The sequence below is a fragment of the Xyrauchen texanus genome, chromosome 11 (assembly GCF_025860055.1).
Source record: "Xyrauchen texanus isolate HMW12.3.18 chromosome 11, RBS_HiC_50CHRs, whole genome shotgun sequence".
Lineage (NCBI taxonomy): Eukaryota > Metazoa > Chordata > Actinopteri > Cypriniformes > Catostomidae > Xyrauchen > Xyrauchen texanus.
The window spans coordinates 3,789,554-3,861,642 of record NC_068286.1 but is presented as its reverse complement, the minus strand read 5'-3'; the positions used below and the strand labels follow the sequence as shown (position 1 = coordinate 3,861,642).

Genomic DNA, 72,089 nt, shown 5'->3' with positions numbered 1-72,089 from the left:
GCCCATTTAAAGATATGAGGATTGGAGTAATATGCTCAGATTTTTTTAAGTGGGAATCCCATTCTGAATGAGTTGAATATGGATTTGTTTTCTCTTCAGTCTCCTGGAATCAAGGTACTTGGTCGCCTTGGGAATTTCAGCTTTTGTTGCAAAATAAAATGACCTCTCTCTTATCGTTGTTTATCTAAAGGAAGTTTTGGCACATTTGACTGTAAATTTCCTCAATGCACTGGCACTGGGAGTTTATGGGGCTGTTGTCATTTGGTGATAGGTTTAGATAGATCTGGGAGTCGTCTGAATAGATATGGTATGCAATTTGTTTCTTTTTTCATTTTTTTTTATTTGGCCTAGTGGGAGCATATACAGGTTGAACAGGTGCAGTGCAAGAATTGAGCCTTGTGGGACTCCACATTTCATGGATGTCCACTCAGTTTCATAGTTGCCTATGTTCACATAGTAGCCCTCCCTTCTAGATATGACCTGAACCAGCTGAGGACAGTCCCTGAGAGCCCATCCCAGTTTCCAGTCTGTCCAGAAGTATGTTGTGTTCAACATTGTCAAAGGCACTAGTGAGATCAAGTGATACCAGCTCTGACATTTTGATTGAATCAGCATTTAGCCGAATATCAGTATGTATCTTTATGAGCACTGTCTCTGTGCTGCGATCGCGGTCAGAAACCAGTCTGGAAATTGTCCAAGTTTGAGTTTAAGAATTTATCCAGATTGCTCTTTTTTTATTTTTTAGAAAAGACAACTGCAGTTTTCAGAGACTTCAGAAACATGCCTGAAAGAAGTGAGGCATTGACTACACTCACCTAAAGGATTATTAGGAACACCTGTTCAATTTCTCATTAATGCAATTATCTAATCAACCAATCACATGGCAGTTGCTTCAATGCATTTAGGGGTGTGGTCCTGGTCAAGACAATCTCCTGAACTCCAAACTGAATGTCAGAATGGGAAAGAAAGGTGATTTAAGCAATTTTGAGCGTGGCATGGTTGTTGGTGCCAGGCGGGCCAGTCTGAGTATTTCACAATCTGCTCAGTTACTGGGATTTTCACGCACAACCATTTCTAGGGTTTACAAAGAATGGTGTGAAAAGGGAAAAACATCCAGTATCGCGGCAGTCCTGTGGGCTGAAAATGCCTTGTTGATGCTAGAGGTCAGAGGAGAATGGGCCGACTGATTCAAGCTGATAGAAGAGCAACTTTGCCTGAAATAAACACTCGTTACAACCGAGGTATGCAGCAAAGCATTTGTGAAGCCACAACACGCACAACCTTGAGGCGGATTTGCTACAACAGCAGAAGACCCCACCGGGTACCACTCATCTCCACTACAAATAGGAAAAAGAGGCTACAATTTGCAAGAGCTCACCAAAATTGGACAGTTGAAGACTGGAAAAATGTTGCCTGGTCTGATGAGTCTCGATTTCTGTTGAGACATTCAGATGGTAGAGTCAGAATTTGGCATAAACAGAATGAGAACATGGATCCATCATGCCTTGTTACCACTATACAGGCTGGTGGTGGTGGTGTAATGGTGTGGGGGATGTTTTCTTGGCACATTTTAGGCCCCTTAGTGCCAATTGGGCATCGTTTAAATGCCACGTCCTACCTGAGCATTGTTTCTGACCATGTCCATCCCTTTATGGCCACCATGTACCCATCCCCTGATGGCTACTTCCAGCAGGATAATGCACCATGTCACAAAGCTCGAATCATTTCAAATTGGTTTCTTGAACATGACAATGAGTTCACTGTACTAAAATGGCCCCCACAGTCACCAGATCTCAACCCAATAGAGCATCTTTGGGATGTGGTGGAATGGGAGCTTCGTGCCCTGGATGTGCATCCCACAAATCTCCATTAACTGCAAGATGCTATCCTATCAATATGGGACAACATTTCTAAAGAATGCTTTCAGCACCTTGTTGAATCAATGCCATGTAGAATTAAGGCAGTTCTAATAGCAGATGTCAATCACTGGTTCTCGAGGCGTTTTTTTCTGCCCAGTTTGTTTTGAATTTTGGCTAAAGGTAAAGGGTGAAAACATGACAAACAAACATAAAGGAACATCATTATTAAGCTTAACTGGTTAGATAACATCTCATTTACATGTATAACTTGTCAATCTTCAGAACAGCATCACACAATGGAAAAAAAGGATAAATGGTGTGCAAAACTACTGTAGAACACATTCATATTCATTAAGCTTTCTGTTCTGTTGGTATATATCTATATAAACAATATTTCACAAAAGTGAGTACACCCCTCACATTTTTGTTAATATTTGATTATATCTTTTCATGTGACAACACTGAAGAAATGACACTTTGCTACAAAGTAAAGTAGTGAGTGTACAGCTTGTATAACAGTGTAAATTTGCTGTCCCCTCAAAATAACTAAATAAATTAAAATAAATAAATTTGGACATTTTCACTTAGGGGTGTACTCACTTTTGTTGCCAGCGGTTTAGACATTAATGGCTGTGTGTTGAGATATTTTGAGGGGACAGCAAATTTACACTGTTATACAAGCTGTACACTCACTACTTTACACTGTAGCAAAGTGTCATTTCTTCAGTGTTGTCACATGAAAAGCTATAATCAAATATTAACAAAAATGTGAGGGGTGTATTACATTTACATTTATGCATTTGGCAGACGATTTTATCCAAAGCGACTTACTCTTATTACAGGGACAATTCCCCAGGAGCAACCTGGAGTTAAGTGCCTTACTCAAGGACACAATGATGGTGGCTGTGGGGATCGAACCAACAACCTTCTGATTAACAGTTATGTGCTTTAGCCCACTATGCCACCACCACTCCAGCATTCACTTTTGTGAGATACTGTATATATATATATATATATATATATATATATATATATATATATATATATATATATATATATATATATATATATATATATAGTTTTTTTGTTACTGCAATGCTTGTTCATGCATGTATGTTGACTGACATGGGAGCTTCAATATGTTATATTGAAGTTTAAAATAAAATATTTTGCAATTAACACAAAAAACATAATCTGGAAAAACTAATACAATAATTTGTCTGTGAATTGTTACTTTTACAATTTCAATCATATCATCATAACTAATTATTGTAAGAATTCAGAAGAAATACAGTAGCATTAGTAACATTTAGAAGTTTTGCAATTTATTACTTTATTTTACAAATACAGCATATTACATTAAGTCAAGTTTTGTTACATTAAGTGGATGTCAACTGCCTTTTAAAATATTACTGAAAAGTTTTTTGAAAACGCTTTTAATGTTTCATGTGATCAAAGCACTCACTGCGCTCTCCCAGCTAATTAGCTGCAAAAAGCTCTGCGCTCAAAAACACTTCTCAAAGTTCACACAGGAGATAAAAATAGTACAAACGTTTCGGCTGTCTGCCTTCTTCGGTATAATGTTTCATGTGCCAGCAATTCTACGTGTCTCACTCTTAATTTGCATTTAAACATTCATCTCTCTCACACGTCTACAGACAATTAAAGTCATACAGTACATTAATGCTGGCATGTAGGCAGACATGATGGACCTGTATATTTGGGCATGCAGGGCAAGGCAACGCCTGTTCATAAATATTTTCTAATGTTCGCTGGTGCCAAAACATTTATTTTCACATTTATTATAGAAATGTACTTTAATAGATCTTATGATGACATCACTGGGCATAAATGTATGTTATATTTACTTTCTTTCTAAGCACTCCCAGAAAAGCTCTGCGAACCCTAAAAGTTACTCCAAACATTTGAGTAAGCACATTTCCTCAACTTAATTACATAATGGTATCCCTCAAAACTTGTTGCATCAAGCTCAAATATTGTGGCATTCACAGAGGGCGAATTGAACCGTGTTAGATGTGTTTGCGATTAAAATAATGCTGCTTTTACTTGCAAAGTGCTGTTGCATTAGTTCAAGTTAGTAAAGACACTGAAAGGCAATTAAGACTGGTTAAAGATCTATCATTCATTAAACTTTATATTAGTGTTGGGGTACACGAGTTTGGACTCGAGTCCGAGTCACGAGTCCAGTTTTAATGCACTTGGACTTGTCACGAACTCGAATGCATTTTTACTCGGATTTGACTCGGACTCGAGCCTTTGGGATTTTTTTGGGAGTCCAGAAGAGTCCATGATATTTGTGATACAATGAAATAAATAATAAAATAAATATCAAATCAGAAATGAATGAACACATCTGTCTGCATGCAGTTGTATTAGCCCCTGAATTCATAGATGTAGCCAGAGTTGTTTCACTGTTTAAACAATGACTCTTGGGAACAAAAGAGTCCTGCTAAATGCAGCACATTTTTGGCTGCAACAAATTCTCCCATACTTCCTTGTCAACAAGTTATAGAACAAAAGTTGAAACAACAATGGGGAGACAATTAGAGCATAAAGTCTTTTAAAACACTAAACAATATAAAAAAAGGTTTGTCGGGTAACCTAAATTAATTGGCTTTATTCAAGTAATAACTATAATTTAAAATGACACAATTAGCCTGACTATCTGACTACATTAGAGGCACCAGTGAATATCATTTTAAGACAAAGTCAGATCAAGTAGAAATAGCTACTTTGCATGTGTGATGAGGAGGGGGGCATGGCCGGGCCGTGAGGGTGCATGGCTGGTGCTGACTCACCTAATCAGTGGGAGAGTGTGTGTTGAAGTTCATTTGTATCATTTAAACTTTATGTTGACTACTCAGCTGGGTCCCAGCTTCCTTCTTTCCAGAGGTCTTTTACAAATGCAGGAATGAGGATAGCACTCGCTGCTGCCGTCCGCCAGGGGACGGGGAACCTCTGCCATCTGCCAGTATGTGGAGGAGCCATTGTCAGCCGCCAGGGGATGGAGAAACTGCTGCTGTCTGCTGTGTCGCAGAGAAACCGCTGCTGACCACCAGGGGGCGGAGGAGCTGCTGCCAGGGGTGGAGCGGCTAGGGACCAGTGGATTGCGTGTTTGGGACTAGCGAGCCAGTCTCTCTCTCTCCCCCCTCGTATCTCCCCAGGTTCCCAGGAGACGGGGAGGACCATCGGGTGGTGGAATGGCCGGAAGGGCAGCGACTTTCCTCCAGAAATGACGGTGGTAAGCCTGTCCAGATGGTGCCCCGGCCTGAATCGGGTGGTGGAGGAGTGTGCCGTGAGGGTGCATGGCCAGTTCTGAGTCACCTAATCAACAGGAGAGAGATGTAAAGGGGAGCCAGAGATGTCAGTGAGAGAGAGAGAGAGATGCCATTATTTTTGTCTTTTATGTTATGTTGAGGTTCATTTAAACTTTATGTTGACTGCTCAGCCGGGTCCCAGCGTTCTCCTTTCCCGAACAAACAGAGGTCTTTTACAGCACGTTACCACTTTTTACAGTGTACATAAAAATAAGCCTGATTGTGTATTGCATTTACTGTATGTGGTAATATACCACAAATGGGTTAGTATATTAATTTATTTTATGACACTCTATAAAGAATAGTAAACACAGTAAATAATGCATTTCTATCTTGACACTTGTTCAACTGGTTCAACCGATGTCAAGTTTTGTAATTTTCTAAATGTGCTTAGCTTCAAAAAACATCATGTGCAACGATATAAAACCACACAGTGATTCTCCAATTGTGCCCAGTACAACACATCAAAGAATTGATCCAAAACAGTTCTCTGTAACATCATCTTCATCTTTTCGCATCATATCTTCATCCCTTTCATCGTAGTCATCCTTCTTGTCAGCTCTGACAAAAGACTTTGATGAAGCGTTAAAGCATTTCTCTCTCTATTACCTGTAAATCAAGACCAACCTGTTAAAATGCTAAGCTGCACGTAAGTGGATGCTTGAGAGAGTAGTCATGATTCATTAATTTGATTTTTGCAAGCAATCGGTACATGAATGAGGGGATGGTGAATTTTTGGAACTTTTTAAAACAACATACAGTATTTGCTTGATGTTTAATGATATATGTATTGCTTGGAAACAAAGTTTAAACCTTCACAAATAATACAGAAATTAAAAATGGCAAATGGATAAAATAGTACATTGTTAGAAAACTGATTGATGTATAAAATAAAATAATAAAGCATTAATGCAATAATGATGTGGCTGACATGTACAGACATGCAAATATTTAAAAAAGAAAGAAAGAAAGACGTTCTTCAACAATAAACGAATGTAAAATACTTGAAATTTTTTGAAACTGTCAGTGGGATGTCCCAATATTATGTAATGACAGTATTTATATCATTAGTTGGGTATCATTCAGACATTGAGAAGATACTGATGCACAAACTGTTGAACTGTAGATCAATCCACAACATCTAGGTGAGCTACGATTCTCAATAAGTGTATGCAATCTGTATCACATAGCATTTATAACTGTTACTTTTATGTGTATGAATATTATGTTTATAGTCATTTTAGGAATTCTTTTTTAATTTCCCTTATTTAAAATTACATTCAGTTTAGTTAGAAAACATATCCAAACATTTCAGAAAATTTTGATTCTGTTAAATATGTGAAGGATTAGCATTTACTACAAAAGCACATTCATGTATATGCAGCTTTTACACTTTGAAAGAAATCTTAATAATAATTTGAGAAATATGATGTTTTTCCATAAACCATTCCATTAATTTTTCATCAATACAGGCAACTCAAAACGCAAATGCAATTAAACATCTCTAAATTGAAATATCTAAAATGTTAACAATGCATTACATGTTTAAATAGTTATCTTTCTTGGGAAAGGACACATTTTAGTGAATCTACTTTTGAATGCATCTTTCTGCAGAATTTCACACCCACTTCATTCATCCAAGATGAGGATTTTATTGCTAGGAAAGAGTGGAGTTGGAAAAAGCGGCATAGGCAATGTGATACTGGGCAGGAATGCATTTGATGAAGCAAGTACTACAGAGAGTGAGATACAGAATGGAAGAGTACACGACAGATACATATCAGTTATTGACACTCCGGGATTTCTTAACTCTGACCTGACTGAAGAAGAGCTGCATGATGAAATGATGAAGAGTCTTTCTCTATCTCATCCTGGTCCTCATGTGTTCCTGCTGGTGATCAGACTGGGCAATTTCACAGAGGACGAGACAAATACAGTGAAATGGATCCAGGAGAACTTTGGAGCACAAACTTTTAAGTTCACCCTGGTTCTGTTTGTTGGTAGAGAACAAATGACAAATAGAGAATGGATGGTTTTTACACTCAGTAAAAAATGTCAGGAACTCGTCAGCCAATGCAGAGGTAAATTTCACGAGTTAAACAGTGAAAGTGAAATTAATCCATCTCAGATTACAGCCCTTCTAGAGAAGATTGAGAAACTCATCAAACAGAACAATGACCAGCATTACACCATTGAGATGTTTCAAAAGGCTCAAATGAAGATCAGGAAAGAAACAGGACAAAAAGTACAAGAACACTCCTGGAAAGTGATTGAAAAACAGAAATCATTGGAAACAGTACAATGGGAACATGAGGAGATGGCATCAAGACAGCAATTGGACCAAACAGGTGAGAATGTAGGGGAAAAATAAACAAACAAAAAACAAAAACAGATTTTAATGGAATATTTCACCCCAAAATTACAATTCTGTAACTATTTACTCCAAAACCATTTTATTCCCCTATTGAATGCAAAATAGTGGCCAGCAGTGTTGGGTAAGATGTTCAAAAAAGTAATTGACAACAATTTATGAATTACTTCTCTAAAATTACAATCAGATTACTGACTTTACTGATTACTTCATCATAAAATGAATCACATTACTAAATACTTTTAAGTCACTTTCAAAAGCACGTTTGTCTTCACTCAACAAAATCAAAATAATGTCTATAATTCCTACTTGTGCATGCAATTCATACGCTGCACATGGGTTCGGTGGCCGCACCTGCTCCCCTCATGCGTTACGAGAAGTGGTCGACCAATATCGTAGAGACCGATAAATCGGCCGATATTCTGACTTTTCTTAATGATCACATCGGCCGATAAATTTTCCTGTTTGGACGAATGCTTTTTTTTTTTTTTTGAGGTCACCGAAAATCACCTGCTTGGAAGCGAAGTGTCTGAGACATGTAAACGTCCAGTCACTGTTCCTTGTTGTTACATGCCATCGTGCAACTACAATTATAGACCGATGTGCAACACAGTCTTATTGAAACGGTCCACATATCAGAGCCGCTGCAGATGCGTTTGAGCTCATAATGTTAAAGTGTTTGCCTCTTTCATTCTCCCTCTCTCTCCTTAACGGTTCCCTGTAACTTTTAACTGTCTTGTTTAAAGACAAAAAGTCAAATATAAATCAAATTATTATAATACACTGTCTGCAAATATGCGCATATCCAATAAAACAACCTCACACATCTTCAGCAGATCCAGCGTCCTGTGGAGCGTGACCTCTGAATCATGTATTCTATCAGTCTCTCCTCAACAGTTCCCTGTAACTTTTCTTAAGATAAAAGGCTAATATAAAAGGCAAATATCAATAAAACTTCTAATATACACTATCTGCAAATATGCGCATATCTCGTTTAGACAGATGTCATTTAAGGAAATCCAGCGTTTTCTTTCCGTCGAGCACTCATCTTCCTCTGAAACGTGTATTCTATCAGCCAGAATCAAAAACGTCATGGTTAACTGTTGTAAGCTCCATTCCCCGATGGAAGGAACGAGACGTTGTGTCGATTGTAGTGACACAAGGGGTCTTTTCTGAGAGCCTCGCGTACCTCTGAATTTGAGAAAAGGCCAATGTCAAGTTGGCAGACAGAATTTGCATGTCCTGCCTCTGGACATACGGGTATAAATGGGAGCGGGCGAGTGTCTGTCAGAAAGGTTTTTGCACTGATGAGCTGAGAATAAGGATACACCGCATTACAGTGGTAGGGATAGTGACGTGGCAAGGGGAACACAACGTCTCATTCCTTCCATCGGGGAACGGAGGTTACAACAGTAACCATGACATTACCCTTCTGTCACTCACTCGACATTGTGTCGATTGTAGTGACACAAGGGGTCTCACTTCAAAACGCCATGCACTAACCTGTGTTATGTGACGGCTGAGCCAGGTGCAAGCAAGCTGTTGTGTGCTCTCTTTATGTATCTCGTCATAGAGTTAAAAAGCGGCTGTGGCTATCTTAACACTATAGATGTGTTGGGGAAGGTGTCCTTTTCTGTTCCTATCCTTTCAGGGGGAAAAGGCTCTGCAGAGACCACAACCTGCCCAGACTGGGGGAGGTAACTTGTGGCTAATACACATGGGGGTTGTGAAGCCACCCGTGGACATGGTGCGGTGGTAGATCCTGCCTGACAAGGGAGGAGTTGCTACAGACACGGCGACAGGAGGGCAGCGAGGACTGCCCAAGGGAGACGCGGGTCCAGCCAGCAGGGGGACCGTACCATGGAAAAAACATCACAGCGAGTTGCCTGAGGTGGGAACTATGCCTGTGGAGCCCAAGCCCAACACGGAGAACTCGACTCGTGGTGGGTCTGGCGGCGAATTCCTCCGCTGAATCTGCGGCCAGAGGGCTATGGAGAAAGAGCATCCAGGAAGCGAGAGCTTACTGGCTAACCTGGGAGAGAAGGCGCACTGGATCAACTTGGTGAAGGGCGCAAGGTGCAAGCGGAAAACACCTGGTCGGCTGTTCCGTATTACCGAGTTCTAACGGTTCGGGCCTGAAAAAACACGGGACTAGACCGTCTCAACCCTGAGGTTGTAGAACCTAGCAAAGGTGTTGGGTGTTGCCCAGCCCGCTGCTCTGCAGATGTCTGCTAAGGAGGTGCCATGGGTCAGTACCCACGAGGATGCCACTCTTCTCAAAGAGTGTGCTTGAACCCGCAAGGGGGTGGGCATGGCCTGGGTCTGATAAGCTAGGGAAATAGCATCAACGACCCAATGAGCTAAACTCTGTTTAGACACGCCATCCGCCAAATCAGACAAAGAGCTGCTCAGATCATCTAAAGCCCTGCGTGCGGTCCACATAGATATGCAAAGCACATACCGGACACAACGAAGAGGCTGGGACTACCTCCTCCCGGGGCAGCACTTGCAGGTTCATGACCTGTTCCCTGAAAGGGGTCGTAGGAACCTTGGGCCCGTAGCCCGGTCGCGGTCTTAGGATGATGTGAGCATCTGCCGGACTGAACTCCAGGCAAGTGTCGCTGACAGAGAACGCTTGCAGGTCCCCAACCCTCTTGATGGAAGCGAGCGTGATCAGGGGGGCCGTCTTCAAGGAGAGGGCTTTGAGCTCGAATGAATCAAGCGGCTCAAAGGGGGGGGGGGGGTCTCTGAAGGCCTGAGAGGACCACTGAGAGATCCCAGGAGGGGAACAGGCTTGGCCGGGGAGGGTTCAACCTCCAGGCGCCTCTAAGGAACCTGATAATCAAGTCGTGCTTACCCAGGGACGTGCCGTCTACTGTGTTGTGGTGGGCTGTGATAGCAGCAACATGCAAGAATGAAAGCACTGACCGACCTGCGCATCTCTGCTAGTCTTTAGATCTGGAAGAACACCAATTTGCAAACAGACACCACTTGAGGGCATAAAGCTGCCTTGACGAGGGAGCTCTGGCTCTGTTGATCATGTCTACGAATGCAGGTGGTAGAACGCTTAAGTCCAGGGGCCAGACATGGAGGTTCCAGAGGTCTAGGCTTGGGCTCCACAGGCATAGTTCCCACCTCAGGCAACTCCCTGTGATGTTTTTTCCACGGTATGGTCCCCCTTGGGCAGTCCTCGCTGACCCCCGGTCGCCATGTCTGTAGCAAGTCCTCCCTTGTCAGGCAGGATCTACCACCGCACCATGTCCATGGCGGGAGTCCACGATGGACGATGGTATGTTTTGTTACGTTAACTCTATACTCTGCTTGAAATCTTCACTTTATTAAGTTGACAAGCTTCTGGAAAGCTTGCATCTAAAACAATCAATTTAACTGTTACACGTGTGTAAAATCACCATGCAACAACTGCTTTATGCAGCACAATGAGCTAGTAGCTAACAGCTAGCGGTCACGTTATTGTTTATTGTTTCGTGTCAAGTTTAAGATGATGTCACGGCAGTAGAGGTGGCGCAACTATGACGATCAGCCTATAATCCCACCCACGTTGAGGCAGCACTAAACAGCAGTGAAATGCAAGCTCAGAAATGTAAAGCGAGTAGAGTCGAGTTGAACCGTAACGTGCCGTGAAAAAGTGCCTTAAGAGTCCTTAAAACATGTGCGCTATATTCCAAATCAACGATAGCTTTGTGTGAGCAACAGACCAAAATTGTATTAACTCTATTACAAGCTATTACTGTACATCACTTCAGAAGACTTCATATCAAGCAAAAGTCATATGGCCTGTTTTTTGTAATGATTTTTTTTTTTTTTTTTACTGTACCTTTTGGGAACTTGACAGCTGTCTTCTGGTGAAAATAATTTTTCCAAAAAATATCAGCTTATAGGTTTGGAACACAAAGTCTTATGTGCTATAAATTCATTAACTGCACTGCAATTTACTTTTCTTAATTAGTATTTGTGTGTTATTTTCCAGCAAAAAATATCTAAACATTTTTAAATTGACAAGAAAATTTGAAAATGCGTTCATTTAGCACCGATGGTATATGTGAGTTAATTTTTTCATTATCTCCAGTCATGTTAGATCTCAGGATTGTGATGGTGGGGAAGACTGGAGTTGGAAAGAGTGCAACAGGAAACACCATCCTGGGAGAAAAGCTGTTTGTAGAAGATTTATCTTCTGAATCTGTGACTAAAGAATGCCAAAAACATCAACAGACAGTAGAGGGCAGAACCATCTCAATAACAGACACTCCAGGACTGTTTGATACATCGATCAGTAATGAAGAACTGAAGGATGAAATACAGAAGTGTGTAGAAATGTCTGTTCCTGGTCCTCATGCGTTCCTGCTGGTGACCAGACTAGATGTGAGATTCACAGAAGAAGAGAAGAACACAGTGAAATGGATTCAGAAGAACTTTTCACAAGAGGCGATGAATTACACTATAGTTCTGTTCACTCGAGGTGATCAGTTAAAAACATCAATTGAGGAGCATTTGAATAAAAACGATCAGCTGAAAGAGCTTGTGCATCAGTGTAAAGGCGGATATCATGTTTTTAATAACACAGAAGAAAATCCAGCACAGGTGACTGAACTGATAGAGAAGATCAACAGAATGGTGAAGGAGAATGGAGGCAGACATTACACAAATGACATGTACAAGGAGACTCAGATAAAAATCTGGCAAGAAGAAGAGAAAAAGAAGCAGGAAGAGGAAAAAATGATTCGAAAAGCTGAGAAAAAAAGGCTAGTCCAAAGGGTAAAAAATGTGGCCTTAGGAGCAGGAACAGGAGTTGGTGTAGCAGGAGCAGCTGCCGGAGGTGTAGCACTAGTTGCTGCAACAGGTGGATTGGCATTACCTGCGGTTTTAATATTAGGAGGTGCTGCTGTTGGAGTGGGATCGGGTGCCAAACTTATTTCAAACAAAGTGAAAGCTAAGAAGGAGAGGAAGAATTCAGCAAACAATGCATAAACAGTTGCAATTTTTGCATGGGAGACACTAAAGCAAAGGCATACTGGATAAGGTACAATAACAATAATTATTAACAGTAATAATGCAACTATAATTAAATTATGTAAACACTAAAAATATTAATTATTATAATTGCTCTAGGTGACGGTAATCATTCAATTCTCTTTTTCTGATATCTAATCATTATATTTTTTGGTTACTTAATTAAAAAAAAAGGGTTTATAGAGTGTATATATTATGGCTGTCAATCATTTAAAATCTTTAATCGAATTAATTACATGGTGTCCCAATTAATTAATCGCATTTAATCGCATATTCAAATATTTGCTGAGAAAGCCCCTCATATAACAATTATTCAATATATAATGATGAAATAATTATACATAGTTATCTTTATATATATATATATATATATATATATATATATATATATATATATATATATATATATATATATTTATAAAAATATATTCTGATAATTAAAATGCATTACATTCTTGTTGCAGAAGAGTTAATCATTGATAAGACGATACAAAAGAAGCTTTAGAATACAATTTCACAAGTGAATTTGTCAATCAGAGATTTATTATGAGGGCTTGTTTAAGAGCCCGTCAATGTACACCTGTGTTCAGCACACACATTCAGAAATTCTCCTGCTAGCAGATCATCTCCGTCTGCCTTCACGTGCAGAACCGGCCATTACTTAAATCTCTTGATTTCTTACTCTTTATGATCATTCAACCACATAATCACTACAAATATGAATTATGAACATTAACTGTAATCAAGTATTCTAAATATGATCTCAATAACTTGTGTCACAATATATCAAAGGAATTTTAATGAAGAACACACACTTTTAATGATTCTTTTTAATAACATACGCTCATGTACGCTTATGTTTTCTTTTCTCATAATTCTCTATTTTCTGAAATCCTGTTATTCAATATTTGGTTACCTAATAAAAAATCATACAAAATAATAATAATGAGAAGAATTTTTTATTACTGTTTATAAGCTTTTTCAGAGGTTTCTGGGTAATGTGTGAATTCTATGTGTGAACAAACAAGGTATGTAATTAAGTAAGCAAATATCTGCTGACCAAATAACTGAACAAGATAAGGCATACGTATTAAATAACACTTGGTAAGCAGTGAAACTGGCAATAATTCACAAAGTAACAATGGCAAGGCATGGCTATGTATATGGTACAAACAGGAAGTCCCCACAGAAGAAACGGTTCAGTGTTTGGGAGAGGGCTCCCTCTGGCGGTCGGCTGAAGGGATAGCAGCCTCATTCGTTACAACAGGTTACTGAAAGTCTATTAAATGTTTGTTGAAACACAGTTTGCTAGCTATAGCAAGTCAGTCCATTAGTCACTTATAGTCAGTTAAATATCTACTTGGGAGCATCAAAATAAAATGTTACCCAAAGCCTGTTTAAAATTATTTTCACATGTGTCAAAACATCTATTTTCATATTTATTAAACAGATATTTATAAAGTCAATTATAAGGTATATCATATTCACTTTATTTCCAAGCACTCCAAGAAAATGCCTGTGAACCCTAATAAATGACTTTTGAGTAAACACATTTCTTCAACTTAATTACATAATGGTCTCTCTCAAAACTTGTTTAATCAAACTCAATATTTGCTATTGACAAAGAGTTAACTTAACCATCTATGATGTGTTTATTAGTTTACATTTACATGTATGCATTTGGTAGACACTTTTATCCAAAGGGACATACAGTGCACTTATTACAGGGACAATCCCCCCAGAGCAACCTTGAGTTAAGTGCCTTGCTCAAGCACACAATGGTGGTGGCAGTGGGGATTGAACCAGCAACCTTCTGATTACCAGTTATGTGCTTTAGACCACTACGCCACCACCACTCTATTAGTTGGATTAGAACATTGCTTGTTTTAACTAATAATTTCTGTTGGATTAGTTCAAAATAGTTCAAGTTAGCAAATACTTACACCTGTTATTGGAAACAACTCAGCCAATTAACGTCTTTGAAAACACTCCATCTCTCACCATGCATATAAAGCTGCATAATATCAAAACAGGCTTATTCTAAAAAATAACATTCAACATTCAACGTGTGTGGTTGTGGCTCAGTTGGTAGAGCGGGTCGGCCACTAATCGCAGGGTTGGTGGTTCGAATCCCGGCTCATATGCTGAAGTGTTCTTGGGCAAGACACTGAACCCCAAGTTGCTCCCAATGGCAGGCTAGCACCTTACATAGCAGCTCTGCCGCCATTGGTGTATGAATGGGTGAATGAGTCAACAGTGTAAAGTGCTTTGAATACTGAAAAGGTTAAAAAGGTGTTATATAAGTGCAGACCATTTACCATAACAAACTCTGACTTTTTAAGTGGATAAAAAAATAAATAATTATAATGCAAAAAATAATCCCAGATCTGGAAGAGTTGAGCCACAATTTAGCACAACCAAAAATCTGCGACCTATAAAGATGTCAAGAAAACCAAAGAATGACTCTTGGAAACAAAAGGTTGCATACCTCCTTTATTGGAGCTGCTAAATTCTGCTCATTTTGGGTGGTGACACTTTCTCGCTCTCACTCTACAAACAAAGGCATCAACCATTTCGATGCAGCACAGTTACACACAATCAACATTTATGGATGGGCAGGTTAAGCCGAGATAACAACAGTATTGTGTTAAAACATTTACATTTCATATTTTAATTTTAATTTTAATACTGCTATCTCTGTGGAAACCCATGTTCACTCACAGCCTCACTAAAAATGGCCAAGTGGGTGTCAGAGTGATGGTTGTTTGCTTCCTTTAGGAACGTTTTCCACATTTGAAGCGTCCATAGAAAGTGTTGAGATCATCAGGGAGGGAGGGAGGGTAATGCTACTAGGTGTGTAGTTAGTGAGAACCTGAATACCTTGCCATGTGTGACAGGGATAAGAATCATTAAAGTTATCCACAACCTCCTTTATACCCTTCCTCGGGCTTGCCCTGGGACACTTGTAGGCCATAGAGTCTCCAGACCTGAACGCAGTGTCACATATGAGGCGTACTTCCCTACTCATTCATGATTTCTGATTAGGGTATATTTTGATTGTCTTATGGGTTGTGACTGTACTGGCACATCCATTGATGTGGTCCAAAATGGAGTTAGTGTAACCATTGTTGTTCGTGAGGTATACAATCCAGTGTGTTCTGAAACTGGTGCTGTTGTGTAGATCCGGCTCCCTCAAGCCACTAACAGTCCTCACTGTGGGTTTCTCATGTTTTATGATGGGGGTTTATTTGGGGAGTACAAACCGGGACAAATGATCAGATAGGGGAGAGGGAGGATTTTGTAGGCCTCTGTAACCTTGGTGTAAGCATGTTCCAGGGTAAGTTTACTCTTGTAGGAGATAATACATTTTGCAGTACAGTTCTAGAATTGGTGTGGTTGAAGTCACCAGCAACAATAAAGGCTTGAGCCGATCCAGAATGGCCTTAAGTTACACAAAATCAATTTCGCCTAATATTGGCTGGAAAACAATTCATTTTGATTTAAGAGCAATTCTCACTGCCGAAAACTGCTGGGCGAAGTCCTCGATGGTGAGAGGCCGACCTGGGAGATGGGTGCATTCAGGAACCGTGCCTTGTCCGCTTCCCTCATCTCGACCAAGTTCAGCCACAGGTGGCGCTCCTGGACCACAAGTGTGGACCTTAGTCGCTCGGAGTGCGAGGTCGGTCTCCGAGCGCAGCTCTTGTAGCACATCGGGATCAGAACTATCCTCATGCAGTACTTTCAGCGCTTTTGCCTGATGGACCCGGAGTAAAATGAAAAGAGTTTATGATCAGTCTGTTCAGTACATTACTTATCCAGCTGGATTTGCTAATTCATACACACCAGTAAAAGAGCCCATACGCAAGAGGAAGATCTTGCATGATGGTGCACACATTTTCACATCAAGTAGTATAAAGTGCATGAATGTATTGACTTGCATCTCAATGGACAGAAGGGGTACATTGCTGTTTTACATGTGGTGTACAGCATGGCCGTGGCCGACCACAGCAATTTGGATAATGCAATTTACATTGGTACTGGTTGTGGTGTTATTTGGTACATTCTGTAAACACATCAAATAAAATGCCCAGTGAAACCAGAAGTGGCAATGCCCACACTGTGTAAACCATAAATCAAACATGGCCATCATATGCAACTACCAATTATTAACTGATTCAATATCAGTGGTGTAACTACAGGCAATGCAGAGTATGTAGCAACACTGGGGCCCGAAGTGAAAAGGTACAATGAAAATGACTGCGGGTCTGATGGCGAAGTATTGTTTTCCACCACATTCGTTCTGCTTTCCAGCATTTTCTATTCATGTTTTGTGCTGCTGATGTGTTTCTCAGCATGCTTTATGCTTGCCAGTAATCATCCTGATGTTTACAGGAGCAATGCCATCAATAGCATTTTTAACTTTTGAGGTAAAGTCATCGAGGAGAACATCAACACAGTCTGTTATATATCTGGTGACATAGATATAGCCTTCATAAATGTCATGCTATTATTCTCATTTACTGTTTGTGCCTCTTATTAACAGAGACTAATTAAACTGCAATAGCAGGAGAAATCAATACATCAAAGAATATATAGAAATGGTCTGATAGTGCGACGTCTTTAATAACAGTGGATGAAATGTTCAGACCCTTACTAAAGAGCAGATCAAGAGTTTGTCCATGATTGTGTGTGGGTCCATCTACATGCTGTGTCAATTCAAAAGTGTTTAAAACGGTTGTGAGTTATTTTGCAGTGTTGTGTTCAGGATTATCTATATGAATGTTGGAATCCCCAACAACAGAGGAAGTTGCTGATAGCAGTTCTGTAAAATCATCACCAAAGCCTGGGCAGTATTATGGAGGCCTGTAAATAATTATAAATAGATATTCAAAGGTCAAGTTATCACCAAGTGACATTAGGCATCTTTAAATATAACAGCTAATCATCCACCTCTCCTAACAGCTCAACAGATACACATTAAATGAATGTTTGGAGGGGCTGATTCATCGAGGACTGTTGCATTGCAGGTGCCATCAAACCAAGTTTAATTTAGAAACATAAACTCCATGTTGTAGGAATACCTCAAAATGTATAGTCAGTCAAAACTGACAATAAGTTCTATTTTGCATATCTAAAAGAAACAGTAGACTGTGTTAGAAGATCAGCTTAGATCCAACACCTTCAGAAGACAAGCACATCATTTATTCACACATACAGGCCATTGTATCAAGAGGAACTAATAGGCACACTGACCAAAGGTTTTCACTACCCTCCTCATTCTTCTCTGACTAATCTTCTTTATATTCCACTTCTGTTTTTGTTATCAGATGTAAAAAGAGCACTTTTATGTTTAGAGGAACTAAAAGGATAGCATGAAACAGAAGGTGTAAGCATTTTTCTAAGCAACTTCTTATAATGGTCACATGAGGGAAAAAAACGTCTGCTGTCTTTGGGACCTCAGAGCCACACAGTTTCACAACTGGATGTAGTAGATTAGAGAAGTATATTACTTGGCAGTACATTTTTTTCTCTTTCTAATTCCATGATAGTAGTCTATTGAAAATTGGGCCTCCTTCATTAATAATTGCGTGGATTTTTCGTACTTAAACGCATAGGAAAAATTTCACAAAAATGTTCCTCCTGATTCACAACAGGTTTGTACGCACATTCATTTGTTCTTATCCTCGTTCTTATGATAATAAATCTGGATTATTCTAAATGAAGGAGCGCATGCTCAAAATTAGTTATTTTCATAAAACCTGCCCAAACCATCTCCATATAGGGGCTTTCAACACCACTGCATCTGTACGGTTGTAAATGTGTAGAAAAAGCTTCTGCCGAAGCAAAAGGTAAAAAAAAGTCACACTATAAAACACGATATAATACAAGTAATTTAGACATGGCAACTCGAGAGAGAGAGAGAACTACAGGCAGCTGCCCTGTATGTGTTCATATTTGAGTGTTATTGTTTAAGTTTATCAATAAACTTTATTTATATTGTCAAGCCAGTTCTCGCCTCCTCCAGTTCCCTTTTAATCCCTTTACATTCATGCTATCATATCAGCAAACGAGACCCATTGAATTACTTAAATACTTATATATCAATGGAAGCACAGCGTAGTTCTAGCGGGAAGACTAGCAGCTGTACATCACATCATTAGCTGGGTAATTCCTAGCCAATCGCATGTAAGCCATTGCTTTATAAGTCTGCTCACAATCTATCACATTGGTGTTTCAGTGTGCTAACCGGCAAACTCCACCACCCCACCACCACCAGTTGATCCCCATCCCACATGGGGGTAGGCTCCTCGCCCCTGCCTCCTATCTCCAGCAGGACATGATGGTTCCGGGTACAACTCCCTCGGACAGCCGGACGGGGCCTACGCCAAAGAGAGAGAGATATTACTTTCTGTTTTACATTTATCAAATAAATGGCATCTTAAACTTTAACTTTGCTTTAACGCAGTGATAGAATGATACCATGATATGTATATAAATAAAAAAGTTATGGTGTACTGGTAGTAATATTAGTACAGTGTGGTAGCGGGGCTGAACACCAGTTTGTGAATGGAGAACAAGATAAGGAGATGAGAACAAGGTGGAATTCTGGCGAGGGTGCTCTAGCTCTGTGCTATGGAGCTCTCCCTCATATTTTACTCCATCTTCTGGGAATCATACATGACAGCCTCAATATGTTAATGATCATCACCTGTCAATTATTGTATCTAACAGCTGTTTGTCATTGCAGTGAGAGTTGGAGATAGATTTAAAGGCAAGCCAGATGCCAGTGAGGAGAGAGATGCACACAGCTCCTGTCTGGGGAAGTCCAACTGCATAGCGCAGCAGTTACCTGCTGAGAACCTCCTGGTGTATGCTGACTGAAGAAGAGCCATCCTGCAACAGGTCATCCGGACCACCGAGCAACAGCACCAACACTTTTGTTCAGCTGACCATTGGTCTGTTTGCCTTTGACTAGCAGCTCTGGAATGCCTGCCGGAGGTGGTTGTGGTTCCCCTCCCCTCCTGTCCTGTTCCCCTCCCGTAAAATGGGAAATCACCCTCCCAGACCGGCGCCCTGGCATAAGGGGCTGGACAATCCACCAGTTTCCCTGTCCCTCTCCGCTCTCACTCCCAGAGTGGTGAATAAGGTTCTGCAGGCATGAAGACTGGAGACCCTATGTTTACTGGAGCTGTGGGTAGCCGGGCATTTTCAGGATCAATGCCGGTGATGGAAGTTGGGACATTGGTTCGTGTTTTCTTTTCAGCTTCAATAAAAATGATCACACAAATAAACTCTGCTCCGATCCGTCTCTCTATGTCTCCTCATTGTCATCTGGCTTGCCTTTAAATCCATCTCCAACTCTCACTGCAATGACAAACAGGTGTTAGAGGCAATCATTGACAGGTGACGATCCTTACCATTCTCATCTCCTGATCTTGTTCTCCACACACAAACTGGTGCACAACCACACCCACACTACCACACCCCACCGCTGACTCAGGCCAGGGAGCCATCCGGCTTGCCCAGTACTGACCCCCCTCCCATTTCTAGATAGGAAGTCCACAACAGCCATCTGTGCCCCCTCAAACTTAAACATCTGGAGGGCCAGATACCAACAGGTAATCCATGTGTTGGTATCCTTCATACTGATAGAACCATTGGTGCGGGCGTGGTCCGAACATATGGTGAAAGCCCATCCCAGGAGGTAGTCCCAAAGGTTGAGGACTGCCCACGTCATGGCCAGACATTCCTTCTCCATGGTGTAGTACCTCGCTTCTCTCACCAAAAGCTTCCAGTTCCCTGTCTGACGCGTCGGTCTGTAAAACAAAAGTGAGAGCAAATTCTGAGCATGTAACAATGGCCTAACAAAAACACAGCTTTCACCTGCATAAAAGCTTGTTGGAATGGCTCTGACCACTGTACTGGGTCTGGGGCTCCCTTTTAGTGAGATCAGTCTGCAGGCTGGTGACGTCTGAATAATTAGGCAAAAACCTTCTATAGTAGCCAGCCAGCCCAAGGAAATGTCTCATCTTCGTCTTGGACAGGTCGCAATCGCTGTGGTCTTAATAATTTGGGGACGCACCTGCCCATGACCCAAGTGGAACCCCAGATACCGTACCTTCACCTGTCCAATTGTGCACTTCTTTGGGTTTGCCATGAGTTGCAGTGACCTCAGAACTGCCCTCAGATGCATATGCCATTGCCAATCATTAGACTGCACACTGTGTATGCAGTGTGCAGTCTGAGGACTCTGTCCATAAGGTGCTGAAATGTAGCTGGGGCTCCAAACAAACCGAATGGATGTGTCACAAATTGGTGTAAGCCAAACGGTGTAGAGAAGGCCATTTTCACGCAGGACATTGGTGTTAAGGGGATCTGCCAATATCACTTTGTCAAATCCAGTGTTGAATAAAAATGGGCCGGGCCCGACCAATTAGATTGGATTGCGTCAAATTTATTGAAGCTGAAAAGCAAACCTTTATATTTGACTGAAACGTTGTAAAAATAAAATACCTTTTTGAGTTGGATTTCGACATCTCCTGCTTCCTCCTTTCCAAGAGAACTAAGAACTTAGTGTGTTAAATGTATAGAGTGAACAACTAAATTGGCTCATAATAAATGTCTCTCATTGAAAGTTAATGAGATCATGCTGATTGGTCGATGCATGTCACAGGCAGTATGAAAGTGTTTTTCTGTGAGCAGCAGTAACCAACAATGTTTTGAATGGTGTAGATACAGCTAATATACATGTATGACGTGCACATTGAACAGAGAGCTACGTATATATATATATATGGCATGAAGAGGTTTCACTTCAGATTAGAGTTGTTGTGGGCATCCTTGGAGAACATTTGACAAGTTTGTGTTTTTGCCTTTTCTGGTTTATTTAAAGGAACCCCTGCTTAAAATAAGAATTAATTGACTGTTTGATAAATTTTTTGCTTTCCAGGTTTCAGAGAATTATTTAATCAAGTATCTCTATTGACGAATTTAAATAATAGTGACATTTACAAGTGAGACGAACGAAAATGAGTAAGAAAGGTGAGTGGCTCTTAATAACATTTATAAGTGTCCAGTAAGGTGTAAAAACTAGCAACAATCAAAACTGGCTTCTTTAAGTAATCTCAATCTTTGCAAAGATGCTATGAGTTTAAAATTTTAACAATTAGATTTTCTTCATACCGTCTTTGCTGTGAAATCAAGTGATCAAATATTCAATGATTCAGGTTTTAAGAGAAGTTAAGTTTTTTGTTTCAATGTCATTTATACTTTTTCTATGTATGTTCTTTGTTTGAATACTTGATCTAAATGGCTGATAGCTCCTATTTCAATGCTGAGTTTCTGTGCAGACCAGAGAGTACAATATTCATTGCTCAGTTCTAGATTAGACTTGCACATTAAAATGTGAAATTTCACAAGATGAGAACTTCCGTTACATAGTGTACTGTATGTAATATGCATTTGTGGGCTTGCATCAATTATGAAATACTGTGTATTACATTTTATAATATGTCTTTTGTGATAGAAGAACTTTGTTATTGTGAAAGATTTGTATTATTATTAGGGCTGTCAATCAAATAAAATTTAAATCGAATTAATTACATGGTGTTCCAATTATCGCATTTAATCGCATATACAAATATTTGCTGAGAAAGCCCCTCATAAAACAATAAATCAATATATAATGATGAAATAATTATACATAGTTATCTTTAAATATTAAAGAATATATATATGTACAGTGAGGAAAATAAGTATTTGAACACCCTGCTATTTTGCAAGTTCCCCACTTAGAAATCATGGAGGGGTCTGAAATTGTCATCGTAGGTGCATGTCCACTGTGAGAGACATAATCTAAAAAAAAAATCCAGAAATCACAATGTATGATTTTTTATCTATTTATTTGTATGATACAGCTGCAAATAAGTATTTGAACACCTGTCTATCAGCTAGAATTCTGACCCTCAAAGACCTGTTAGTCTGCCTTTAAAATGTCCACCTCCACTCCATTTATTATCCTAAATTAGATGCACCTGTTTGAGGTCGATAGCTGCATAAAGACACCTGTCCACCCCATACAATCAGTATGAATCCAACTACTAACATGGCCAAGACCAAAGAGCTGTCCAAAGACACTAGAGACAAAATTGTACACCTCCACAAGGCTGGAAAGGGCTACGGCAGGGGTCGGGAACCTATGGCTCGCGAGCCATATATGGCTCTTTTCCGGATTTTATATGGCTCTCCAATTTTCAAATGTTGACTGAAAATACACCCTCGAACATGATGATAAAATTATTTTTGAAACTATTAGCATTTCTGATTAATGTATAATTATGAATGTGTAAAATTAAATTAAATATGTTCAAAATATTTAGGTAAGAGACTCAGCAGCTTAATATGATTGACAGCGTGCTTTGGCCTGTAGCTAGCCTCAGAGTGCTGAATTTTAATTGGCCGACGGTTAGGCCTGCGTCAAGTCAAGATCAAGTTAAACAACTACCTAGCTGGCTGAATTAAAAATCATCATCAACGAGAGGAAAATGGCGAAAAGAAAAAAAGACGACGATTACCGTTCATTTCGGCCTGAATGGACGGATCAATTTGTATTTGTGGAGAAGTTGGGGTCCGCAGTGTGTCTCACTTGCAATGAACGTATTGCGTCGCTCAAAAAGTCAAATATTAAGAGACATTTTGAGACGCACCATGCAGCATTCGCCGCAAAACATCCCGATGGAGAATGCAGGAGAAAAGCTTGCGCCGAGCTTCAGCGGAGAATGGAAACCGGACAGCAGCAGCTGCTATCATGGACTAATAATAAAGGCGGGAATCTGAATTCTGCGAGCTTTGCTGGTGCTCTGGAGATTGTGCGGAGTGGGAAACCATTTACAGATGGAGACTACATTAAGGGTTGCATGCTCAGTGTTGCAAAATAACTGTTTAACGACTTCCAAACAAGGATAAAATTATCCAAAAAATCGAAGACATGCCTTTCTCTGCAAGAACTGTTCATGATCGTGCACTGGTGATGGCACGCCAGATAGAGGAGATGCAAATCAACGACATCAGTTCAGGTAGTTACTTTTCTCAGGTAGCACTTCTTGTTAATCACTTGTTTATGATGCCCGTTTCTCAATTTTTGTGGTGTCTTAGGAGTGCTAGAAAGTATGATAGTATGAAGTAGCCTTAGCTTGGGTGTCAATGAGTGAAAAAAACAGCGTTATTGCCACCGGTGTTGTTATTAAATAAAAATTGGCAAATCTTTCTAATACACAAGTGTAAACTTTGCTGTGGCTCTTTTGAAAAATTTCTCTAAATTTTTTTGTTTGTTTGGCTCTTCTTGGTAAAAAGGTTCCCGACCCCTGGGCTACGGGGAAATTGCCAAGCAGCTTGGTGAAAAAAGGTCCACTGTTGGAGCGATCATTAGAAAATGGAAGAAGCTAAACATGACTGTCAATCTCCCTCGGACTGGGGCTCCATGCAAGATCTCACCTCGTGGGGTCTCAATGATCCTAAGAAAGATGAGAAATCAGCCCAGAACTACACGGGAGGAGCTGGTCAATGACCTGAAAAGAGCTGGGACCACCGTTTCCAAGGTTACTGTTGGTAATACACTAAGACCTCATGGTTTGAAATCATGCATGGCACGGAAGGTTCCCCGAGCACATGTCAAGGCTCGTCTTAAGTTTGCCAATGACCATTTGGATGATCCAGAGGAGTCATGGGAGAAAGTCATGTGGTCAGATGAGACCAAAATAGAACTTTTGGTCATAATTCCACTAACCGTGTTTGGAGGAAGAAGAATGATGAGTACCATCCCAAGAACACCATCCCTACTGTGAAGCATGGGGGTGGTAGCATCATGCTTTGGGGGTGTTTTTCTGCACATGGGACAGGGCAACTGCACTGTATTAAGGAGAGGATGACCGGGGCCATGTATTGCGAGATTTTGGGGAACAACCTCCTTCCCTCAGTTAGAGCACTGAAGATGGGTCGAGGCTGGGGCTTCCAACATGACAATGACCCGAAGCACACAGCCAGGATAACCAAGGAGTGGCTCTGTAAGAAGCATATCAAGGTTCTGGCGTGGCCTAGTCAGTCTCCAGACCTAAACCCAATAGAGAATCTTTGGAGGGAGCTCAAACTCCGTGTTTCTCAGCGACAGCCCAGAAACCTGACTGATCTAGAGAAGATCTGTGTGGAGGAGTGGGCCAAAATCCCTCCTGCAGTGTGTGCAAACCTGGTGAAAAACTACAGGAAACGTTTGACCTCTGTAATTGCAAACAAAGGCTACTGTACCAAATATTAACATTGATTTTCTCAGGTGTTCAAATACTTATTTGCAGCTGTATCATACAAATAAATAGATAAGAAATCATACATTGTGATTTCTGGATTTTTTTTTTAGATTATGTCTCTCACAGTGGACATGCACCTACGATGACAATTTCAGACCCCTCCATGATTTCTAAGTGGGGAACTTGCAAAATAGCAGGGTGTTCAAATACTTATTTTCCTCACTGTATATATATATATAAAAAAAATATTCAGATAATTAAAATGCATTACATTCTTGTGGCAGAAGAGTTCATCATTGATAAGACAACATAAAAAGCGGCTTTAGAATACAATGTATTGTTTACTACCATATAATTGATCATAATTCAGTCATTGTCACACAGTTCACAGCAATCCATTACACAAGTGAATTTGTCAATCAGAGATTTAATTTGAGGGCTTGTTTAAGGACCGTCAATGTACACCTACGTCAGACATGCTTGTGCAGCGTCTCGGGTGTGTTGAGTCATAAACATAAATTTTTAGGTCACTGTGTCAAGTTAAATATAGTTTAATACTCAATCTTTAAACACATCTTGAGATCTCTTAGTTTGGATTTGCGCTCCATCAAGTGTTTTGAATGCAAGAACGTAACGCATGTTTGTTTTCTTCACTGTATAAACTGTGTGTTGCTCATACAGCTGAAGTTTCACTTACTGCCCTCTGGAGTAAACAGGTGGTACTACAAGCTTTCATTTCTCAGGAATCTTCCTTATTACGATCTGGGGGCATTGCTATTAATTGCATTTTTTTTTTTTAAAGTGTTATTTTTTACAAAATGAATCGCACTGAATTAACGCCTTGAATCAACAGCCCTAATTATTATGTTAAAATTAATACTGTAAAAAAAGTATGCAATATCACAACACTCAACAGACCAGTGCCCATTTCCTTAAAAGCAATGTAGAGACTATAAGACAGCAATACATTTGTTTCTTCCAGCCCTGTTGCACCATAACATGCACGCATCACTTGTCAGAAAATTCTTGCTGATTAAAATATGATTCTTGTGGTTGCAACTGTTTTTATCCTGTTATAATGCTTTGTTTAAAAATTTTTCACTCATCAGGGTCTTCTGAAATGAGAATTGTTCTGTTGGGTAAAACTGGATCAGGAAAGAGCTCAACAGGAAACACCATCCTGGGTGAAGAACATTTTAATAATACTGAAATCACCAAATTCAGTGACTGAAACCTCACGAGAAACATGAAAAAGTGGTGTGTGGAAGGACCATCTCAGTGACTGACACTCCAGGGCTCTTTGATACAAAAAAGAAGTTAGAGAAAATAAAGTCTGAAATAGAGAAGTGTGTAAAGCTGTCTGCTCCTGGTCCTCATGCATTTCTACTGGTGATAAGACTGGATGTGAGATTCACAGAGGAGGAGATAAAGACAGTGAAATGGATTCAGGAGAACTTTGGAGAAGAATCTTTGAAATACACCATCGTTCTTTTCACTCATGCTGATCATCTGGAGGATGTGCCTTTAGATGAATATATCAGAGACAGTCCAGATATGCAGGAATTTGTAGAGAAGTGCAGATATCACTCCTTCAGCAATAAGGAAAGAAATAATCGAGCTCAGGTTAAAAAGCTGCTGGAGATGATTGAACAAATGGTGGAGATAAACAATGGAACACATTATACTAATGAGATGTATAAAAAAGTACAGATGATTAATAAAGTTAAAGAAGGTGCAAAAATAACAGGAATAGCATTAGCAACAGTAGGAGCAATTGCAACAGGAGGAGCAGCAGGAGCAGTAATAGCGGGAGCAGCAGCAGCAGCAGCGGGGAGCAGCAGCAGCGGGAGCAGCAGCAGCAGCGGGAGGAGCAGCAGCAGCGGGAGCAGCAGCAACATCAGTGGGTGTAGTCACAGCAGCAGGAGCAGCAACAGGAGCAGCTACAGGAGCAGCAACAGCAGCTGGACTAGGAGGAATAATAAAAAGAACATTGTCAGTGTTTAAACGAGGGAAAGAAACCACTGTTTGTCTGTCAGAGGGGGCAAAGGAGGCTAAACCTCTTCACAAGTGTTTTGAAAAGGAACATAACTAAAGTGATCAAATTATTGATCTTATTATTCTTATTATTAATTCATAAGAATATTCAGACATTGGAGTTGGAATGTCGGGAAGGTCCCTCTCTGTCTCCAACTGCGTTTTTTGTTCCCAGCTCAGAAAACTGGAAGGGAAATGTACATGTTAGATGAGCTTTTAAGTTAGATGTATTGCCACTAGGGCTGGGCGATATGGCTTCAGAAATTAGATCTCGATATTTTTCAGCAAATTTGTGATATTCAATATACATCTCGATAATTATATTTTTGCTCTGAAATGGCATGAAAGTGTTTGTTTTTTTAATCAGAGGAACCATCATTTCATCTAAACAGTCATTACAGCCAATTAGAATTAATAATTCAAATTTATTAAAACAAACCTTTTTAAAACGATGAAGGCATGGTTCCCACAGTTTTCACTAAACTAACACAAGGGAGAGTACAATGTAATAATTTTCATTGAATTTGCACGTTTACACTTATATTTAACAAACAATCATACATGGTACCTTAATAAAAATCTTATTTACCTTCATATATTTTTACAAAAACATTTTTCTTGGTGAATGAAAAAGGTGTGCAAAAATTACTCTCAAGTCAAGTCAAGTTGTTTTTATTGTTGTTCAACCATATACAGTTAGTACAGTACACAGTGAAACGAGACAACGTTCCTCCAGGACCATGGTGCTACATAAAACAACATAGGAACCCCAGAGGAAGAAATTGCTACAACACGGTAACCGGGGGGGGCAGCGGAGACTGCCCAAGGGAGATGAGGGTCCACCCATAGGGGGACTGTACCGCAAAAAATACACACAGGGGGATTAATCCACACGGGTCCATCCTGTGGAGCACCTATTCCAGTGCAGAGTAATTTTAGAATCCATAGTGGGTCTGGTCACGGTATTCCTACGGTGAATTCATGGACCAGAGGGCTAGGGATGAAGAACATCCAGGGAGTGCGAATCTAGTGGACTCTCCTGAGGGAAAAGAGCACACGTGATCACCTCAGTGGAGGGGAAAGGCGCTTTGTGCAAGCGGAACACCCGGTCAGATGTTCCGCATTCCCGAGATCTACGTGCTCAGACCTGAGAAAACATGGGACGATACCGACTCAGCCCTGAGATTCTAAAATCTCATATAGGTATTGGGTGTTGCCCAGCCCACTGCTCTGCATATGTCTGCTAGGGAGGTGCCATTAGCCAGTGCCTACGAGGATGCCACATTTCTCGTCGAGTGTGCTCGAACCCACAAGGGGGCGGGCACAGCCTGGGTGTGATAGGCTACTCAGCTACTCAGAACATCTAAAGCTCTGCGTGTGGTCCACATAAGTATGCAAAACATGCACCGGACACAGCAACGACAAGGCTGGGTCTGCCTCCTCCCAGGGCAGTGCTTGCAGTATCACTACCTGGTCCCTGAAGTGTTTCGTAGGAACCATGGGCACGTAGCCTGGTCGCGGTCTTAGGACGACATGGGTGTCTGCCGGACTGAACTCCAGGCAAGTGTCGCTGACAGATAACGCTTGCAGGTCCCCAACCTCTCTTGCAGAAATGAGAGCACTTACCCAACTTCGCGTCACTGCCTGGTAGAGGGAGCTCTGGCTTGGATGATCGTGTCTATGACAGCAGGTGGTAGGCCACTTAGACTTAGGTCCAGATGCTCCAAAGGAAGAGATGGCGGGCGAGTTGTGACATATAACGTGAGCGTGCGCAAGGATTACAGCCAGCAATTCTAGGCAGTTGATTTGCCAACCCATCCCAACCTCAACCCTGTTTGGAGTTATCTGTGGTGACCAGAATGTGTTGGGACACCTACTGTATGGGGACTCATGTCCACAGAAAACAGAGGTCTGTCCAGGGATTGAAAATCTGGCGGCAGGCGGGGGTGATGAACACACGGTGCATGCCGCGGCGCCATGCCCATCTTGGGACTCGAGTCAGTGCTGAAGTGGTCTCATATGCATCAACCCCAGTGGTGCGACCACCGCGGAGGATGCCATATGCCCCAGGAGCCTCTGGAATTGTTTTAGAGGAACCACTGTGCCTGGCTTGAATAAGGTGAGGCATTTCAGCACCAACTGATCGAGCTCGTTGGTGAGGCACGCTGTCATTGAGACTGAGTCTAAATCCATGCCGAGATGCTTTGAACTGGGGTGAGCTTGCTCTTTTCCCAGTTGACCTTAAGCCCTAGACTGCAGGGCGCACAGTGACACTCGAGTTATAATGCGTGAGCATTTTGAACGGAAGTTTGTGTAAGGCCCGGTTGAAAACTCACAAGTCCAAGATCGGTTGTAAGCCACCGCCTTTCTTTGGTACGATGAAGTAAGGTCTGTAAAAAACCTTCTTCATCTTGGCTGGAGGGACAGGCTCTATCTAAAGGATTGCGATCTCCGCACAAAGGGTGTTGTCGTATTCTCCATCCACCAAGGTAAAGCGGATGCCGCCGAAAGGGGGCGATGGCCTGGTGAACTGAATCGCCTAGCCGAGTCGGATGGGCCTGGCCAACCAGAGCGACAGGTTATGATGTGAGAGCCATGCATCCAAGCTACGTGCGAGGGGCACATCCCGGATCTCGACTAGATTCAGCCATAGATGACGCTCCTGGACCCCGAGGGTGGCCATCGCCTGCCTGGTTTGTCGAAGTGCGCAGTTTCTGCAACACGTCGGGGTCAGGACTATCCAAGAGCACATCTTTGAGTGCCTTGGCCTGGTGAACTTGTTCAGGAGGGTTCCAGTCCAGCCCCACGCTGACGGTGGCCAGTCGAGTCTTCCACGTCAAACGCCAGCACGCTCTCCGATGCAGTGTTGAACTCATCATCCAGCTCGGGAGGGCCCCCCTGTCTTCATGAAATCTTATATTGCATCCATGTAGACATTAATAGTAAATTATGACTACTAAAAGAACTAAAAAGGCCTGTTGTATTGGAAATCATGTAGTGTGTAATTGAACCAAGGCTACGTATATGTCTAATTACATTTATCAAAAGAACTACATTTAAATATAGCATCATCCCAGTTCAAAAATACCCTTCTATTTAACACCGAACAGAGGTACTTTAATTTCAGGGAACACAAAATTGAGATGGAACCACAGAAATTAAAGTCAAACTGTGCCCCCATGTGTTGTTGCAATAATGTAATGATGGTCTATATGGGTTTTATCAAGCGGACATACCAGGTTTGATTCCACGTTTGTCCCACTTTTTCCCATTTTGTCCCCACTCTTAAGATTTCCTTTAATATTACTTATAAGAATAAATAAAAATATGCTTTTTGTTGCTATTCACACAGTGCAAAGAGCCACTGCATTAATATTTTCTCACAGTTGGGTAAAACTTTTAGAGGAGGTAAAAATTACAGAAATGTTTTAAAAAGCGTAATTTAAAAAGTATTGGAGAGGAAAAATAAATGGAATATGGCATAAAACTAGGATATTATTGAATCAAACTATTTGTAGCAAGTAAGTGATGGAAAACAATGTTGCCATATGGCAACATAGTACCATAAAGGGTTAAACTTATTTTTGTATGGTTTATTTGTATACTGATCAAACACTGCAACATCATGTGACTTGTGAGTGAGTCAGAAATAGAAACCAGTTTGGCAAAAAGGCTGAAACCTGTATGACAACATTTGATTGAAGCTGATTTGAATGCGTTTAAAAATGAAGGGTTGGACTTGTATGCACTGTTCAGTCATATCTGTAGACTGCCAGATAATTAGATGGCTAAAGAACTATTTTTTTTTTTAAAGAAAGCAAACGATACATAAACACATTTTGGTGCTGGGCAGCTGAATGTATTGTAGTCTTACAAGACCTTATTTATATGAATTCAAGTGATTGTATGATTCTCTTTTTGAAACAATCCCTCTGAGCTTCAGAGAAAACTGCAAAACACCAAAAACTCGAGTGACTTCTTCAAGAAAAAATGACAGAAATCCATGCAGGTAAGTAAAATATATATATATATATATATATATGTTAAATGATTATATATAAAACTTAAAACAGCTACACTGTATTTTCACATTGGATTGGTCATTAAATGATTGACATTAAAGACCATCAAAAAATCGAAATGTTTTCATTGTTCATGTTAGTACATTTTAAATGCCAAGCAGAGCTGAGACACATTTTTAATATAAGCTTTTGCCTCTCTAAATATAATCAGATTACATGACTCATTTATATATACATACAGTATATATATATATATACACACACACACACATATTACGTATTCCTTTTGCTTCAAAAAAACTTTGTACTTATACAAACTGACTTGTAACAAGTTCTAAATAATTCCTCCATCCTCGCAGTTGCATTTAAGTCACACACTTGCTCTCACAGAACTGCTAAATAAACATACGTATGAACATAATTCATGTTTTAAATGTATTCTACATAAATATTACTTTTGACATTTGTGTATCCCAAGTAAAATTTCGATTCAACTCAATTGGCAGTCAGTAATTGAAACCTGATATATATATATATTTAAAACGAAAAGACATTACAGGTATGTTACAGATATGAGCTCACATTCAGATCTGCCTCCATTCCGGTAGGCAATGCCCACTTTTCACAATCCAATCAACAACCGATGGATAAAATCAAGTTCCCACCATATTTTTTTCTTTTTTTAATAAGCCATTTCACTCATGTATGTATATCTGTAGGCTGGAGATCTCCAAATGGGGATGGTATCTCCAAAAGGGGGTTGTGCCAACTCCAAAACAAGGCGTCACTTCCACACACAGTTAAGGAAAGTGTTAGGTTAGAGGCTCCCTACATCTTTAATGGCAGTTTGGAGCTCCCGCCTCTTTTTGGAGCTCTGCCTGCAGCTAAATCCTTCTCGTTTCACTTGGAAATACGTCACAATATGAAAGTAAAGTCTGTCACAACTCGTGCTGAAAGTGCACTTGACTACATTATGCATCTGGATATGCCCTTCTCCTTAACCTAATCATTATTTGACAAATTAGTGCGATAGAAAATGTACAGATCTCTTACTCTTTTTAATTCAAATTAGCTTTACCGTGGTATTAGCTATGTAAATTGTGCCAGACAATCTTTGTAAATGAAGCGCAATCTACAAAGGAGGCACGTTTGTGTGGATTGAATGACAATTACTTAATTTAAATGCTCAAGGTTAGTGAATGAGACGCAGGTACAAATAATGTGCATTTATGTTCTTACATCAGCTCTTTTATTCCTCTCATGTCTCAGATCTGAGGATTGCACTGCTGGGTAACAGAGGAACAGGGAAGAGTTCTGCTGCAAACACCATTCTGGACAGAGATGCATTTCGAGTACAATTCTCTGCACGTGCTGTCACTCAAAGTTGCGAGAGAAGACGACGAGAAGCGGATGGAAGGACCATCTCAGTGATTGACACTCCAGGACTGTTTGATACATCATTGACTAAAGAGCAACTGGAGGCTGAAATGGAGAACCTCGCTCGCATGTCTGATCCTGGTCTTCATGCGTTCCTGCTGGTCATCAGACTGGATGTTGGACTCTCAGATAAGGAGAAGAACATGCTGAAATGGATTCAGAAGTACTTCGGAAGAGACGCTACACGCTACACCTTCATTCTGTTCACTCATGCTGATCAGCTGAATGGTGAACCTTTAGATGATTTCGTCATGGAAAGTCTTAGTTTTCGGTCATTGATTCGCAGCTGTGGTGGCAGATATCACTCATTCAACAATGTGGACAGAGAGAATCGAGATCAGGTCACAGAGCTGCTGGAGAGGATTACAGATATCAATAAGGAGTGTCACTTTACTTTAAAGATGTTTAAAATGGCCCAGAATGACAGACATGCGAAGGAAGTTTCATTAATAGTGGCAGCATTTGGAACAATATTAGGACTGGGAGGATTTCTGGCTTCTGGAGGGTTAAACTGGCTCCTAGTTTTCGTATGTTCAAAACGTTAGTTGGTACATACAAAATGTACACCTGCTTCTGGTAGTTTATACCCAATTCTGCTTCATACATTTTAGATAGAACTGCTTGACATGGGGCGAACAGTTCGAGGAAAGACGCAGTTTAGGTTTGATTTTCTCAACAACAAAAAAATGAATGCCCTTTAAAATGACTGGATGGAGAGTTTCTTCGTTGATATGAACACTTTAATTTAGGTTTCTCTAATTTTGTATTAATTGCTGCAGTGGCGTTCACAGACTTTAATAGAGGCAGGGGTGGAATGATTAAAAAATGGGCACTGATTCTAACATTTTATTTAATGTGTAGTAATTCAATAAAAGTTGCATTGAGTCAAAATTGCGTTGTTGATAGAGGGAAGGAAAAAAATCACAGAAAGTAAAGATCTGTGTATAAGTGGCACTGACGGAGAATGCAATGGCCGGCACTAGGACCTGAGAGCCACCGTCTTCCCTTCAGCCAGTTGGCATGTAGGTACTCTGACGTCACACCACAGGAAATCCCGTTTCTGGGTTCTTTCGAGCAGCAGATTTCAATGGTCAATTTTGTCTAATACAGCAGATGCGAAAACAATGAAGGTGACCCGTTTTAACCCAATTTAATTATCATTAAATCATTTGGATCAAGCCTGTCTTGAGCATTTGGCCATAGATTTGCATCCACATGAATGAATGTTATAATTGTCCATGCACCTTGGGAAAAACCTTTTGGCATGGCGAATCCATGCTTAACATTGGTCTAAACTGATGTCATCACATGCCTCATCAAGGGCCAAAAGGAGGGTGGAGCGCTAGAGACCTTCCACCTCCATGCTGAGGTGATTCCTCAATAGGGTTGAAGAAAGGAGAGTATGGGGGCAGGTAGAGGGTCATGAATAGGGGATGGGCCTGAAACCATGCTTCAACCACCTCTGCATGGTGGAACCTGACATTGTCCCACACAATTACATAGGTGGCGACTTCACCTTGACAGGCCGGCTCAATGACAGGAGATGTGCAGCGTTGTAGGAGCCAAGTAATGGCCTACGTCCTACAACACCATCTTCAGAGATAGCTGCGCACATGGAGATGTTTCCTCCACGTTGTCCAGGCACTTGGACAGTGGCCCATTGGCCGATAAGTTTCCGTTTTGGCCAGGTTAAAGCCCGTTTCATCAACAAAAATGTACATGTGATGGTTCATATCAACATCAAGCACCATCACCCTCTAAAAAAAATATATTTCAGTTAGTTTGTTTTACAGTGTAGTTCCAATATACATATGACGTAAGTGATGCATCAAATAGTAACAGTAATACAGTATATAGCGCTGTTCCTGAACATACTCAGCCCTCAGTTGTTTCACCTGGTCATTGTTTCTCTCAAAAGGCAACATGTAAATGTGTTTCATTGATACCTGGTGCCTCTTCCAAAGGTGTGTTACTGTTGGAAGGCTGATGGATGCCACATTGGCAAATGTGTCATTGTTCTCCTCCAGACTTAATGGTTTTCTTGGTGAAAAGTTCAGATAATAGAATTGACTGTTGATCTTTTTAAATTTGGATCAACTAATCTGGCAGCCTCTGCCAAAGTAAGGCCTCGATTAACCACATGATCAGTGATGATGACCCGGACTTCATTAGAGACAACAGTTTTGCCTCCTTCTCTCTGATGACCAACCCTTCGATGGGCCCCATACCCACCTCTCTGACCTCTCTGTTGGTGCCCAATGCCCACCTCTCTGATGTATCCCTTGTCCACGAGCTCTTCCAATTCCTTGCTGTCTATCCTGCTCGATGTTGAAATAAATTCTCAGTGTTTATACCCCCCAACACCCTTTTTATATGGTGACCAATTGTGGTTACCACTAAGAGTATTCATTATGTGTGGTTACATGTAATTTAGATGTTCATACAAAATCTCATTTTATTTGTGTAGTTCTTGAAATCCATACACTGTATATAGCTGACAAACCAATTTACTGTAAAATCTATGTTAGGTTTACCAAACGGTTCAGTGATAAACCATTAAGAGCAGATGGATTAAGTGTTGGTTAAATGTATTCACACAATCAGAAGAGAAGCTTATCAAAAGTATTGTGAGCATTGCATTATGAAAGACAATAACTTCATATGAAAGGTTTTTCTTTGATGATGCACTGACTAGGTGTGGTGAAAAAGTTATTGTGTAGTTTTTTTTGTTGTACTTAGTCAGTTGAACATGTGATTACATGTTTGCAAAAACAGCCTTTTTGATGATCCACTTTGAGAGATAATAATGAATAATATTGAGAATTAATTTTGTCTAAAAACTTCATGAGTAACATTCTCAAAGTGCGTGTGCGTATGTGTGTGTTTGTGCGTGTGCGTGTGTGTGCGTGTGTGTTTGTGCGTGTGCGTGTGTGTGCGTGTGTGTGCGTGTGTGTGCGTGTGTGTGTGTGTGTGTGTGTGCGTGTAGAGATAGAAATAAAATATAGAAATTTAGGCTATACATAAAGAAATACAGAAATTTAGAAATAAATAATTAAGGTAATAAATAAATGTGGAAATAAATAAATACAATTATACATAAATAAGGAAATAAAAGTATAAATGCTTAGTTCAGATTTTAACATTTATTTATGTGTTTATATGTACACATTTTCATTTTTTTACATTAATTTGCAAATATTTGTATATATTGTTTAACAGTGTGGCAAATTAACACCTCCAACCTTTATTACTCTCAGGTTAGGTAAAGTAAGAATCTGGTCTAAATTATAACATAAATTATACTTACAACCAGAAGACTGCTTTGAAGTATGTTCGAGACTCACTGACCAAAACACAAAAGCCTTGCTAGTCAAGTCTTATTGTAATCTATCAAATAGTTTTATTGGTTACAATGTTCTTATCGATCAAAATGTATAGGTAAGTAAAACATACAAAATTAAAAATTCATTTTAGGATCACGGTGGGGGTGGGGTCATTCTACATTCAAAAAAACAAAACAACACTATTGGTACAGGTGCAGGGGACGTATGTGAACGGTGTGTACACATATAAAGTGAGGTATCTAGCAATAAGGGTGAACTGACGCACATAAATAACAATGGTGTTTTTGTAGGCATTGTTCATTCAGTGTGCTGGAAAGTTGGAATTTAAAATACATTCACTTTCGTTTCTACAGCAGTTCAACAAGTGGGAGACTGAAAGACCATGAACGTGATGAAGGATTTCAAAGAATAATTTCAAGCAATAATGGAATCACAACATGAAGGTCTATCTATCTGTCTATCGGTCTATCTGTCAACTAAAATGCCAACCAATTTTAACCAGCGTTATAAACAAAGACAGCACATTCATAAGAGGTTGGTAGTGTAAATGGACTGTATGTAATATATTAGAAGAATTAAAATATGGACTTATGTTTGTTTGTGAATTAACTGCATCCTTGATGAATGTTAACCATTTTTCGATGATTGTGACTCGCTCCTTTTATACGCGTAGAAAATTCCACAATTGGAATCAAATAACAAATCACAAGTTCACCAGAATTTACATATACACTGTTAAATTATAGAAAATATAAGTAGTTTTAATTATTTTCATCTACTGACACACAAATAATGGCTAGCACGCTCTTTCCTTCTACCGGTTGATTTTTATATGGAAAATAAACCAAAATTATTTCTAAATTCAAATTACATAAAACATTTTACCCTCTCCAACTTCTTCCTTTTTACAATGACTTTAAAATCGCTCTACGGCCAGTGTACTGTACATTAGATCATACAATACAACTTTAAATATAAACATAACAATAATGATAATTGAAAAATAAACTAACCAAACTTATATACAGTATAGTTTTAACACAAATCTCATAAATTGTTGTAAAAAAAAAAAAGCTACAATTCTGACATGGACTTAATTTTATGTTCCACCATATATTCAGGGTTTGGACATGAACTGTATCTCCAAACTGCAAATACAGGAACTGAGTTTAGACTTTGCGCTGAAAACAGACATGCTACTGAAACTTCTTAGCGCAATGATCTATTTCTCTACAAAATAGCAAATTGCATTTTACGTCACTTTATTCCTATACAATACACCAAGAGTTTGCACAAACACTCACTCTCACGCCTACTTGTGTACACGAAAATCGATTACTTTGCGTTGCGCCTAGCATGGCCACAAACATTGAGCCTATTGTGTTTGATTAATCATTAATGTGTAACATGGACACTGTAAATTAAAACTGAATCACTCTGATTCCATCTCTTTCTCATGTAGATCTGAGGATTGCAGTGCTTGGTAATACTGGATCGGGAAAGAGTTCAACTGCAAACACCAGTCAATTTCTCCCCACTTGCCATCACTCAAACTTGTGAGAGAAAAAAAGGAGAAGTGAATGGAAAAACCACCTTAGTCATTGACACTCCTGGACTGTTCAATACATCACTGACGGAAGAGAAACTGATAGCTGAAATGAAGAACCTCGCTAGCATGTCCGATCCTGGTCTTCATGCATTCCTGTTGGTCATCAAACTGGGTGTGAGATTCACAGTTAAAGAAAGGAATATTATGCAATGGATTCAGAGTCATTTTGGAGAAGATGCTGCACGCTACACCATCATACTCTTCACCCATGCTGATCAGCTGAATGGTGAACCTTTAGAGGAATATATCATAGAAAGTCCTGATCTCATGTCACTGATTCACATCTGTGGTGACAGATATCACTCATTCAACAATAACGACATAGAGAATCGAGATCAGGTCACACAGTTGCTGGAGAAGATTGATGAAATGGTGGAAACCAACAAGGGACATCACTCCACTTTAGAGAACTTTAAAGAGGCCCAAACACATTATAAACCAATGGAAGTTTTGGGACCATTGGGAGTGTTATTTGGACTAGTAGCAATTGTTGCTGTAGTGGCACTGAAGCAGTAGCAGCAGCAGAATGGCTAAAAATGTATGACTCAATCGAGTCAGTCTCCCTACTTATTTATTCAAATATATTACAATATAATTTAAATAAATGGATTCTATTGTTATGATCAACAACTTTAAATTAAAGTTTTTAATTTAACTGCATCATTCACAATGCTTCATATGACTGTTATTCATTCCCTCATTAAAGATGTTAAGGACACAGTCTTGTACTTTTGTATTTTGTCCAATTTTTAAATACTTAATTTGCTTCAAATCAAAGTTTGTAATGTTGTGATTCATCTCTGAGCTGGTTGGTTTGGTTCATGGCTCACAGCGCTTTCATAATATATTGTATGAAATTCCTATGGGAATAAAGAATGGGAAAAATACTTACGGAACCAAGACAGGTGAACCAAGACCAACATGACAAAGTGTGCAGGCACAATTGCACTCTATTCTCATCCCAAACTCACGGCTTTGGTCGAGACTGAAGTTGACATGTCGGACCCTCAAACAAACAGAGCAAAGTACACTCTTCATAAGGTCAACCTCTGAATGCTTTATTAAGAGTGGTGGCCTCAGAATTATTTCAGTGGGGTGACTGTGATGATTTCAGATATATATGCAAGGTGGTACACAGTTGCCCAAGACAAAAAATTACCAAAATGGCAATTGCGACTGGGGTGGCCAGGCTTCGGTCCATGCTGGCCACGACCATCCCTGGCCACCCCCTAGCTCTGGCTGTGTGTGCATTGAGGTGCACAAAGGAAGGAAATCAGGGCAAATTTCATATAATACAGTTTGATGTAAAGCAACTTTTACTTTCGACCCATGGCCTCGATCAAGTTACATTTCTTGCCCTATGAAGGAAAAGGATTGGGCGCCTCTAACATAGATTAAATGAATTTGTCTTTGCAATTAGTGTACTGTGGATCACATTGCACATAAGATCCTGTTAAATGGCATGTAACCAAGTTTCAAGCCAATACATTCAACTACCTGCTATATTGACAATGACCACCAGGAGTTTAATTAGTGCAGTTTAATTAGAATACTGTTAAAAGCTACTTTAAAACTTTTTTCCCCCTCTAAACGAGGTAATGCATAAGCATACAAATTATTATGTACATTTAGAAACAGTGTTGGGAAAATATACATACTTGAAAATGCTTATATTAACATGCAACAACATGTTTAATGAGTAATACAGTCATTAGGTCCAGCCTAATAAATAATAAGGACAGCACATGAGTAAATCCGTCTCTAAATGTAGTGGTTCATGACCACAGAGAAAGGTGGGGCAGATTCTTCTCCCGAGCGCTAAACTGTAGGTTATGCATAACTGAAAGGAAATTTTACAATATTCAACTCGTTGAACACATAAACGCGATACCTCCATTTTCATATTTGACCACAAATTATATTATTGTCAGTTTATAGTATGGATCTGTGTGTTCAAGTGGCACTGGCACGGCTCCACCTGCCCATACAGATGCCACAGCTGGTTCCTGTTCATCTGTTATAGTTAGAATCTGTAATCTGCACTAATTACAGACAATCTGACTCCAAAATTACAATAAACAATAGCAATCTCTAATGAAGTTCCCCAGATCTTTTGATAATAGAGTTGATCTTCTGCTACTTTATAATCTTATATACTGTAGCTTTACCATTAACTTTACATTCCTATTTCTGTTACAGCTGAACAAGCAATACAAGCATGAGGTCCAGCCTAACAAGTAATCACCAACAGATATAATCAGACAATTAGAAACAATAAACTCTGTCTTTTAGCTTCTCTTAATAAAGATGCTTGTATCTGCTGCTGTAGTCACTCCTCATCCTTCAAGTCCAGTTTTTGCGACTGCTGCAGCTGCTAGAGCTCCTATTAAGAAAACCAAAACTCCTTTAAACCATGTTGCGTTCTGTTCTTTCTCCTCCTTTTCGATCTTGTCCTGAACTTTGGCATACATCTCATTAGTGAAGTGCTTTCCTCCATTTCTCTCCACCATTCCTTCGATCTTCTCTAGCAGTTGTCTGACCTGAAAGCGTTTCCACATGTCCTGATTGTTGAATGAGTGATATCTGTGACCAAAACTCTCAGTGAATGCCTGAAGATCTGGATTGTCTTTGATGTGTTCATGTAGTAATTTCCCATTCAGTGCATCAGAATGAGTGAACAGAATGATGGTGAAGTTTAGAGCATCTTCCCCGAAGTTCTTCTGGATCCATTTCACTGTGTTCTTCTCTTCATCTGTGAATCTCTCATCCAGTCTGATCACCAGCAGGAACACATGAGGACCAGGAGCAGACATGTACGCACACTTCTCTAATTCTGTCTGCAGTTCTTCATTACTGAGAGATGAATCAAACAGTTCTGGAGTTTCGATCACTGTGATGATTCTTCCACCAGCTTCTGCTTCATGTTTCTCAGAAGTGTGACAGACTGATCGTAAACCCGTATTCACTCTGAATGTATTTCTTCCCAGGATGGTGTTTCCTGTTGCACTCTTCCCGGATCCACTTTTACCCAGCAGAACAATCCTCAGATCTGATACTGTAAATAAAAGAGAATGTATATGCATATTAATTTGAAATGTCCACATTCATCATTTATCACGTCCTATATGGATATATTATTAATACTACATAAACTATATATAGGATCGTTGAAACATTGAGTGATCAGGCCAATTTCAGAGACGTGGTCTATTAGGCTTTGGTTACTTGGAGTGCAGAGTAGATGAGTGCATTGATGTCCAAGGGAGTAGCCAGAAAATTACTTTTGGGTGGGCCCCAATAATCTTTGTTTTATTATCAATAGAGAAGCGACACATTTAAAAAGTTCTTTCCCACTTTTAGAAATAAGAATGTATGTTCCAAATAAGAATTGGACATTCCAATTTGGAATGTCCAATTCCCAATCCTCGTGGTGGCGTAGTGGCGTAGTGGCTTGCCTCAATCCGGGTGGCAGAGGACGAATCCCAGCTGCCTCCGCGTCTGAGACGTTAACCCATGCATCTTATCACGTGGCTTGTTGAGCGTGTTGCCACGGCAACATAGTGCATGTGGAGGCTTCACGCCATCCACCGCAGAATCCATGCTCAACTCACCATATGCCTCACTGAGAACGAACCACATTATAGCAACTCCGAGGAGGTTACCCCATGTGAGTGGTGTTGGTGTAGTGGGCTAAAGCACATAACTGTAAAGCAAAAGGTTGGTGGTTCGATCCCCACAGCCACCACCATTGTGTCCTTGAGCAAGGCACTTAACTCCAGGTTGCTCCGGGGGGATTGTCCCTGTAATAAGTGCACTTTAAGTCGCTTTGGTTAAAAGTATCTGCCAAATGCATAAATGTAAATGTAAATGTGACTCTACACTCCCTAGCAACCGGGCCCATTTGGTTGCTTAGGAGATCTGGCTGGAGTCACTCAGCATGTCCTGGAATTCAAACTAGCGAACTCCAGGGGTGGTAGCCAGCGTCTTTACCACTGAGCTAACCAGGCTGCCAAATGTATCCATTTTTAGTAATTTAGTACAGAAAGCACTTTTGAAAATAAAAATCGCTTTCAGGGTCAATCAGTATTGCATCGTCATGGCAACAATTTTGTTATTTACATTTTCATTTATGCATTTGGCAGACGCTATTATCCAAAGCGACTTACAGTGCACTTATTACAGGGACAATACCCCCGGAGCAACCAAACCAGCAACCTTCTGATTACGAGTTATGTGCTTTAGTCCACTACGCCACCACCACTCCAATTATGTCATGTGAATGCACATATTGTTTGTGTCTTCTGGCTATACTTTTGAAACATTGTAAGTGCCTCACTGTAACCACACTTTTTATTTTTTTCATATATATATATATATATATAACTGAGGGAGTCAAAATATGAACTGGGCATGTTCGTGATATGCTATGTAGAATTGACCCATTTACCTATTAGTGAGTGATTTTCTGGTGTCACACTCGTTTCCTCGTCGATCAAACTTATTTCATGTTCTCTCTCACTTTGATATCCTTCTGTTTGTGGAGATCTTCTTTCTGGGCCGCATCCTTCTTCACTCTCATGTGTGTCACTTTGGTCTTTCTGAACTCTCTTTTCTATTTGTTCTTCTCCGGTAACAAGCTCTTGACTGCTGTCCTCTGATATGTCCAACCTTTCTTTCTCATGGAGTATTAAATCTTCATTTAGATGTAATCCACTCTCTTGCTGTCTTCTGTCTGTCTCCTCTTGTCGTATCATCCTCTCTTTCTCTTGTCCATTAATCTTCACGATCATCTCTTTAGTGTAATGGTCTTGCCCGTTCTTCCTCACTACTTCATCAATCTCCTCCAACAAGCTCAGGATCGGTTTCCTATCTCGCTTACTTTTATGAATGAACACATGGCATTTTTCTTCAAAGTAGCTTAGAAGATCTATAGTTCTTCTATTCAGCCTAAACTTGATCCATTCGTTCTTAGACATCTCCTGTTTCCCAGTAAACAGCACCAGAGTGTATTTGAAAGCTTTTTCTCCAAAGTTCTCCTGAATGTTTCGTCCAATCTTCCTGACATCCTCAGCAAATCTGTCCAGTCTGACGATGAGCAGGAAGACATGAGGACCGGGATAAGAGAGAGAAAGACTCTTCATCATTTCATTCTGCAGCTCTTCATCAGTCAGTTTAGTGTTGTTGAATCCTGGAGTGTCGATCACTGAGATGTTTCTGTCTTCTACTGTTCCTCTCTGTAGTTCACTCACTAGTGTGCTGCTCTCTTTAAACGCCTCTCTGCCCAGTATGATGTTGCTTACAGAACTTTTTCCAGCTCCAGTGTTTCCCAGTAACACCATCCTCAAATCCTGTAAATCAGGTGCTTCATCAGACTCTGTAAAACAAACATAACCACGGGTTTACATTAAAGTACTGAACCATGGTAATATTATCTGATACCATTACTGCAGCATAATATAGGAGTGGTGGTGGCGTAGTGGGATAAAGCACATAACTGGTAATCAGAAGGTTGCTGGTTCGATCCCCAAGCCACCACCATTTGTCCTTGAGCAAGACACTTAACTCCAATCCTTAACTCTATTTCTAAAAGGTAAGTCGCTTTGGATAAAAGTGTCTGCCAAATGCATAAATGTAAATGTAATACTGCCAGATTATAACATGTAATCTTGACAAAGATTAAGCTCTTAAAGTTTTCATCATGAATAATGTTGTGTCTTTAAGTCTAAGGAAATACTTATTCAAAACGCTCATGAATATTAATCTTCAAACTCTAAAACGTGGCCTAATGTGACAATTCTAAGTACAATATGTTGATAATATCTATTCCAATAAAGGCTACAATCACAGATCACATTTTTGATATCTATCAACACGCAGTTGGTCATGTTGCTTTTGTTGTGACAGTTAGTGGACATTTAGACACATCTTTGATACATACATACACTTCCATGAAGGTTTGATAAATATCGTTTTTCATCACATTATTTTCTGTATGTTCTATTTACGTGTGGAACTATGTTTGATTATATCTCCCAAAATAGCTCACTGTTCCGTGACCAACACCCATCTTAACAATGTTGCAGCACACAAGCCTCGTCAAGCTTTTTCTCTTACATTGTACAATCTAGTTACACAAGTTTTGTTCACTTTACATGATCAAAGTCTAAAATAACTATTATTTCAGTTTGTTAACTTATACCACAGCAGTTCAAACTCACCTGTATGTGTTGAATTCATTTCTCTATGAATCCTGTCTTTGCTGGTTTGTTGTTGTGTGATCTTTAAGTTTCCAGCAGAACTCACTCAGTCTGAATGAACTGACAGACTCCAAAAGTATTTGAGCAAAACCTGTCATGACAGTGAAACTCCCTCTATTGTGATGAAGAAATTACAATTATACGACCAATGTCATGCTAGGTGTTTGGAATGCGTTCTGTGACGAATTACTCTTTGATTTGATCCTTGGACACACGCAAATGCATGATGCAGGTCAGTTTAAGTGTAGTTTAATTATAGACACCTTTCAACACTAGCAATTGACACAAACAAGCACAAGATTACAATGGCTATGAAAACCATTGTCATCATATAACTCTTTCGTAACAAAACTTGTTTCCTGGGCTAATTTCAGTCTTTTATAATTAGATTTGAGCTATTACACAGTTAAATAAAGCTCAAAACTGCTGAATAAGACGTCACTGAATTCATGTCTGGTATTCGTCTGTGATCCTCCCTTCACCACATGCTGAACCTGTTGAACGAAGAGAGCAGGAAGACTGTTTATAATGATACAACAGGGCTAAAGCCCCCCCGGGCTAAAATGCACATTTGATTTTATTTTCTCCCAAAACACTAGATAGCAAAAAATCCATCACAGGACTTTCCTGGACAGCTGTTTGTCACTATGTACTGAAAAATAATCATGATCAATGAGATCATTGTGTTTAATGTCTAAAGGTTGATTTTGAGGCAATTTGATTTGTATTAATATTTAAAATGTAAATGTATGTAGTTAATGAATATCCCTGAAATTATCACATTTATTTAGAGACAAACTGATTAAATCAACAGATTTATAAAATTTTTTTAAATAACTCTCCAGTATGTGAAAGGATAATATTTAGGATAAAAAGTCCCTGGTTCCCCGTCTGTCGCTTACTTCGATGTTGTGTCGAAGAAGCGACACTAGGGGTCTCTCTTGAGCGCCGAATATGGACAACGTCTTCATTGACTGCCAAATCCTACAGCACCTCCTGCAAGTCCACTAGGCCAAGGCACTGAAAGATCTGCCCGGGGGTAGCCCTGATCCTGACGTGCTGCAGGAACTGCGCTCAGACATCGCCCTCAGAGCCACGAAGGTCACAGCACTGTCACTTGGGCAGGCGATGGCCACACTCGTGGTCCAGGAACGTCATCTGTGGCTGAATGTGGTCGAGATGCGTGAGACCATAAAAGTGTGCTTCCTTAATGCCCCTGTCTCCCAGTTTGGCCTCTTCGGCGACAGCGTCGAAGACTTTACCCAGCAGTTCTAGATGGGGTTGCGGTACCCACATTCTAAGTAAAAGAGCTATTCCTTTGTCTCTGGGTCACATGGCCCCCATTCTCACGGCACTCTGCCGCCAGATCTCAACAGTCCCGGCATGCTGGACGCGGACCCCCCGCCCTCAGCCCCATGACTGTTCCTCGGCCGGCCGGTTCTGAGGTGTCCAGAGGACACCTCAACAGGACCTCCTCCTCAGTCACTAACCCGCCCCCTGCCGGGTGTGTGGAGCAAGGTAAGTGCTTTGAGTCTCTTCTCAGCACCAGAGCCTCGGGACGTGTCCGCGCTTCCCAATGCCGTACTACCTGCTCCGCCCCGCTGCTCCGCCCTGCCGGTTATGTAAAAAATGATCGTCCCTTTGGTGCCCCTAGCACGGAGCTTGGATGCGTGGCTTTCACTTCCCAACCCGTCACGCTGGCTGGCCTGGACCATTCGACTCGGTTACGCAATTCAGTTTGCCAGGCCTCAGCCCCCCTTCGTGGGCATCCGCTTTTCAGCAGTACACGCCGAACATGCCAAATCCCTGTGCGCGGAAATTGCTACTCTCTTACTCAAAGACGCGATAGAGCCTGTCCCTCCAACCAAGATGATGAAGGGTTTCTACAGCCCTTACTTCATTGTAACCAAGAAAGGTGTTGGCTTGCGACCGATCTTGGACTTGCGAGTTTTCGAGGCTTTGCACAAACTCCCGTTCAAAAAGCTCATGCAAAAACACATCTTAACTTGCGTCTGGCATCTAGATTGGTACTTTCATGTCTCAATTCTGCCTCGACACTGACCATTCCTACGGTTCGCGTTCGACGGCCAGGCATATCAGTACAAAATCCTCCCCTTCGGCATGTCTCTGGCCCCTCGCGTCTTCACAAAGTCGCAGAGGCAGCCCTTGCCCCGCTCTGAGAAGCCGGCATCCGCATACTCAATTACCTCGATGACTGGCTCATTCTGGCCCACTTCCGAGAGTTACTATGCACTCACAGAGACCAGGTGCTCAGGCAACTCAGCCGTTTGGGGTTTCAGGTAAACTGGGAAAAGAGCAAGCTCGCCCCGGTTCAGAGCATCTCTTTTCTCGGCATGGAGTTAGACTCAGTCTCAATGTTAGCACGTCTCACCAACGAGCATGCGCAGTCAGTGCTGGAATGCCTCGCTTCCTTCAAGCCAGGCACAACGGTCCCTTTAAAACTTTTCCAGAGGCTTCTGGGGCATATGGCGTCCTCCGCGGTGGTCGCGCCGCTGGGGTTAATGCATATGTGACCGCTTCAGCACTGGCTTCAGAGTCCTGAGACGAGCATCGCGCCACGGCACGCACTGTGTAATGGTCAACCCCGCCTGCCGCCAAACATTCAAACCCTGGAAAGACCTCTGCTTTCTGCGGGCAAGAGTGCCCTTGCAGCAGGTGTCTCGCCGCGTCCTGGTCATGACCGATGCCTCCAGATCGAGTTGGGGTGCCGTGTACAATGGGCACGCAGCCGCGGGCCGTTGGAAAGGGGCCCGCTGCGCTGGCACATCAATTGCCTAGAGTTGCTGACTGTTTTCTTTGCCCTGCGGAAGTTTCTCCCATTAGTTCCAGACAAACATGTCCTAGTCAGTTCAGACAGCACCACCGCGGTAGCGTACATAAATCGCCATGGCGGCATACGCTCCCACCACATGTCGCACCTCGCCCATCGTCTCCTTCTTTGGCGCCACTCACATCCTCGGCGACCTCAATGTGGTAGCGGATGCGCTATCACGACAATGCTGGCCCGGTGGGGAGTGGAGGCTTCACCCCCAGTCGGTCCAGCTGATTTTGGAACGATTCGGCAAGGCCCAGGTAGACAGGTTTGCCTCCCGAGAGGCCTCCCACTGCCCACTCTGGTATGCCCGAACAGAGGCTCCCCTCAGAGCAGACGCACTGGCACACAGCTGGCCCTCGGGGCTGCGCAAGTACGCATTTCCCCCAGTGAGCCTTCTTGCACAGATGCTGTGCAAGGTCAGGGAGGACGAGGAACAAGTCACCCTAGTGGCTCCCACCTGGGCCTGGTTCTCGTACCTCGTACTCCGTGTGTTGTGCATGTGTGTTGTGTGTGTGTGTTTTGTCTGTGTGTGCATGTGTGTTGTGCGTGTGTTGTGTTGTGCATGTGTGTGTTTTGTGGATCCCCGCCCCCAACTCGGCTACTCAAACCACATCTCTGTTATGCTAATTCCAGCATACAGACCGCTCGTCAGATGCACAAAACCTGTGTAGTCTCATGTGGTTCTGTGATTGTCCTATGTTGTTTTATTTAGCACCATGCAGGCGCGTCGCACCCGTGGGGGATGTGGGTGTTTTAACACCCACACTTTTCCCAATGAGAGGGTTCAACCCCCACACTTTTTCTGCAGTTTTGCCGCAGTTTTGCACAAACGCCTTACTACAGCCGCTCCTCCGTGTCTCTGGCTGCTCTGTGTCTGCGCTCGCTGCGGCTGCCTCCTCTCCCCCTCCCTCTCAAACATGACACCGAATTTGAGTGTGACCGGCTGATGATTGGCTGTTCTACCTTAAGTCCCGCCTCTCTTTTTTTTTTTTTATTGTATTTTTTTAATTACAAACAAAAGAATACATATATAAACACATACATAAATGTCCATTCCTGTATAATATAAAAACAGAACAAAAATTAACCCAAAAACAAACAATAACAAACAGAAAAAACAAAACAAAAATGGGGTACAGTGCAGTCTAGTGGCACCTTTGCATCATTAGTGTTTTATTTCCAATAATAGTCTATGTTTTCATCTGTTATATAATTACTCAATTTCCTACAAATTCCTTCCATCTCTTCCATAACAGAGCCCCTTTTTGTTTTTTTAATTTCAAAGAAAAGGTAAGGATTTCCATCCTATATATTTCACTAACAATTGCTTTCCAGTCTTCTATAGTGGGTGAGATAGGTTGAAGCCATTTACGGGTAAGAGCCTTTTTAGCTGCCACCAGGAATATTCTCCATAGGTATATATAATCGGTTTCTTGTAAATCCAGATTTCCCAGAAATAAGGTATACCATTGGAATGGAATTTTTATCCTTAATATAGCCTCTACAGTCCTGTGAACATCCTTCCAAAATAAGTGAATGACTGGACACGCCCAGAATATGTGGTGGTGATTTGCTACTTCTGAATTACAGTGTCTCCAACATCCTGATCCTACTTCACTATGGCTCTTTTGAGCAGGTGAAATAAAAAATCTACTTATATTTTTCCTCCATTGATGGGAGCCCGTAGTTTTCCATTGGTATTTACATGTTTCTAACCAAGCCTCTTCTGATATAGTGATGTTTACTTCTTTCTCCCATTTAATTCTGATATAGGAGGTAGATTCTGGTCTATGGTTTTGAAGACAATGATAAAGTTTAGAAATAACCTTACTAATTGTAGTAGCCTTAAATGTAGACAAGAGTATTTTCACAAAATCATTTTGTTCCCAATTCTCGGTTTTATTTACTGTTGTGTTGAAGTGGTGTCTTATTTGAAAATATCTGTACAAATCTTGATTACTCACTTCAAACCGATTCTTAAATTCTTGAAAGGTTAAGAAAATATTGTTGTTTGTGATAGAATAGTACGACGTAACTCCTTTCTTAATCCATTTCTTAAAAACTTCGTCTAAAGTATTGGGGGTAAATTCTGTATCATATGCACACCATCTAATTATTTTCAAAGTGTCTTTCAATTCACATTTTTTAATTATTGTGGCCCATATTTCTAGTGTGGTAGTAATCCATGGATATTCTTTACTTATATGGGCTCTTAGTAGTTTATCATCTGCAATTACTGCTTGGATTGGTACTTCAGAGAAAAAGAAAAGTTCAATTTGTTTCCATCTAGCTTTATAGCTTGGATTGCACCAGCAAACTATGGCTCTTAACTGGGCTGCTATGTAATAGTCTTTTAGGGAGGGGAGGGCTAAGCCACCTCTTTCTTTAGGTATCTGGAGTGTTTTATATCGAATTCTTGATTTTTTTACCTTCCCAAATAAACCTCATAATCCATTTATCCCAATATTTAAATTGTTCTTCTGAGACCTTTACTGGAAGTGTCTGAAAAAGATATAGAAGCCTCGGGAGCATATTCATTTTAATAATATCCACTCTCTCCCCCAAATTCAAAAAAGGGATAACACTCCACCTCTGGATATCTGCGTGAAGCTTACTATTTAAATGTCTATAATTTACATCTAGCAGGGTGTTAGTATCTTTTGGCAGGTTGATTCCCAGATATTTAATTACATCTACATTATAATTTATCCTATATTTGGTCCTTATTTCTTCAGATGGAATAAAATTACAGCAAATGACTTGTGTTTTTTTAACATTTAGTCTGTATCCTGATAGAGTGCTAAATTTATCTAGTGTTGACATAAGGGTTGTAAATTATATTGCCGGGTCTCGGCATATCATAACATCGTCTGCAAATAGCGATATTTTATGTTCATCTTCTCCCATCTTTATCCCGCTAATATAATGATTTTGCCGTATCCATTGACTAAGGGGTTCAATGTAGAGGGCAAAAAGGAGGGGGGAGAGAGGGCACCCCTGTCTTGTGCCTCTCTCCAGATTAAAAAAATTAGATAGACTCCTGTTTACTTTAATTCTGGCTCGTGGTCTCGAATATATTAATTGTATGGCTTTATTAATGTTTTAATGAAAACCAAATATTTCTAGTGTTCTATATAGGTATGCCCATCTGACCGAATCAAAGGCTTTTTCGGCATCTAGACTCACTATCATTGCTGGCATGTTACTCTCTTGAATGTGTTTCATTATGTGTAGGGTGCGTCTAACGTTGTCCTGTGTTTGTCTTTGTTGAATGAATCCTGTCTGATCGTTGTGGATGAGTTCTGGAAGTAATTTTTCTATCCTCCTAGTCAATATTGCTGTGTATAACTTATAATCGACATTCAAAACTGAGATGGGCCTATACTGAGCGCATTCTAATTTATCTTTTCCTTCCTTAGGAATTGGAGAGATAATCGCTTCATTCCATGAAATGGGAATCTCGCTTCCATGAAATGTAGCATTACAGGCTGGAAGGAGAATAGTGACAAGTTGTTCCCTGAATTTCTTGTACCATTCAGCTGTAAACCCATCTGTGCCTGGTGATTTATTTAGTTTTAATTTAGTGATCTCTGTTGACAGTTCTTGAGAAGTTATGTCCTTTATTAAACTTTCATTTTGTTCTTCTGTTAATTTGGGTAATTTTAATGAACTCAGAAATGCATTAATACCCGATTCTTGACAAGATATATTTTCTGTATATAATTTTTTATAAAATGTTTCAAATTGTTCATGAATTTCTGTTAATCTAAATTTAGTCTTTTTCATTTTAGGATCTCTAATTTTATAAATTGTGTTGTCAGCTTGTTGTTTACGGAGTTTACACGCTAGACGTTTTAATGATTTACTTCCAGCCTCGTAATAGCGTTGTTTCAGAAATGTGAGATTCTTTTCTATTTCTGCATTATGTACCTCTGTGATTTCTTCTTTTACTTTTCCAATCTCTTGCATTAAGCCTGGTCTATGCGCTTGTGTACTTTTATGTTCCCTTTCCAGCTCTTTTAGTTGTACTTGTAGTTTAATGAGCTTCTCCTGTCTTAATTTCTTACCTAATGCTGTTTCTACAATTATTTTTCCTCTCAAGACTGCTTTGCAGGCATCCCACAGAACGGCTGGGGAAACTTCTCCATTGTCATTCTCCTCTAGATAGTATTTAATTTCAGTTTTCATCCGTTCTATGAACTGCTCATTATTTAGAATACTAGAGTTTAGTCTCCATAATGTATTTCTATGAATTTTATTTAGACTCACTGAGGCATATACTGGTGCATGATCGGACAGGTCCATTGTTCCTATGCTACATTTGTTTATCTTATGTCTATCTTTTCTGAACAGAAATAGATAGTCTATTCTCGAGTATTTGGAGTGTGCATACGAGTAGTGAGTATAATCTCGTCCTTTAGGAAAAAAATCCCTCCAAAGGTCTATCAATAATACATCTCTTAATAGAGCTTTACATTTCCTTGCTGTAGAAGTTATCGGTTTCTCTTTTGTAGAGGTATCCATTTTTGAGTTGAAAATTATATTAAAATCTCCACCGCAAATTAAGGTTCCTTGTGACTCAATTGAGATCATATCAAAGATTTTTTGATAAAACTTAAATTTGCTACCTGGGGGGACATAAACATTAAGAAATGTAACTGGAGCCCCTTCAATTTGTCCTTTGATTAAAATATAGCGTCCTTCTTTATCCTTAACTTCAGTCTGATGGTCATACCTAAGCTTGTTTGATATTAAAATAGCCACTCCCCTCCTTCTACCAGAAGGATGGGATGATGAAAATACATATTTAAATCCATTTCGGGCCAATTTAGAGTGTTCTGCCTGATCTAAATGGGTCTCTTGCAAAAACGCTACCTGAACCTTTTCTTTTTTTAATTTTGATAAAATTCTAGTTCTCTTAATAGGATTATGGACTCCATTTATATTATATGTTACTAATTTAAACACTTGCTCTATGCCAACCATGTATTATGTATAATTATTATTAACACCTTCGTACACATAAACGCAACTGTACTTCCATTTACCCAGTAATAGAACCACAGGGCTTTGAACAATGTAAAACAAAAAACAAAAACATGAACAAGAACATGTATCATATAAAGTGACTCCCATAGAAGAGATCCCCAATCTTTGGATCTTATTCGAGCCTGAATGAAAATTTGGCTCTGAGGGAAAAGCCTCACACCTGCAAGCTGAAGTGAGGGCCCTCGATGGCACGTTGTCATATAATGGCACCTTGTGATACAATTTTAAGGTCTCCCAACATTAAACTATGAGTAACTAGCACTTGGAAAGGGCTACCGTTCTTCTCAGTATAGTTAACTTATTCTGCCAAGGTTTATTCAAAAAAAGTTCCAAATAAACACATCCCCTGACCTGCATATGCCGTCCCGTCATTTTCCTGGCATTAAAGTTACATCCGTTGAACCGGTCAGTGTGCGAGCTCACTTTCTAATTATTTTCGTCTGAAAGTTTTCAGTCGCTCCACATAGTCCGGTGTTGTATCGGTTTCCAATTGACTCCCTCCTCGCCCCCTTTTCGTCGACCAAGCTCGGCGCTGAAGGCGTTCCAGTGGCGTCTGTTGCGGTCGGATGATATCCACCTGAAGGCCTCTGTCCTTCATGTCCTTTGTCGCCTCTTCCGCAGAATTATAGAGCACTGTCTCGCCTTCGTAGAACACCCGGAGTTTCGCTGGATATGGAGTTTGGAATCTGATCTTTTTTTCCTTCAGCACTGATTTTGCTTGTCTTTTCGGTAAATTGATTGAGCTTTTATCACAGTATACGGTATTATCACAATATTTTAATTCCACAAGAGAAACGGATGGATTGGGGGGATGTAAAAAACAACAACTTGCATCACAATAGGTGTAATTGTGATTGTCAAAACATTTGGTAACTAAACAGAATTTTATTAAGTTTAGTGACAACATGTTACAATGTTTACATGGTACAATGACTGGTATACTGTTTGTATTATTGCTTAGCACAATTTTCATGATTTCAGTTCAATTCTTGATTTGATTTCAATCTTGATTGAATATTGATTTATTTGGATAAATATTAGGTAGGCTACAGTAGATAGCCTACATGTTCATTTTTCTCAAGAAAAATATATCTCACATAATGCTGTAATCATACAGAGAGCCCTATCAGCTGGTATTATTAAAGGTTGAAAATAACAAATTAAATATAATGTGGTTTTCATTATAATAACAATTATGTAATGACACAAGTAAAAATATAATAAATATGTAATATAGTGCACATAGCCTATTTAGCGTTCATCGTTTTTATTGTTAATAAACAAACCACATCCATCCCCCACACTTTTGAAAAGCTTGCTACACCCCTGGCACCATGGTCCTAAAGGAACGTTGTCTCGTTTCACTGTGTATATGGTTGAATGACAATAAAAACCACTTGATTTGACACTATGTAGGATAAAATACAGTTACTAACAACTGGACATTTCTGACCCATGTGAAACTTTTATTTGAAGAAAATCTACAGAGTAAAGCAGAATTTACAAACTATAAACTAAGAGACATGAAGTACATTCAAATAAAAATAAAACAAATTAATTTCTGATGTGTTTCTCTATTGTAATGACCAAACTAAACTCAGCAGAGGTAATACAGCACAATTTAAAAGGAAAATGCTCCTGAGCTACCCACACCCCATTGTCTCCAGGACAGTGATGTTTATACACATTACACAGCTATCTATCAGCTGACCACCGTTACACATGCTTCATCTACAGTATATCTTGTGTTAATGCTTTGTGTTTTGGGGTTGGCACGAAAATTGAGCACTTTTGTAGCAAAATGGAAATCTTTTGTCAATCACAAATGACACTAAATAATACAATATATATAATATTGATGATAAATAAAGTCTCTTAGAGCAATCTGACAACAAGAGCAGGTGAAAGAATTGTGTAAATTATAATGTGATCAGCCAGAAAGTAAAATAATGGTCATTACACAACTTCACAAATAAATATATGCCTGATAGTAGAATATTTATGAAGAGTACATCACATAAATAGACTAAAACAATTATGAGGCACAAAATGATCCTTAAATAGTAACAAACAGCTTAAAGCTGAAGAACATTTTCAGTGTTTAAATATTGAACTACATCCCGTCCTAAATGCAGAGACAACTTTAATTTCCATTTGTATGTAAATGATATTGAAAACTGTAAACACTGAGTCCTGTAAAGATTCTTCTGTTTTTTTTACAGACACAATAACAATGACTCAGCCAATGGGATTAGTTGGGGGCGGGACTATCTCTTTGACTGATCAATGGCAGAAGAGGGGCAAATTCAGACATCTGTTTTGAAACATTGTTTATTGTTGCAATTCTGTTCAGTGGCGCTTGAGTCTGTGAAATTACATACATAAACTTTAATCAAGTATCAAATATTGAAATTGGTAAATTAAAAGTATTAAATTAAAAACATCATGTGACAACATGCCCCAAACTAGTATACATGAAAATACCCTCATCCTGACAAAAGATCAGTAAATGTTTGGTTAAAATCATACCTTCATTTTTCTACCTTGTCTGTATTTAAACCAGTGATTTTATTGTGTTCACTTGTTCAACAGTTCAAAATATGATCATATTGAAATTTGACTGTGAATGATACATACTAATATTTGAAATAATATATTGAGAACTAAGTGTTTGAAATCAACATACAAAACTGCTGCAAGAGTTTTTGACTCAAAATCTAGTTATTACTCCAGTGACAACTTGTGACAACTAGCCCCAGTTTCCCTGATGTAATATGATGTATTACTTTGGGTAGTTCAGTCATTTTAATATATTTTTAGAATTTTTACTTTTTCATTAAAATAATCATTGCTACACAAAATGCTGCTACTGCCACAACTGCACCTCCTAATGCTGCCGCTCTTCCTGCTCCCACACCCCCTCCTCCTCCTCCTGCTCCCCCCCCCTCCTCCTGCTCCCACACCCCCTCCTCCTCCTGCTCCCACACCTCCTCCAGCTCCTCCTCCTGCTGCTGCTCCTCCTGCTCCCACACCCCCCCTCCTCCTCCTCCTGCTCCCCCTCCTCCTGCTCCCACACCCCCTCCTCCTCCTGCTCCCACACCTCCTCCAGCTCCTCCTCCTGCTGCTGCTCCTCCTGCTCCCACACCCCCTCCTCCTCCTGCTCCCACACCTCCTCCAGCTCCTCCTCCAGCTGCTCCTATATGATACTCTTCATGTAGGATTTTATATTTATTCTCCTTATAGTCCTGTTCAGTGTATCTCCTGCTTCCATTCATCATCTTCAGTGAATCAATCTTTTTCAGAAGTTCAGTGACTTGAACTCGATCTTTATCTTTGTTATTAAAAACATGATATCCTCCTGAACACTGATCAACTACTGACCTCAGAGGTTCATATTTACTCAAATATTCTTCCACTGGCACCTGTAATTGATCTCCATGAGTAAAGAGCACTATTGTGTGTTTTGAGGCCTTTTCTCCAAAGTTCTCTTTGATCCATTTCACAATGTTTCTGTCCTCCTCTATGTATCTCTCGCCCAATTTGATAACAAGCAAAATCACATCAAGACCATCACGTGTACAATCAAATATCTGCTCTATTTTGGATCTGAAATCTGTAATATTCTCTGAATTATCAGAGAGTCCAATGGTGTCGATCACATTGATATTTTGACCATCTATTTCTGTATGTGCTTTCTGACAGATTCTGGTCACAGATTCAGGGGAAAAACCTTCTTCAAATGTTTTTCTATCTCCACCCAGGATGGTGTTTCCTGAAGCACTCTTTCCTGCTCCAGTTTTGCCCAACAGCACAATATGCAATACATCTGACACTGTGAAGTAAAAGAGACAGTAAATACAGATGGACAAACAAACAGACAGAATGAATGGATAGATATAATAATTATTCAATACTCACTTTGTGGAGGTATAATCTCTCTGCTGCTCCTCCGCATTTTCCCTGTGAATGGATCTAGTGTGAGTATATCGGTTTTATTGTTGTTACTTCATGTCAGTATTTTGTTTGAGTAGGATATTTTCCCCTTTTGCTATTTACAGTTTCTTGATCTGTCACAGATATAACAGCTTACAGTGTGTTTTATCATAAAAGCTGCACAGGTTTATGGGTAATGTACAGACAGCTGGTCATTATCACAACATAAACTCTTACAAATATATTCTTTCCTTAAAAAGGAACAGTGTTAATTCATGATTTACTCGTCTGCCACAACAATGTAATGTGTCTGAAAAATTATAGTTATTATAAATATATTATAATTATTATTAGTTTGATTTTAATACGTTGAATTGTCTTTATTTGGTGCCTATTATGGCAAATATTGATGTGTGGGATTAATAGCAAATAATTGGATTAATTCATTGGTTCATCATATAATTACTAATAACTAGTTATATTGTATTCCATAATTAAATAATATAATTCAGTTAGCCTTGCTATCATACTGTAACATGCCTAAGATCGACTGTCATTATTACTGAGCCAAAGATATCTTGTGTACAGTGTAGCAAACACTAAATCTGGAGGAACAGGTTTAAACTGCATCAACATGTTGTAACACGATCACTGGAGTTCAGACTTCTGTCGGCACTTTCAGCCATTACAGACACATTTCTGTCAAGTTACAGATTTCTTTATCAATACTCCAGAATAAACACGACTTTATACTCACCTGTAAGTGTTGATGCCATGTTTCTGTAATATTCAGCTTTCCTTTACTCAGAGTTTCTCCTGTGGCGCATTATGTCTGAAATCACGGAAGGAGAGAAACCGGAAGCGTTCGAGCTTGTTTAGTTTTACTTTGATAAAAGAGAGAATCATGTGACAAAAGCTGCGGTTGGCCACACCTGGACTTGAGCACCACCTCAGTAATCTGTAGAAGAAGATTTGGTCAGAATGCTTTCATGTGCTGGTGTGTGTGTGTGCCTCTTGTCTGTACACCTATTACAATTTAACCTTGTCCATTGGTACATAGAGTACAACAGGGCTAAAGGGACCCCTTAAGGAAATGTAGATTTTTCAAGGAAAAAAAAAATATATATATATGTATAGATATTTTTTTATTGAAAATTGATGGAGCAACATCATTTGTGTAAAATGAAATAAGAACAGAAGGTTGTTTTGATAAAAATTCAGTTTAAAAAGAAAAATGTGATGAGGGATATGGAAGCACATTTCGAAAATTTGACATTTAAAGCCATTGAACTTCTAGCACTTTCTTTTTCAGCATTAAAACTATGTATGTGAATGTTTTGCTTCTGAATTTAACTCTTCAAAACTCATTTTCTCATTTATTTTTCAGTGTTCACAAATTCAGAATCAAAATGTAAATGTATATTCAAGTTGCTCAAATTCGATTGGCCAAATTCAGATGCCAAAATTTGGGGTTAAATATGTCCGATGAAACATCTGGGACATCAAGGATAAACAACTATTCTGGGTGAAATCGATCAAACAACATCCAGCCAAGTTATGCTCCATTGGTCACGTGACGCCAATGCTTGAAATTACAGGAATCACAACAAACCCAAACGATAACACCAGATCATTTATCAGATTAATCAACAGAAATAATTGCAATATTACTGAAAAAAGTATGGAAAGTGGAAAATCAAAAGCTAGGCAGGATATTTTGTGTAAAATACTTCAATTACGTACAGGATTAGTCAAAACAGATGTAAAATAGTGTTTATTTGGGTTCCTGCTCATGTAGAGGTGAGAGGAAATGAGGAGGTGGACAAGATAGATAAGGAGGCCTTAGAAAATCTAAATATAGATCCCAAAGTTCCTCTGAGTAAAATGGAAGTAAAAGGGCAAATAAGAAATGCTGTTAATGTGATATGGCAAACACAATGGGATATGGAAGGAAAAGGGAGGCATTTATATAATATACAAATGAAGGTGGGAGTTGAAAGAAACAGCTGTGGTAATAGAAGAGAAGATACTAGTATAACTACACAATTAAATCAGTCTCTATTTAAAATAGGTAAACATGAGAATGACAGATGTGTAAAGTGTGCTCATCCACAAACTGTTGAACACATTCTAGTTGAATGTAGAGCTCATGATAATGAAAGATTGAGATTTGTTGAGAAGTTGGATATAAACGATAGAGCACAAATCTCAATGAAAAGATTGCTTGATAAGGATGAAATAATTTTTCATATGGTATTAGGATATCTGAAAGAAATACAAGTAATAATTCTCTCTCTGTTTCTTATTATTTTCCCATAAGTTTGATACTCCACACTCTATCCAGTTGGTGGCGGAAATGCACCATAAGTTGGTTAAACCGCCATTAAACGTCAAAGAAGAAGAAGAAACGATGGTGCTCCAGTGAGTGTACCCAGATAGCAAAAAATGTCCGCACGGCTTCTTTTTGCCGCCGTCCCCAAGCTGTCGGCTAGGTGCGTCTCACTGGCGGGGATGAAGCGTTTGCCGCCGAATTCGTCACGCCCATTTCTTGCGAGATGCCGCCGGCGATCAGACGGCGGGCCGCCCGCTTCGTTTTCTCTGGCGGTTGCTTCGCGGCAATCGACCGCGGCCGGCCGGTATGAGGTGCCCCTAGGGACATTATTCAGAATTACCATGCACATACATGTACTTTTCCTCTCACATACACATATGAAACCAAATTCATTCACATACTATAGTGAAATGCTCACACACATACAAGTGAAATGCTTTTACAAACACAACTGAAACGCTCTCATACATACAACTGAAAATATTACGCTCACACACACAACTGAAATGCTTTTACAAACACAACTGAAACGCTCTCATACATACAACTGAAAATATTACGCTCACACACACAACTGAAATGCTCACACACACACAACTGAAATGCTCTCACACACACAACTGAAATGCTCTCACACACACAACTGAAATGCTCTCACACACACAACTGAAACGCTCTCACACACGCAACTGAAACGCACTCACACACACAACTGAAATGCTCACACACACACACAACTGAAACGCTCACACACACACAACTGAAATGCTCTCACACACACACAACTGAAACGCCATCACACACACAACTGAAATGTCTCACACACATCAACTGAAATGCTCACACACACACACAACTGAAACGCTCACACACACATCAACTGAAATGCTCTCACACACATAACTGAAATGCTCTCACACACACAACTGAAATGCTCTCACACACAACTGAAACGCACTCACATCACACAACTGAAATGCTCTCACACACACAACTGAAATGCTCTCACACACGCAACTGAAATGCTCTCACACACACAACTGAAATGCTCTCACACACACAACTGAAATGCTCTCACACACGCAACTGAAATGCTCTCATACATACAACTAAAATGATTACACTCTCACACACACAACTGAAAAGCATTTCAGTATGTTGTATGCAAGCATTTCAGTATGTTGTATGCAAGCATTTCAGTATGTTGTATGAAAGCATTTCAGTATGTTGTATGAAAGCATTTCAGTATGTTGTATGCAAGCATTTCAGTATGTTGTATGAAAGCATTTCAGTATGTTGTATGAAAGCATTTCAGTATGTTGTATGCAAGCATTTCAGTTGTGTGTGTGAGAGCATTTCAGTATGTTGTATGCAAGCATTTCAGTTGTGTGTGTGAGAGCATTTCAGTATGTTGTATGCAAGCATTTCAGTTGTGTGTGTGAGAGCATTTCAGTATGTTGTATGCAAGCATTTCAGTATGTTGTATGCAAGCATTTCAGTATGTTGTATGAAAGCATTTCAGTATGTTGTATGAAAGCATTTCAGTATGTTGTATGCAAGCATTTCAGTATGTTGTATGCAAGCATTTCAGTATGTTGTATGCAAGCATTTCAGTTGTGTGTGTGAGAGCATTTCAGTTGTGTGTGTGAGAGCATTTCAGTTGTGTGTGTGAGAGCATTTCAGTTGTGTGTGAGAGCATTTCAGTTGAAACGGAAGCACATTTCAGTTGAAACGGAAGGTGGTTAAAGTACCCACTCCACTCCAGTTGGTGGCAGTAGTGTATGGCGTTTAATTTTGGACAAAACAGCGCAAGCGCAAAAACACAGCGTGCAAGTGAATTTCAACAGTGTGAGCACCATGACACAGCTCGCACGTAAAATTTAAACCTGCAGAACTTGCAAATCACAAACTCGAGCACAAAAATATGATTGTGCACACAAATTAACAAGTCCCACACACGCACGAGTTCTTTTCCTATGGGAAGCCAAACAAAGCAAAAGTGGGACGAGACAGCGGGGGTTTACAGAGCTCGCGCCGGGCTGACATGTCATCTGCGCGGTTCAATGGTGCGAGCCACGCGGCCAGTTCGTCAGCGCAGCGCGGACGTGTTTCCTAGCGACACCCAATGGGCAGCGCGGCGCGAACAATCCTCAACAGTGCTGCGCTGACCAATTTAAACAGCGCAGCGCAAACCATACATGCAAATTAATGTACAATAAAGAAACCCCTCCTTCCTTACAAAAATTGGTTCTCTGCTGAAATTTAGCAGTTTTTCCCTACAGAAGACAAAGAAGAAGAAAGACAACATGAAAATGCATACATTTCTTATGTTTATTATCTTTAATAGTGTTAGTAAAGAGTAGTGTTGTGCGTCGATACCCTACTTTGAAGAACTGCACATATGTATAGAGGCTACGGAAAGAGCTGTACAAAGCAGAAACTTCAATGACTTTCAATATCGTGAGTCGTCTTGAGGAGCACGCCAACCTTCTGCTAAGGTCATTCTAAAACATTATACAGATATATATATATATATATATATATATATATATCACAACACTACTCTTTACTAACACTATTAAAGATAATAAACATAAGAAATGTATGCATTTCATCTTGTCTTTCTTCTTCTTTGTCTTCTGTAGGGAAAAACTGCTAAACTTCAGCAGAGAACCAATTTTTGTAAGGAAGGAGGGGTTTCTTTATTGTAGGGCCTACATTTATTTGCATGTATGGTTTGCGCTTGCGCTGTTTAAATTGGTCAGCGCAGCACTGTTGAGGATTGTTCGCGCCGCTGCCCATTGGGTGTCGCTAGGAAACACGCCCACGCTGCGCTGATCGAACTGGCCGCGTGGTTCGCACCATTGAACCGCCGCGAGATGACATGTCAGCTGGCGCGAGCTCTGTAAACCCCGCTGTCTCGCCCCACTTTTGCTTTGTTTGGCTTCCCATAGGAAAAGAACTCGGCGTGTGTGGGACTTGTTAATTTGTGTGCACAATCATATTTTTGTGCTCGAGTTTGTGATTTGCAAGTTCTGCAGGTTTAAATTTTACGTGCGAAGCTGTGTCATGGTGCTCACACTGTTGAAATTCACTTGCGCGCTGTGTTTTTGCGCTTGGGCTGTTTTGTCCAAAATTAAACGCCATACACTACTGCCACCAACTGGAGTGGAGTGGGTACTTTAACCACCTTCCGTTTCAACTGAAATGTGCTTCGTTTCAACTGAATGCTCTCACACACAACTGAAATGCTCTCACACACACAACTGAAATGCTTTCATACAACATACTGAAATGCTTGCATACAACATACTGAAATGCTTTCATACAACATACTGAAATGCTTTCATACAACATACTGAAATGCTTTTCAGTTGTGTGTGTGAGAGTGTAATCATTTTAGTTGTATGTATGAGAGCATTTCACTTGTGTGTGTGAGAGCGCGTTTCAGTTGTGTGTGTGAGCGCATTTCAGTTGCGTGTGTGAGAGCATTTCAGTTGTGTGTGTGAGCGCATTTCAGTTGTGTGTGTGAGAGCGCGTTTCAGTTGTGTGTGTGAGCGCATTTCAGTTGTGTGTGTGAGCGCATTTCAGTTGTGTGTGTGAGAGCATTTCAGTTGCGTGTGTGAGAGCATTTCAGTTGTGTGTGTGAGAGCGTTTCAGTTGTGTGTGTGAGAGCGTTTCAGTTGTGTGTGTGAGAGCGTTTCAGTTGTGTGTGTGAGAGCGTTTCAGTTGTGTGTGTGAGAGCGTTTCAGTTGTGTGTGTGAGAGCATTTCAGTTGTGTGTGTGAGCGCATTTCAGTTGTGTGTGTGAGCGCATTTCAGTTGTGTGTGTGAGCGCATTTCAGTTGTGTGTGTGAGAGCATTTCAGTTGTGTGTGTGAGAGCATTTCAGTTGTGTGTGTGAGAGCGTTTCAGTTGTGTGTGTGAGAGCGTTTCAGTTGTGTGTGTGAGAGCGTTTCAGTTGTGTGTGTGAGAGCATTTCAGTTGTGTGTGTGAGAGCATATCAGTTGTGTGTGTGAGAGCGTTTCAGTTGTGTGTGTGAGAGCGTTTCAGTTGTGTGTGTGAGAGCGTTTCAGTTGTGTGTGTGAGAGCATTTCAGTTGCGTGTGTGAGAGCATATCAGTTGTGTGTGTGAGAGCATTTCAGTTGTGTGTGTGAGAGCGTTTCAGTTGTGTGTGTGAGAGCGTTTCAGTTGTGTGTGTGAGAGCATATCAGTTGTGTGTGTGAGAGCATTTCAGTTGTGTGTGTGAGAGCGTTTCAGTTGTGTGTGTGAGAGCATTTCAGTTGCGTGTGTGAGAGCATTTCAGTTGCGTTTGTGAGAGCATTTCAGTTGCGTGTGTGAGAGCGTTTCAGTTGCGTGTGTGTGAGCATTTCAGTTGCGTGTGTGAGAGCGTTTCAGTTGCGTGTGTGTGAGCATTTCAGTTGTGTGTGTGAGAGCATATCAGTTGTGTGTGTGAGAGCATTTCAGTTGTGTGTGTGTGAGCATTTCAGTTGTGTGTGTGAGAGCATTTCAGTTGCGTGTGTGTGAGCATTTCAGTTGTGTGTGTGTGAGAGCATATCAGTTGTGTGTGTGTGTGAGCATTTCAGTTGTGTGTGTGAGAGCATTTCAGTTGTGTGTGTGTGAGCATTTCAGTTTTGTGTGTGAGCGTAATATTTTCAGTTGTATGTATGAGAGCGTTTCAGTTGTGTTTGTAAAAGCATTTCACTTGTATGTGTGTGAGCATTTCACTATAGTATGTGAATGAATTTGGTTTCATATGTGTATGTGAGAGGAAAAGTACATGTATGTGCATGGTAATTCTGAATAATGTCCCTAGGGGCACCTCATAGGCCGGCGGCAAGACGCTTTGAAATACAAGGACAGCTTAGACTCTCAAAATCGACCAGCCATGTTGGCTATTATTATTTTTTGCTCCAAAGCCATTAGGGTTTATAACAGATACTTGACTCTTGATTCCATGATAAGGTAAGGTTTAGGAAATGACATTTAAATTACTTTGAAACTCTGAAGCGATTATACAGTAATATATGTAAAATATATTGAATTATTTATGCACAGGTGAAAATTGTTTACATTTCTTTGATTGATGCACATTGAGACATGCACCAACAAACCAAAAATAATTCCTTTTTGTAAAACTTACATGGCATTAAATATCTTTCTGATTAGGTTTTAAAATAGATATTTAATACAGGGTATGAACAATTTAGCAGAATAAATTGATGAAGTTAGACTTTTCACCAATGCCTGTATCAGTGAACAGTGAAAGACATCTGCAACATGGCCAAAATATCGGTGTCATGTTTCCATGTGTTTAAGTTCTAGTTTTCCCCCCGTCTTTTGTCATTTTGGTTTAGTCCTGTTAGTTTTTCCCGCTCCTCGTTTGTGTTCATTTTCTTCACCTGTGTTCTGTTAATTATCCCATTAGTCCCAGTTCTTTTAAGCCCTGTGTTTTCCTTCAGTGTTGGTTGGTCGTCGTCCGTGTATGGTTGTGTTTTCCCTGCGATTCCTGGTCTGTGTTCCCTGCCCGAGTTCAAGTTCTTGTGTTTACTAGTTTTCTGTTTGTTTCCCCATCGAGGGTTTTTCCTTTTGTGTCTGTTTTTGTAAATAAAGAACCTGCCTTTTGATCCGCACCTCCTCGTTTGCCTTCACTCCTGTACACACCCTGACAGAACGACCAACCTAAAAAAGAAAAGGAAGATGGAGAGCTGGAGGCAAGCCAACTTCCAGCTGCTCTGCCTGGAGCAGGGGGACCGACCGGTGGAGGACCACGTCCGCGACTTCCTTGACCTGGCGTATTTCTCCAACTTCCCTGACTCCTCCCTGGTCGTGTTCTTCCGGTCCAACCTGAGCAGTGCGCTCAAAGAGCGGTTGCCACCGGCAACACGCGGCTGGACGCTCCACGCGTTCGTGGAGGAGACTCTGGTGACCTGCGGCTCCTCGTTGACCATCCATGAGTCAGTGCCAACAGCCTCGACCGCCCCTGAGCCAGCGCCTGTAGCCTCGACCGCCCCTGAGCCAGCGCCTGTAGCCTCGACCGCCCCTGAGCCAGCGCCTGTAGCCTCGACCGCCCCTGAGCCAGCGCCTGTAGCCTCGACCGCCCCTGAGCCAGCGCCTGTAGCCTCGACCGTCCAAGAGCCAGTGCCAGTACCCGAGCTTCCCAGAGCTCCGCCTCCCGAGCCTCCCGAGCTTCCCAGAGCTCCGCCTCCCGAGCCTCCCGAGCTTCCCAGAGCTCCGCCTCCCGAGCTTCCCAGAGCTCCGCCTCCCGAGCCTCCCGAGCTTCCCAGAGCTCCGCCTCCCGAGCCTCCCGAGCTTCCCAGAGCTCCGCCTCCCGAGCTTCCCAGAGCTCCGCCTCCCGAGCTTCCCAGAGCTCCGCCTCCCGAGCTTCCCAGAGCTCCGCCTCCCGAGCTTCGCAGAGCTCCGCCTTCCGAGCCTCCCGAGCTTCGCAGAGCTCCGCCTTCCGAGCCTCCCGAGCTTCCCAGAGCTCCGCCTTCCGAGCCTCCCGAGCTTCCCAGAGCTCCGCCTTCCGAGCTTCCAGAGCTTTCCAGAGCTCCGCCTCCCGAGTCTTCCAGGGCTCCTTCTCTCGAGCCTCCCAGGGCTCCGCCTCCCAAGTCTCTCGAGCCTCCCAGGGCTCCGCCTCCCAAGTCTCTCGAGCCTCCCAGGGCTCCGCCTCTCGAGCCTCCCAGAGCTCCGCCCCTCAAGCCTTACGAGCCTTCCATGGCTCCGCCTCCTGATCCTCCAGAGTCCCCTTCAGCTCCGCCTCCTGAGCTTCCAGAGCCTCCCTCAGCTCAGCCTCCAGAGCCTCTCTCAGCTGCGCCTCCCTCGGCTCCGCCCCCAGAGCCTCCCGAGCCTCCTACGGCTCCGCCTCCCGAGCCTCCTACGGCTCCGCCTCCAGAGCCTTCCAGGTCACCACCTCTAAGGCCTCCTCCCAGGCCTCCTGACTCTGTCCCTGACCTGTGGCCTCCTCCCAGGCCCCCTGACCTGGCCCCTGTCCTGTGGCCTCCTCCCAGGCCTCCTGACCTGGCCCCTGTCCTGTGGCCTCCTCCCAGGCCTCCTGACCTGGCCCCTGTCCTGTGGCCTCCTCCCAGGCCTCCTGACCTGGCCCCTGTCCTGTGGCCTCCTCCCAGGCCTCCTGACCCTGTTCCCGTCCTGTGGCCTCCTCCCAGGCCTCCTGATCCTGTTCTCGACCTGTGGCCTCCTCCCAGGCCTCCTGATCCTGTTCTCGACCTGTGGACTCCTCCCAGGTCTCCTGACCCGGCCCCTGTCCTGTGGCCTCCTGACCTAGTCCCCGATCCTGAGCCTGTCCTTCTCCCCAAGAAAATTTTGGGGGGGGCTATACGCCTGTGCCGTGGTCGGCCAAAGGCCCACGGAGGCCTGAAAAAGCAGCTCTGCCCTGGACGCCCGAGGGTCCCACAGCTCCGCCCTGGTTACGCCCACGGCCTGCTCCACCTGGACCATCCTGGAGTCCAGGATGCCCACCCTCCCACCCCTTTGGATGTTATACGGCACGAGGACGTGCCTTCGGGGAGGGGGGAGGTACTGTCATGTTTCCATGTGTTTAAGTTCTAGTTTTCCCCCCGTCTTTTGTCATTTTGGTTTAGTCCTGTTAGTTTTTCCCGCTCCTCGTTTGTGTTCATTTTCTTCACCTGTGTTCTGTTAATTATCCCATTAGTCCCAGTTCTTTTAAGCCCTGTGTTTTCCTTCAATGTTGGTTGGTCGTCGTCCGTGTATGGTTGTGTTTTCCCTGCGATTCCTGGTCTGTGTTCCCTGCCCGAGTTCAAGTTCTTGTGTTTACTAGTTTTCTGTTTGTTTCCCCATCGAGGGTTTTTCCTTTTGTGTCTGTTTTTGTAAATAAAGAACCTGCCTTTTGATCCGCACCTCCTCGTTTGCCTTCACTCCTGCACACACCCTGACAATCGGGTATACTTTAATTATTTTTTATTAATTTGCAACCATGGTGATATCTATCATAAACATGAAAATCCCTGTTTTGACGTGAAGGATAAACTCAATGAAAAAGCGAAATTATCCTCTGGTTTCACAGTTGCGCAGAAATTTCGTTTATGTCTACATTTTTTCCAACCTCTTTTTTTTTTTTTGTTGTTTTACCTTTTACAGGTTTTGCAATTATGACCTGTACAAATGTTTAAGAAAGTGTTAAAGTCCCTGTAAAGGCAATAAAAAAAATCTAAACACATTATAAATGTTAAAAATGTATTGATAAAACACATGACAAAGACTGAACTGTGAAGTTCCGCTGTCGCCATATCTGTTTCCGGTTTACTTGCGCGTCGCACAAAATGTCTGTTTTTACTCGACGTCTCCAGAATCTTCCGAAAATACGCGTCAGCGATGTTCATCGCATTGTTGATGCCTGGTCCCCTGCTCCGACAAGCAAGAGGGACAAGGGCTTTAAACTCTACATATCGAGTTATCTGCACTACTACAAGGGTAAGTATTTTAATCTAATGTGGTGTGCCGGCAGATAGCGGCTAAGCTAGTTCGCCACGTGTTCATTTTTAATGTAACGTTAGTATAGAAGCTTGTTTTTTCTTAGTTTTAAAGCAGACTTTTTGTTAATGTTTGTGATAATTGTGATATCAATTATATTAACTTGGTCTCCTCTCAGTTTCTAATAAAGATCAGGGCACAGGTGAAGTCACTGTCAGGGCATTGTGTTACAGGTCCATGAGAAAAGCAGATAAACCTCACAGTTTGAGTGTATGGTGAAGCTAGAATTAATAAGACCGCAGTTATAGGCTTGTTACTTGAATAGCCCGATGTTCCTGGGGACTCGGCTAAGGTTATTCATGTTTAATGTAACTCAAATGAAAACAGTTATTGTAGGCAGGTAAGTTTCCATAGCTGGTCCCCTCTGTGTAAAATGCGTTCTTATTCAAGTTTTCAACTCAGTCATTCGTTTAAGATGCAATCTTGTGTTATAAGTATTAGGCTATCATGATTATACAGTGAGCAAGCTATATAAATAAGTATTTAATATAATAAAAGTGTAGAGCAACAACCGAGGGTGTAAGGTAAAGGCTGAATATTGTAGATTTATTACAATATGTTGCATGTTTGAATTAAAATACCTGTGGATATGCAGGAGCACACACTCTACAAAGGCCTGACTGGAGATTTGCCTGATCTATCCGTCCTTCAGGTGAGTAGGGATATAACAATAGCAAATTTCACTGTACAGTATGATATATCAACCAAAATCTGTATACCAATATTTCATTATTTTCTTTTTCCTCCCCTTTTACAAACAAATATTCTGCTTCAAAAAATTGATGTTATCATAAGGGTTCTTCATTATGAACTTGTATGCCATGCATAACATACTGTGGATAGAAATTACAGGGAAAATTCCTGGTATGATAATTGTGGTTATATTATATTACTATTATATTTAGTGTATTGCTAATCAATATATTGTTACTTCCCAGATGACAGCGGCTCGCTTCAAGAGCAGGTGAAGTAAGTTGGGACAATGTTGAAGACATTTGCTCGCACTGGGCAATCAGGTACAACTTGCAAACAACACCTGTGGTTGTTGGTTTAATTCCCACTGGGGCCACCTGTACATGTAGTAGACCTAGATATAAATGTCATAGTTTAGTAGTTGAAGGACCAGGACTGACTACTTTATTCTTTTATTCTGGGAACCCCTGTAGGTGTAGATCAAACCCTAATGCTGCGACGTCTTGGAATACGTCCTAGACACCCAGGAAGATTTGGCGTTGCTTGACAACAGTTTGAGGCAGGATAAAGAGCTCCAGCAACGATGTAGCTTTTAAAAAGCGGCTGCCGCCGGCGGACCGCCGTCAAACGTGTTTGCGATATCGCCATTCTGCCGCTTCTACTGCCGCCAGCGCGCCGCCAGCGGACCGCCGACTTATTGCTATCTGGGTATTAACTGTTTTATTTGTAAGATTCAGTAAAAGGTTTTATTGGACAATAGGCCTATCTAAGTGTAACTTTTAATGAGGTGGCGTTCATTAAAATGTTGTTATCATAAACATATACAATAACATAACTGTAACCAAACCTTATATATTATGCTTATTAAAATTTAGTAACCTTTAAAACTAAAATCTTTGTGCTACTGATTAGTAATATCCTTTTTTTCCTGTGCTGTATTTGTGATTACTGTACTATAATATTGTCTGAAAAATAACTTGATGTCTCATCAAGATATGGAGTAAAGTATCAAACTTCAATTCAAGTACACATTTCAGTGGCCGTGAAGTGCAAATCAAAACAACAAATCTAAAAACACAGTCACAAATCCAAAGACAAAATAACAATTCAGAAACACATCAACAAATCATAAAACAAAACACAACATTCATTCAGTCGAAATGGAAACAGAAGGTAGCACAGCTTCTCACCTGATTGGTTGTGTGAATGAGACCTTCAGGATTCACTGATTATATCAAAATCCATGCCAAAAGGTCCCTGACTGAAAAAACTAAATCATTTGGAGTGTTTTCGAAAGCAGTAACAGAAAACTTTAACACAGAGAGTAAAAACAGTGAGCGGGAAAAGTTAGCTTTAGGCATCGTCATCTATGGTCTCACGGTTCATCTCTTGTGCGTAAGGGACCGTCTTAAACTTCACAAACTGTGCTAAAACGTTGGTGACGTCCAAGCGTTCATTCAGTTTACATGTTCTAACTTTTTAAGTTCAAATATTTGAACACTTTCCAAAAAATAATTTAATTAAATACAAAGGTTCCGCTTGTTGCCAATGGATAGATTTCCCAAGTATATCTAATTATATGGATAAAGTATTTAATTAGTTTTGAAAAACACCACAAAAATTCATGAAGATGTAATTGTTACATTACAAAGGTTGTTGCAGGCTTTTTTATTATTATTATTATTATTATTATTATTATGTAAAACATAATTGAATACTGTGTATGTGTAATTCCACATCATGGGTAAATCTCACCTAGAGTAAATCAGCATATCTAATTGCAGCCTTCTACAACCTTTATAATATGTAAATATACATTTCAGCATTATTTTTCCTAAAATAATTGAACACTGTACTCATAATTGGACATACTGGTTTCAAATGTACATACTCCAGCAGTTTAATGCAACCTTTAGAATGATACAATGCTTTTTTAATAACAGTGTTATTGTTATGTTAGAGAATATGCAAGTCAACTGAATGAATGCTTGGACTTGCATTTTAGTGCAGTTTGTGGACTTTTTAGATGGTCCCTTACACGCCATAGACGAACATTGTAAAAACTTTTCCCGCTCGCTGTTTTTGCTCTCTGTGTAATAAACTTAAACTGTCCCTTTACTGTTTTACTGAGTGACAAACCAATCAAAATGTTCAGTAATTGAGCATTTGGAATTAATTTGGAAATAATCGTGCAAGTGGGCAGAGAAGCAGTCCTGAGAAAAGGACTAGATATCCTCCACACATCCAAGGTGAGAAGCTGCAATAGTATCCAGCTGCATATATCTCAGAAGCTGTGGTGCCTACACTTTCCGTTTGGACTGAATTGCTGTTGTGTTTTCTGTCTTGGCATTGTTTTTTTTAAATTTGTTGTTTTGTTTTGCACTTCATGGCCACCGTAACATATGACATGTTTTTACTTATCAATTCTAGACTTGCTGATGGTTAATACTAGTGCTGTCGATTTAACGCGTTAATTCATTGCGATTAATTTTATTAAACATAACACGTTAAAAACATTTACGCAATTCATCTCAATGTGCTCGGACAATAAGAAAGATTACTGAGAAATGCAAGCTTGTAGTACCACCTGTTTACTCCAGAGGGCAGTAATTTAAACTTCAGCTGTGTGAGCAAATTCACTTGTGTAATGGATTACTGTGAACTGTGTGCCAATGATTGGCTTATGATCAATAATATGGTAGTAAACAATACATTGTATTCTAAAGCCACTTTTTTCTTATCAATGATGAACTCTTCTGCTACAGGAATGTACAGGTGAAATTCCAGCTTGTAATGATACACGTTTATTGTGTTGCTTGTTCTAGATCTAACCAATATTGCAGACATTAAAATGTAAGCTAGTGAACTGTGAAATAAAGCATTTGATGTTTTGTGACCATCAGTAAAATAAAGACCTGTTTAAATTTAGGCTAATGTGAAATTTGTTTATGAAAAGAAAAATATCATGGTTTTTGAAGTGCCACGTTTTTCTATTTTCATCTATGTCACGCAAGGCAATGTTCAAATACGTCATAACATTGTCGTCTTTTAATGTAATTAGAGAAAAACAGATAATGGGATAGTAGTGATAGTTCATGTTTTAACACACATATTTTCTATTGTAAGGCTGGCACGGCACCAGGATGTCTGCGCCCTAAAGGCACCATTTCTTGTAGAAGTCAAAGAATTATTCGACTATTTGGGTGATCATTGCAATGATTAATCATTAGCACTTAACAGACTATTCAGCTTGTGCCGACTTAAAAGGTTGTATTAAATGTGCTTACTAACAATTAAGAGGACAAATTCATCTTTTAAAAATACCTCTAAATGGCAATCATTGAATTATAAGGGGAAAACTACTTGGATTTCTATTGTGTAATTAATCAAAAATTTCACTGCAAAGAATCATTTTGTTATCAAGTGTTTTTGTTTTGTTTTCCATTTAACATTATCATCCTTAAAACAAAATACATTTACTTAAAAAGCAGCATATAAGATATTTAGACTTGCTTTAAGAGAATGTATCTTAAATATAAGTGTATTTTTTCACTTGTTCATACTTCTGCCAGTGCAGTAAAGAAAAAAATATATTCATATTCAAGATATTTGCTCTAAAAGCAAGTCTAAATATCTTATATGTTGCTTCTCAGTTAAATGGATCTTTAGGGTTTTTCAATATTTTAAAATATAAAAATTAATTAAATATTATATTCAAAATTTTCGCATCTACTTGGATCATACTCCAAGCTTTAGACGCTCTGAGCAGCTCTTTGTCTGCTTTGGTGGGCAGCAGAAAGGGAACGCTGTCTCCAAACAGAGGCTTGCCTACTGGATCGTGGACACCATCACATTAGCCTACCAGACCCAGGCTGTGCCCCCCCCCCTTGCGGGTTGGAGCACACTCTACAAGGAGTGTGGCATCCTCATGGGCACTGGCCAATGGCACCTCTCTAGCAGACATCTGCAGAGAAGCGGTCTGGGCAACACCCAATACCTTTGCAAGATTTTACAATCTCCGGATTGTGCCAGTTTTGTCCCGTGTTCTTTCAGGTACGAACAGTTTGGTTATATGGAACAGCTGGCCGGGTGTATTGCTTGTGTATAGCGCCTTTCCCCTCCCCTGAGTCGAAAACCTGCGCTTTTACCCCAAGTCGAGTTCACAAAGTCGTGGACCCTGGATGTCCTTCCTCCCTAACCCTGTGGCTCACAAATTCAGCGGAGGAGTTCGCAGCCAGACCCACTACAGGTACTAATATGCCTTGTAATGTGATAGGTGCTCCCCTGGTGCAGATTACTCTGGTACGGTCTCCCTGTTGTCAGACCTGTGTCCCCCTAGGACAGAGCTCTCTCTGCCCCTGGTCGCTGTGTTTGTAGAGCTCCTCCCCTTCAAGGCAGGACCTACCACAGTGCCTCTTCCATGTGCGGCTGGTGATCCCATGTGTTTTATTGCCACATGTTGACCTCCCTTTTGGGCAGAAAGTGGTCTCCGCAGGGTCTTTTCTCCCTAAAAGAATAGGAAAGGAAAATAACACCTTCCCCGATCCATATAATAGGGTTAGATTAAGCCTGTGTACTCCCTTCATAAACAAATCATGAAAGTGTTAGATAAAAAACCAAGGGACTACCATCATTGTACTATTTTGAAAAGGTTACATTTTTTAAATATGAATAATTTTGTATTTTATACTGATGTGTACCTGATGTACAAAATTATTCATAATCTTGCTCCACCCCCTCTTCAGGGATTCTCACGAAATCCAGATTTAGAAGGTGTCCAGCATCAGAATTTTTAAAATGCCCTTAAAGCCAATTTTCTTTTTGCACATATAAGATTAAGGTCTGAACTTACTATAACCATTATTTTTAGAAGATGTAAAAAAATATTTCCTATATAATTATTTACATTTTTAGATAAAGTCCATAAAAAATTATCATTACCGCAACATGACATTACATTAAATATATGGTTAAAAATGTGTATTTTGGGCTAATGTTAAAGTAGACTCTTATTACTCATGCTCAAAGCTATGTAAAACTCTGGAGAGATTACTTTTTCATATTTATTATTTTTTGTAATTTCCTTATTTTCTCTCATTACCGAAACATACGTGATGATTTACAATTTCTTTTATTTAA

At 40.5% G+C, this 72,089-nt stretch overlaps 4 protein-coding genes and 1 pseudogene across 4 annotated transcripts; 3 read left to right on the top strand and 2 right to left on the bottom strand.

Annotated features, from left to right (window-relative positions):
- Positions 1 to 6,303: 6,303 nt before the first annotated feature.
- Positions 6,304 to 12,880, top strand: LOC127651155 (GTPase IMAP family member 8-like). Its single transcript, XM_052136860.1, has 3 exons — positions 6,304 to 6,342; positions 6,812 to 7,545; positions 11,656 to 12,880. The coding sequence occupies exons 2-3, from the start codon at positions 6,840 to 6,842 to the stop codon at positions 12,552 to 12,554; spliced, it is 1,605 nt and encodes a 534-aa protein (XP_051992820.1). The 5' UTR covers positions 6,304 to 6,342; positions 6,812 to 6,839; the 3' UTR covers positions 12,555 to 12,880.
- A 10,703-nt stretch (positions 12,881 to 23,583) lies between these two features.
- On the top strand, positions 23,584 to 27,317 carry LOC127652030 (GTPase IMAP family member 9-like; annotated as a pseudogene).
- Positions 27,318 to 30,669: 3,352 nt separating this feature from the next.
- LOC127651165 (GTPase IMAP family member 9-like) lies at positions 30,670 to 37,321 on the top strand. Its single transcript, XM_052136873.1, has 4 exons — positions 30,670 to 30,938; positions 32,221 to 32,928; positions 36,086 to 36,266; positions 37,195 to 37,321. The coding sequence occupies exons 1-3, from the start codon at positions 30,920 to 30,922 to the stop codon at positions 36,106 to 36,108; spliced, it is 750 nt and encodes a 249-aa protein (XP_051992833.1). The 5' UTR covers positions 30,670 to 30,919; the 3' UTR covers positions 36,109 to 36,266; positions 37,195 to 37,321.
- Positions 37,322 to 38,793: 1,472 nt separating this feature from the next.
- LOC127651153 (GTPase IMAP family member 8-like) lies at positions 38,794 to 43,746 on the bottom strand. Its single transcript, XM_052136858.1, has 3 exons — positions 43,560 to 43,746; positions 41,789 to 42,715; positions 38,794 to 40,396 (listed from the first exon to the last, which is right to left on the bottom strand). The coding sequence occupies exons 1-3, from the start codon at positions 43,576 to 43,578 to the stop codon at positions 39,678 to 39,680; spliced, it is 1,665 nt and encodes a 554-aa protein (XP_051992818.1). The 5' UTR covers positions 43,579 to 43,746; the 3' UTR covers positions 38,794 to 39,677.
- Positions 43,747 to 53,358: 9,612 nt separating this feature from the next.
- On the bottom strand, positions 53,359 to 56,292 carry LOC127652029 (GTPase IMAP family member 8-like). Its single transcript, XM_052138090.1, has 5 exons — positions 56,174 to 56,292; positions 55,402 to 55,443; positions 54,560 to 55,315; positions 54,368 to 54,491; positions 53,359 to 53,368 (listed from the first exon to the last, which is right to left on the bottom strand). The coding sequence occupies exons 1-5, from the start codon at positions 56,190 to 56,192 to the stop codon at positions 53,359 to 53,361; spliced, it is 951 nt and encodes a 316-aa protein (XP_051994050.1). The 5' UTR covers positions 56,193 to 56,292.
- Between the last annotated feature and the right edge of the window lie 15,797 nt (positions 56,293 to 72,089).

Coding starts and splice junctions, on each gene's coding strand:
- LOC127652029 (XM_052138090.1), bottom strand. Junction 55,316..55,401: donor AGAGATTATACCTCCACAAA/GTGAGTATTGAA, acceptor TTTACTTCACAG/TGTCAGATGTATTGCATATT. Junction 54,492..54,559: donor GGGAGCAGGAGGAGGAGGGG/GTGTGGGAGCAG, acceptor GAGGAGCAGCAG/CAGGAGGAGGAGCTGGAGGA.
- LOC127651153 (XM_052136858.1), bottom strand. Junction 40,397..41,788: donor AGAAAATCACTCACTAATAG/GTAAATGGGTCA, acceptor TTTTATTTACAG/TATCAGATCTGAGGATTGTT.
- LOC127651155 (XM_052136860.1), top strand. CDS start 6,840: ATGAGGATTTTATTGCTAGGAAAGAGTGGAGTTGGAAAAAGCGGCATA. Junction 7,546..11,655: donor ACAGCAATTGGACCAAACAG/GTGAGAATGTAG, acceptor CATTATCTCCAG/TCATGTTAGATCTCAGGATT.
- LOC127651165 (XM_052136873.1), top strand. Junction 32,929..36,085: donor AGTTTTCGTATGTTCAAAAC/GTTAGTTGGTAC, acceptor TCGTTTCTACAG/CAGTTCAACAAGTGGGAGAC.